Genomic DNA, 59451 nt, shown 5'->3' with positions numbered 1-59451 from the left:
CTATGTTGAAAGGAAAGGCCATGCATATTAAGGATTTTAATGGGTTAGAATGGATGAAAAGAAAAGCATGAATACCCTGTCGCCTTTACTGAGGTTTAGATGCAGTTGTACAACATTTAGAGATTTTGAGCATAAAAACCACCAGAATCATTGAGAATAAACATTAGATAACAAGAAAGAATGGCAATTTCTTATATAATGGCTTTCTCTTTTGTCTTCCTGAATGAGGTTTCTTGTTTGCTGATGAGACCAATGATTTATATACACACTAGATGACTGTTAGGTCGCGCTGTTTTGAAGCCACCGGGCCTCCATCTTGGCACTCCACCACCGGTGTAATTCTTTGGGGGGAAGCTTTAGAAATGTGTTTATTAATGTCTACATTTGTTTTTGCCACGTTTATTCTATTACAGACACCTTAATGCATACTTTTAAAATATACTCAACATAAATATGAATGCAACATGCAACAATTTCCAAGATTCTACTGAGTTACAGTTCATATAAGGAAATCAGACAATTGAAATGAATTCATTAGGCCCTAATCCATGGATTTCACATGACTGGGAATGCAGATATGCATCTGTTGGTCACAGATACCTTTAAAAAAAGTAGGGGCGTGGATCAGAAAACCAGTCAGTATCTGGGGTGACCACCATTTGCCTCATACATCGCGACACAACTCCTTCGCATTGAGTTGATCAGGCTGCTGATTTTATTTGTATTTATTTTATTTCACCTTTATTTAACCAGGTAGGCTAGTTGAGAACAAGTTCTCATTTACAATTGCGACCTGGCCAAAATAAAGCAAAGCAGTTTGACACATACAACAACACAGAGTTACACATGGAGTAAAACAAACATACAGTCAATAATACAGTAGAAAAATAAGTCTATATACAATGTGAGCAAATGAGGTGAGATAAGGGAGGTAAAGGCAAAAAAAAGCCATGGTGGCAAAGTACATACAATATAGCAAGTAAAACACTGGAATGGTAGATTTGTAGTGGAAGAAAGTGCAAAGTAGAAATAGAAATAATAGGGTGCAAAGGAGCAAAATAAATAAATAAATACAGTAGGGGAAGGGGTAGTTGTTTGGGCTAAATTATAGATGGGCTATGTACAGGTGCAGTAATCTGTGAGCTGCTCTGACAGCTGGTGCTTAAAGCTAGTGAGGTAGATAAGTGTTTCCAGTATCAGAGATTTTTGTAGTTCGTTCCAGTCATTGGCAGCAGAGAACTGGAAGGAGAGGCAGCCGAAGGAGGAATTGGCTTTGGGGGTGACCAGTGAGCTACAGGTGGGTGCTGCTATGGTGACCAGCGAGCTGAGATAAGGGGGGACTTTACCTAGCAGGGTTTTGTAGATGACCTGGAGCCAGTGGGTTTAGCGACGAGTATGAAGCGAGGGCCAGTGGAATGTTGTCCCACTCCTCTTCAATAGCTATGCGAAATTACTGCATGTTGGTAGGAACTGGGATGCGTTGTTGTTTACATCAATCCTGAACATCCCAAAAATGCTCAATGGGTGACATGTCTGGTGAGTATGCAGGCCATGGAAGAAACATTTTCAACTTCCAGGAATTGTGTACAGATCATTGTGACATGGGGTTGTGCGTTATCATGCTGAAACATGAGGTGGCAGATGAATGGCACGGCAATGGGCCTCAGGATCTCATCACTGTATCTCTGTTCATTTAAATTAGCATCGATAAAATGCAATTGTGTTCGCTGTCCGAAGCTTATGCCTTCCCATACCATAACCCCACCACCACCATGGGGCACTCTGTTCACAACGTTGACGTCAGAAACCTCTCGCCCACAGGCAGATGAGCTTCCCTGAGATGGTTTATGACAGTTTATGCAGAAATTCTTCAGTTGAGCAAACCCACAGTTTTGTCAGCTGTCAGGGTGGCTGGTCTCGGACGATCCCACAGGTGAAGAAGCCGGATGTGGAGGCCCTGGGCTGGTGTGGTTACACGTCATCTGTGCTACACCTGTCAGGTATATGGATTATCTTGGCAAAGGAGAAATGCTCACTAACAGGGATGTAAGCCAAATTGTGCACAACATTTTAGAGAAATGGAAAATGTCTGGGATCTTTTAATTCAGCTCATGAAACATTGGACCAACACTTTACATGTTGAATTTATATTTTTGTTCAGTATACATCATTGAATGAGACCATGTGAGAATGTTGGATTGGGGTGGATGCTGAGATTGAGCCTTGTGGTGCTTTTAAGACAACTGGGGACTCCAGGTCAAATTATGACCTCAGTGATCTTCAGGTCGGAAAGTAGGAGCTCTAGAAAGACGCCAGAGTTTCCGACTTCCGATTCTGAGTTGGACGATCATTCAAAATTATTTTTCCCATCGAGCTAGTTTTTTTTCAATTTCCCAGTTGTCTTGAACACACTGAAGTTGGAAGTCGGAGAGTTCCCAGTTCCCAGTTTCCAATTGTTTTGAACGCAGCATAAAGGCCAATGGGAAAGTGGGTTCTGATGGACTGAGCTCAGAACTATAACACCAACCACTCGCTAGAATGGTTTACTGTAGATCCTCTCATCAAAAGTTCATTTTTAAATATGTGTGTTGTTTGTCAAGAAGCCTTGTATCAACACTTGTTGGAAAATGTATGAGAAGAACAGTTGCAGAGCTCATATTACCCCAGGCTTACATGCCAATACACTTTTCTGAAAGGGCTGTAGCGCTGCTGACACTTTTAATGAAAAATGAACACTTTTATTTATTTATTTTTACACTTTTTGAAATCGTTTTTTTGCTGTTGCTCTGAAGTTAAATATATTAACTAAACAGCTTCTGTAAAAGCTGAAGCCAATAGTACATTTATATAACATTCACTCTTAGTTGTAAAAGATTTACCAATGATATCATGGCCACCAGCCCTCTTTAAAATGGCAGGACCCATTGCAACCCAGCTCACCTCCCAGTGTCTGCCCATCAGCACTCAGCACTAACACTCAGCACCATGTTAGTGTTCCTCTGTATCGTCTCTCTCCTCAGCCTGACATTGGATGCTGAACAGGACTTTACCATGCCAGACCAGGAGGAAGAGCTATCCCAAAAATCCTGCGACATGGGCTGGTACAGCTTTAGCGGACGCTGCTATAAGTACGTTGCTTCACAATTGGATTGGGCCGACGCTGAATCCTACTGTGTGGCTCAGGGAGGAAACCTGGCCTCAGTGCATAGTGAGAATGAACACAAGTTTATCCAGAAGCTGGTCAAGAGTCAAGACCCTGCAGAGAGGTACACCTGGATCGGGTTGTATGACACTGACAAGGAAGGCAGGTGGATGTGGTCTGATGGGTCGAAGATGGACTTAATAATGAAGACTGTGAAGACAAACTTTGACCAACTCAAGCTGTGGAATGATTACATGGGCTCCATCCCCTGCCTGTCTTGAGAGTTCAATGCGCAAAATAAATATTGGTTTTCAATAATAAAGAAACACCTTTTATTGAAAATATTGTTATTTTATTGTAATTATTTATGAATTGTAAACACAAATAAAAAAAGGTACATTTTCTGAAGAAAATGTGTGTGCTTGCCTCAGTCGTCTTGGTAGTTGAAGTTGTTGTGGTACCCTTAAAGTGGAAATCTGTGGTTGATATGCATTTTTTTAGCTTTTAAAGTAGCCATTTATAGCCATTTATTCTTGAGGAATATAACTTATAAATCCCTCATGGGTTTATTTCAACTAACTGTCTCACCACATCAGAGCCCAAAATATAAACTGGTTCTGCTCCAATGTTTGTAAACAGTGTAATTGTAAACTAAAAATGTATCGCTTCAAAACATGGTTCAGATCATTTTGATCTCACAGGTGGTCAGTCCTTGCTTGAATCTATGAATTTGAGAGTGGTTACATTTCTCCAGCCCTATCTCTCAGCTGTTTACCAAAAAAGTGGCACGGTGGCCTCTTAGTTGTTGTTTGAAATGTAGATTGCCCTGATGAGAAGAGGGTTTTTGAGAGTATTGGCAACAGTCCAAATTCACTCAATCTTGATTTGGTCCTCTTGAGCATGAGTCTATAGTGTCTAACAGTGGCCATTGATTGTTTATTCCCATAAAGATACAGGTGCACCACTTATACACACCTGGTTTGTTTTCAGCCAGGGATTGTTTCAAACAAGTGCTCTCCTTGGTAGCTTGTTGGACGTCTCAAATGTAGGCTGCTTTTTCGTAGCCTATACATTTTCCAAACAATGAGTGACAGGGATCATTTTAGATGCTGACAACTAGGAGATTCTGGGAAGCAGAAAGGCTCAGAGATGATGATGTAATTTGTTGTAGTGCCTCTCTTTCCAGGTAATGAAAAGTACTTCATAATAATTGCCATGAAATCCCTATCGTCTTCAATTAGATGATGCGTTGTTATAAAGAGAACTTCATCCACCTGTTGAGTCATCTACATCTATATGGTAGCAGGTAGCTTTTTGTGATCTTGTTTTTTAAGCATATTTGATTAGGTTATGTTGTGTAGGTTTTATTTGGGATCAAAGAGCGTGCCTAGTGAGATAACTCACTGTCTAGTTTGATTCGATTTGGAAAGGAAGGCAACTTTCTTGCTTCCACTTCCAGTCTACTGGTAGAACTAATCTATTGGAGGTCAAGAGGACCCCTGCTTCAAAATCCACGTGAATGGACTAAATACATGTCAATCTATTCATCCAAATATAATTTAATTGGAATACTGTTTTTTTATATAAGAAACTGATATCTGTCTCCTAATCATTCATACCATGTATATATCTGTACATAAGATGGTCAGATCACAATATTGCTTATAATCTATAAATTCCGGTCGTTACATTTGCCCCTGTGAAATTGTAACAGTAGTTGGGGTCAATACATCTTCTTAAAGGAAAACTCCACCCAAAAACTATCTTTTGGAATTCATTTCATTAGTCCATTGTTGACATAGTCCCACATTTTTTTGCTTGTAAGCAATCATGTTTTCAAGACATGTAACTTTCAAAATACAGAAATCATCCCCGTATGATGCATTTTGCACCATATGATGCAAAATGCATCATACAAGACTAATTTCTGTATTTTGAATAACAGTTTTTGTAAGTAACTGTTTTTGTGACAGTCTTTTACTGTATAATATGATAATTCATGTTCATGAATTATCATATGATAGACAAATGTAATGATTTTGCAAGAAATATTAATATTTCTTTGTACATAACCAATAATTACAGTAACACCCATGTTTGTGCATGGCCATACATAACATCTGAACAGTCTGATGGTGCCCAGGTTATATCTGTTTACAACTTATTTGGCACTCTATAGGACCCCAAGGCTATCTAAACTTAGTATTTGTATAATTCATGTATAATTTATACAATCTTAATAATCACTTGTTTTCATAATTTGGCTACTTAGCTCAGGGTCATTTTAACGTGTTAAATTGCCCCTAACACAGCAACCATGACAAAACTTCATGTGCCTAGCAAGAAACATCAACAGTGACACATCATTCATGTCCATGTTTAGCCAACATATAGTGAAGACAATTATACTAGTTTGAATTATTGGACATTAATGCTCAGGGCAGTATACGAAAAATACAGCCGGTGGAAAAATATTACTTCCACCCCTAAAAAAACTAACATTTTCCCATAAAACGTGCAAATAGTGAGATATTTTGCTGTAACGTTTCAAGCAGGGAGAGAACCTACAGTGGAAAGAAAAAGTATGTGAACCCTTTGGAAATACCTGGATTTCTGCATAAATTCGTCATACAATTTGATCTGATCTTCATCTAGGTCACAACAATAGACAAACACAGTCTGCTTAAACTAATAACACAAAACAATTATAAGTTTTCAATTATAGACTTTATTGAACATACCGTGTAAACATTCACAGTGCAGGGTGGGAAAAGTATGTGAACCCATGGATTTAATAACTAGTTGACCCTCCTTTGGCGGCAATAACCTCAACCAAACATTTTCTGTAGTTGCGGATCAGACCTGTACAACGGTCAGGAGGAATTTTGGACCATTTCAGTTCAGCAATATTCTTGGGATGTCTGGTATGAACTGCTCTCTTGAGGTCATTCCACAGCATCTCAATTGGGTTGAGGTCAAGACTCTGACTGGGCTACTCCAGAAGGCGTATTTTCTTCTGTTGTAGCCATTCTGTTGTTGATTTACTTCTGTTTTGGGTCGTTGTCCTGTTGCATCACCCAACTTCTGTTGAGCTTCAATTGGTGGACAGATAGCCTAACATTCTACTGCAAAATGTCTTGATAAACTTGTAAATTCATTTTTCCGTTGATGATAGCAAGCTGTCCAAGCCCTGATGTAGCAAAGCAGCCCCAAACCATGATGCTCCCTCCACCATACTTTACAGTTGGGATGAGGTTTTGATGTTGGTGTGTTGTGCCTTTTTTTCTCCACACATAGTGTTGTGTGTTCCTTCCAAACAACTCAACTGTAGTTTCATCTGTTCACAGTATATTTTGTCAGTAGCGCTGATCTAGGTGCACTTTTGCAAACTTCAGACGTGCAGCAATGTTTTGTTTCGACAGAAGTGGCTTCTTCTGTTTAGTGTTTTACATATTGTCATCAACAGAGATCTTAGATTGTTCCAGAGATTTCTGTAAGTCTTTAGATGACACTCTAGGATTCTTCTTAACCTCAATGAGCATTCTGCACTGTGCTCTTGCAGTCATCTTTGCAGGACGGCAACTCCTAGGGAGAGTAGCAACAGTGCTGAACTTTCTCTATTTATAGACAATTTGACTTACCATGGACTGATGAACATCAAGGCTTTTAGAGATACTTTTGTGACCCTTTCCAGCTTTATGCAAGTCAACAATTCTTAGGTCTTCTGAGATCTCTTTTGTTCGAGACATGGTTCACATCAGGCAATGCTTCTTGTGAATAGCAAACTCAAATTTTGTGAGTGTTTTTTATAGGGCAAGCCAGCTGTAACCAATGTATCCAATCTCGTCTCATTGATTGGACTCCATGTTAGCTGACTCCTGACTCCAATTAGCTTTCGGAGAAGTCATTAGCCTAGGGATTCACGTACTTTTTCTAACCTACACTGTGAATGTTTAAATGATGTATTCAATATAGACAAGAAAAATACAATAATTTGTGTGTTATTAGTTTAAGCATACTATGTGTGTCTATTGTTGTGACTTAGATGAAGTTTAGATCAAATTTGATTACCAATTTCTGCAGAAATCCAGGTAATTCCAAAGTGTTCACATACCTTTTCTTGCCACTGTATATGTGCGTATTTTTGTATTTATTTTTATTTCACCCTTATTTAACCAGGTAGGCCAGTTGAGAACAAGTTTTCATTTACAACTGCGACCTGGCCAAGATAAAGCAAAGCAGTGCGACAAAAACATAGAGTTACACATGGAATAAACAAACGTACAGTCAATAACACAATAGAAAATCTGTATACAGTGTGTGCAAATGAAGTAAGGATGTAAGGCAATAAATAGGCCATAGTGGCAAAGTAATTACAATTTAGCAATTAACACTGGAGTGATAGATGTGCAGATGAGGATGTGCAAGTATAAATACTGGTGTGCAAAGAGCAGAAAAAAACAAAAAACAAATATGGGGATGAGGTAGATAGTTGGTTGGATGGGCTATTTACAGATGGGCTGTGTAAAGCTGCTGCGATCGGTAAGCTGCTTTGACAGACGATGCTTGAAGTTAGTGAGGGAGATATAAGTCTCCAACTTCAGTGATTTTTGCAATTTGTTCCAGTCATTGGCAGCCAAGGAAAGGCAGCCAAAGGAGATGTTGGCTTTGGGGACGACCAGTGAAAAATATACTGTGTGAGTTTCATCACTCAAGCTTGTTTCTGTTTCGAGAAATTCAAGGTGTTACAATTGCCCCCAGTCTCCCATATATGGTAAGGATTGTAAACAAGACTCATAAAACAGTCCCATTCTTTCTAATTTCCTCTCCCACCTACCCCTTACCCCGGTCTCTCTCTCTCTCTCTCTCTCTCTCTCTCTCTCTCTCTCTCTCTCTCTCTCTCTCATATCTTTCTCCATTGCTCCATCTCTCTGTCAATGCTCATCTGCCTTTCTTCCCACTCTGTCCTCTGTCTCTCATCTCTGTCTCCTTCATCAGAAAGGGCATGGATGAAGTGTGCAGCAGGGTTTTTTGTAGAGCTCAGCCCTGAGCCAGGTGGAACTGCTGGTATAGACCTGAGAGGTGACAATAACACTGTGAACCATGGCGATGGCTTTCACAGATACAGCTGACCTTCAGGCTGTATCTCCTCCACACTGATAACAGCCTATCGCTACTGCACAAACGTTGGGAGTGTTTTCCTCAATGTTTCCAAGGTCTACAAGCCCCATTGTTGTGTTGGAGGTTGGGTGACATTCAGGGTGACATTTTGACAGCGGTAAATTGTGGAGATATTGTCCTGAAAATATCTGTTTGAATCCCAATTGTGGTAGATGCAGATATGTATTGTTTGCTGTTGATTACGCTTTGAAATGCTATCTGTGGCAATTGAATTCTGGGCTGACATCCAGCTCTTGAGTCCGCCGCAGTCCTCTCCATTCACCTAACCTGAACGGAGAATCAATGGACTCTAAGGCAGACAGATGTGTCAGTAACTGTCGTTCACACACTGATGCTTGATGATGGCCTCCACTTTGTCCTCTCTTCACATTATTTGCTCAAGTAGCTGGTGTGTTTACCACACACACACATACACACACACACAAACACACATGGCGACAAGCGAGGCTTGGCAAGGCCTGAAACTGCCTGGACCTTGGCTCAATCTCATCTGGTCATATCAATACAGTTTGTCACTTGCCCCTCAATCTGGATTTCTCTCAGGGGAATCTATATGGCAGGAGTACAGAGGGAGGGAAAGTGTGCACATAACAGATTGGTATTTTGGTCCCTCTTTTGTCTCCTGGCATATAATTGTTTATGCTTTATCTATCAATTTTTCCAACAATAACAGTCATATGCACATATTCTCATGTCTACGCTTCACTTGCTCCAGCCTTTTTGGTTGCAGTTTGTAGAACTGTTCCTGTATCAGTTGGCATGAAGAAATAGCCCATGGGAGACAGCAAGGGCTAAGAAAGAGAAAACCTCCAAATATCTCTCTATCAATATCTTACCCTTTTTGCTTTTGTTTGACTCTCTCGATGCACACACACAGCCCCCCCCCCCCCCCCCCCCCCCCCCCCCCAGTGGTTACTGAGTCCCCATTACTTCCAATCACTTCTTCCAGCAGTTAAGGTGGGACTTGACTAATGGCTAAACCCTCTGTATGGAATCAGGGAGTTCCTTCAGACATTAAGATTCAACAGGAGCCCTTTTGTTAACAACCTCCTCATGGCTCCCTATAGTCTGGCTAACACCTAACTCTTGAAGTCTGGAATGGCTCTTTGATGTTGTCAGCACAATGTGTTGATAATGAAGGGAGTTATGCTTTTACTGGTTGGCTCTCCTCTGTGTCTTTCTCACTCAAACACCCACACACCCACACTCCCACACATAGCCCCCAGCGCCGCCCCGTTCCATTACAATGTCTCCATTTTCAAATCCAAACAACGAGATGTCTCTAAAGAAAAAAAAACATTTGAGAGAACCAATCAAATCCTGCACCCAATTTCTCAGCGAATATTGCATTAACAAACGGCCTCCTTTCCAGACCGGTGTGGTCACAGCTGTAGACGAGGTTACGACAAAACATGGCTGTATCCAAACATCGTTCCAAAGCAGGTGGTTCCACAGGTTTGAGTTGATGGATGCAACACATTGGTGGTGGATGGGGTGAGCTACCTACCCCCATACAATGTAAAGCCATTGGGAGCTTAGTGAAAGGAAAACAACTTAAACCCATTAATTATTATCATAATTATAAATAGAATGCTAAGGACTTGTTTGTTTTGTGTATGTCCACTGTCATTGGGGTAGATATATTTCCTCAGTTAGATAAGATGGAGGGACCCCTGAAGATCACCCTCCCTCCCTCTAACCATCCCTCTTTCCTTTCCTATATCTCCATCCCCCACCCCTTCTTGTCTGAGCAGATTGGTTTCTTCCCTCTCTCTGTCTTCTTTTCTAATCTGGGCGTTTTGTCATAGCTCGTTAGGTGAGATATGGGAAGAATTTAATCTGCTCCTTGTGTTGCCGATAAAGCCGTAAGAGAGATGGAGAGGGAGAGAAGGAGAGAGAGAGAGAGAGAGAGAGAGAGGAGAGAGAGAGAGAGAGAGAGAGAGAGAGAGAGAGAGAGAGAGAGAGAGAGATGGTTGCCGTGACAACCACACATCCTTGACGAATGGCATGGTAGAACTAGGAGAAGTGGAGACAGAGGAGAGGGGAGGAAAGAGAGATAGAGAAAATAAGAAGATAGAGTTTTTAATGAATGTCAGAGAAGGGGTATATTGTGATCCTAAATATGTTTTGGTTGATTTTTGGGATAGAGACTTCAAGACCATCTCTGTCATCTGCCTTTATAGATGTTTATCTAAGTCTCTGACTTTATTACAAGAGTAGCAGTCACCACTGTCTTAAATGTGATGTTTGTGCTATCAACCATACCCATATAGATTAGCTGCCCAAAGGGAAAATGTAGTGAGGAGTGGGTGTTCTCCAAGCAGCCTACAGACCATGTTGTGGTCTCCATTAGTCTTGCTACTCTGTAAGCAATAGAAAGGGCACTGAATACATACTGTTAAATGGGGTGTGTGTGTGTGCGTGTGGATGAGATACAGTATCTGTGTTGCCTACTGCAGAATGCATACAAATCTAGTGCACAGCATCAAGAACAAAGTCTGATTATATTATTATAGAAAGAGATGCCACTGATGGCTCAGTGGGCTGCTAGCAACGCCATGATTGTGGGTTCAAATCCAACACAAATCACATGTGCTGAGTCAATGTGATACCTGTAATTTGTTTTGGATAAAAATGTCTGCCACAATGACCACCAACTCTGGTAGCAGTAGCACTCTATTCCACAGAAAACAAGCGAAAACAAGTCATTGATACACAGACAAGCTAGCTGCTGTCCCCCCTGGAGAGTGAGTTTCTAAACCCAGAGGCACAACATCGCCAGACTTGCAGGAAAGCTTGCGAAACAGATCAAAACAGACCAGACCAAGGTTTGGGGTTTAAAAAGGCAATGAAATAAGTGAAAAAAGTATTCCTTAGTTTTGAATTTTCTCAAAATATAAAGGCACAACCTAGATTCGAGCCAATGTCTTAAGTAGTTGAACATGTCATTACTCCAACCTCATGAAAGCAGCGGCGGTCAGTGCTGGTTCAGATAAGTGAGGACAATTGTTTTTTCATGAGCATGGCCTTATTTCTATTACAGCATATGGGATGACTGTCATACATATTCCATTTACCCAGTTCAATGTAACATTGATAGGTTTAGGCTACTACATGATACTCAAATGTTTCCCTATACCCATCATGAGGTTGCTATAACCTAGCCTATGAATGACAGTTTACAACATAGGTGCACACAAGTTGAGAGACACATTGGAGGTGACACATGGACAGACACATGGACAGTGACACATGGACAGACAGTGACATTCAATACAGTCTTGCACACTTTTGCCTGCATCTAGCTGATATACGGTGTAATCATTATCCCAACAGTTGTAAACAAGAGTTTCTATTGGACAAATTCTGGTATGTTTATCCACGTTTTGTTCCATTTGCTTCCGTTTAAGAATGTATTTTTCAACAGAATCGGCGGAATGAATACACCCCTGATCACGCATGAACACAGTTCACTTTCATAGCAGCCACGTTGTATTCCTTCTCACATCTATGCGCTCTCCTCCTCTCACCTTGTCCCTTCAATCGTGGACTTCAATGCACAACACATCAGCTGTATGCGACCAGGCGAAAAAAAAACGTTTCCAAGCCAAACTGCTACACGCAGCCTACATTGTTGTCACCAAATTAGCTAAAGTAAATTCATAGTCAGCATAGCTATTAGAACTAACGCGTTAGTGAACTCGCTACAATCATGCAGTAACGTTACAATATACAGTCAGTAAGCAGTTACACCGGTGGGCACGGTGGCAATACATTTGTAAAACCAAAAGCTTACCTTCAATTGGAAAAGTTCCAGTGTTGTGTTGGTAAGTCATAGCCAGCTAACTAACATAGCATCCCTCTGTTTGAGCAGGGTGTTTCAGTAGGCTAAACTAGCTAGCTAAGTAAGAGAAACTGAAAGTGAAAAAAACTGACAATCTCTCTCTCTCTATTTCTCGCTTGCTTCTCCTTCATTTTGAAAGATATTAACTCGTTAAACTGTTCAACTACTGTATTTCTCTCTCTTTGAGTCAACTACTCACCACATTTTATGCTTTCAGTGCTAGATTAATTTTCTGATCCTTTGATTGGGTGGGCAACATGACAGTTTATGCTGCAAGAGCTCTGACAGGTTGGAGGATGTCCGCCGGAAGTTGTCATAATTAAGTCTATGGAAGGGGTGAGAACCAAGAGCCTCCTAGGTTTTGTACTGAAGTCAATGTACCCAGAGGAGGACGGAAGCTAGCTGTCCTCCGGCTACACCATGGTGCTACCCTACAGAGTGCTGTTGAGGCTACTGTAGACCTTCTTTGGAAAATAGTGTTTTAATCAATTATTTGGTGACGTGATTACAGTCACAAATGTTTGTTTTATCTAAAAAGTATTGCTTTTTAAGTGTTTTACAATTTCAATTTTTATGAAATTCACTGAGGAGGATGGTCCGCCCCTTCCTCCTCTGGGGAGCCCACTGAGGGAAAGTGACAAACTTTCATTCTTGTTAAAAACTATTTTATGTCGAAGGAGTGCCTTTGATTTGACGGCCTGCACATGCACAGTTCGGCAGGAGACGACAGTTAGACCTGATGACAAGTTTCTACGCATGAGCTTAGCTAGCCAACATCACCATGACATCGCCTACAAGTGTGATCAGGGATTTCTATTGGAGAAGCAGTTTTATCCTATCTTCATACGGTACTGTCTTTTGTGACACGTTGACACGTCTCCTCGGCTGACAGTTTCCAATGAGCCTTAACAGTACAGTCATTTCCTGTGGCAGGGGGCTTTTCAGCTGTTATGGCTCCACAGACATTCTGTATACCATTAGACTCCTCCCTGACCTAGCCAAACTACCCGTATGCCCCCCGCCCCCCCCCCAAAAAAATGGGGGGGCTGCCTCTCAGCCTCCTCTTGCCGTCCCAGCCGTTCCTCGCAGTATCGCCATTCCGCCTTTGCTGCCTCTATCTCCCATTTCGGACGGCGATACTCCCCCGGCCTTGTCCAGGGTCCTGCCCCATCTAAAATCTCCTCCCAGGTCCATCAGTCCACGTACCTCCTCCCACGCTGCTTGGTCTTCTTTTGGTGGGTGGTTCTGTCACAGGCGTCGTAGTGAACAGACCAAGGCGCAGCATGTTGAGTGCTCATCTTTTACTTTAAATGAAAGCACTTCACAAAGAAAAACAAACGACAGCCAAACAGTTCTGTCAGGTAACTAACAAACTAAACAGAAAGCAACCACCCACAAAACCCAAAGGAAAACAGGCTGCCTAAGTATGGCTTCCAATCAGAGACAACAAAAGACACCTGCCTCTGATTGGAAACCATACTCGGCCAAACATGGAAAACGAAATATAGAAATAGAAAACTAGAACAAATTCCCCTATAACCAAAAAAAAAAAAACACACTAAACAACCCCCCTGCCACGCCCTGACCATTCTACTATGGCAAATGACCCTTTTCACTGGTCAGGATGTGACACTACCCTACTTAGCCTACCAAATACCAATAGACTAGGCTACCTATTCTTATTATAAGCCCCGACCATAATATGCCTACTTTTTTAATGTAGTTGTTTTAAGAGAACATTAGACCAAGCAAAATAGACTGTTATTCCTTTCCGTATGCCTGGTATTAGGTTATATGCCCATATTATACAGGCTGTTGTATAAAAGGCTATAATATACAAGCTATATTCAAAGCACACAGCAAATATATATTTCAATCATCCACGTTTTTCCCCGATGGAATAATTTCTCCATATGAAACCTCCTGTTTGCTTGAACTTTGTCTTCGCCCTTGGAGCTGTCCAATACCGTGGTGCTGAAACAGCGTCTACACTCCAGTGATGTGCGCTGCACATTGCCGTCACTACAGCCTCCGTCGGAGTGAGCTCTCCTTTGGGGTGCATGTAACAGATACACTTGATGAAAATTGTCAATCTAAGGTATTGAAATTAAGTCGTGCCATTATTTTACACATATCAAAGACCTATATTGCAATGCTGGCATGATTTGTCACACATAGGCTAATAGTCAATCTCCGTTCAAGTGGTGTGGTCTCTGAAAGCTATAGTGCCTATATTAACCTATTCTTGCTCTTGCATTTCCCTTGCACAGCAAAAACAAAAATCATAGAGATAACGCAACAATAAAATAATCATTCTGTTTGGGCGTGCTTCAAATGATAGCCTACTAGGCTGACATAGACTATGCGTTGGTGAGGCGGGGTTACGAGGGTGGGGGTCTCTTCTATTAAAATAACTATATTGTTGAATGGGGGGAAAGTAGACTATCACGTAGGCTAAACATTAGAGAAGCATGGTGCTACATTTATTTTCCTCTGCATGTTTGCACATGCATTACTATTACAGTAGTTTTCATTGCCACCCCTACTAGCTTGAATGAAAAAATACAGTGATATTTTTAGATATAACTTTCCCCTCCCCTCTGACGCTCCTTCTCTCCGCGTGTCTCTCTCGGGACTCGAACATAGACCCTACCCCGTGGTATGTAGGCTCGTTGACGTCAGAACCGATTCGTAATTTGACGTGTAAATATTCTCGCCCCCTTCCAAGGTTTACTCTACGCTTGCTTTCCTTGATGGTTCAATAAGGTAATAACGCCGTGACAGGTACTCTTTCCCACCCTGCACTTTGAAGGAAAATTACATGCAAGGCGAACCAATTTATTTAATATTACTTGCATTTTTGTTTTTAATTTGTTGTCTTGTATGCCTTCCAAGAGCATCAATCAAATATATATTTAATCTAATCGTATTTTCTCTGAGATGGAAATGAGATCTCGCCCAACAACGGTGATGTGCTGTGCTCTTGCGGTTCTCTGCTCCATCGCTCGTTCCGTGAATGCTTCATTCGGGGACAGACAGTACCTCAACGAATGGGCGGTGGAGATTCCCGGAGGACCGGACGCCGCCAGGTCCATTGCCAAAGAACTGGACTACCGAGTAGTCCGCCAGGTAGGTTAGAGCCACAGCAACGCCCCGGTAATAAGTTCGCTCCTCACAATTGTGGTCTTGGAACCGTGTATCTCTTTACACTATACAATTAATATGCATATTTCTGTGTTCAATTTGGCTCAGTATCTTGTCTTGGTATCAGTATTCCACTTTTTTATTAGTACTATTCATTCGGTTGTATACAGCTGAAAGCTGAGATGGCGGGTGGCATGGCAGCCTTGTTCCTGATGTTGTAGTCTACACAGACAGCATCCTTACTGAACTTATGCTTTAACTGAGATTTAAAAACAGCAACTAATGTGATTGGTGCACTCTGTCAGTCATCTTCATAAGTCTGGTCAGAGTGAGAAGGGAAATTCAATAGTGTCGTGTAACCTATTAAATGTCCATTATTGGCTTTTTAGTTGTTTTACAATCAGTGTATTTGCGTATCACTGTTACTTTATAATAAGTACATGTATATCATCAAACAAGTACAAACAATTAGTCTATCAATGTATTTGGGGCAAAAGATGGGGATCCAATCCATATTTCATGTAATAGACTGTAACAATGACTCATTGTGTGCTGTATACTGATGATAGCCGCCTTCTGTAAATATGTCGATCACCAATGTTGTAATTTACCTTCTACCTTGTCCAAAACAAACATTAGGCCTATACACCCCCAGGTGATCCCTCTCTTGTCTACTCAGAGGAAACTAGCGCTCTGACTACACAGGTCAATGATTAACCTGTGTTTCCATTCAACCAGGGGGTGGGTATGATGCCATGTCAGCTCCATAATAATAATAGGCCTAAACTGTGGCTCAGAGTAACTCGTATCCTAGATTAGTGTTATTTTTATTTTTATTTTAAGCAGTATCTGTGATTGGCTCATTATTTGCACAGTGTCCATGCTATTCTGATAAGCACCTTTAGATTCAGGGGGTTTAGCTGTGTTTCTCTTTCCCAGGAAATTGCTAAACAAGGCCGGCTATAAATATAACTAATAAGGAAACTAGCAGGCCTATTGCTGTTGTGGTGGTATTTGCCTTCCTGTCATTATAATATTATCATTTAATATCAACAGCTACCCATGTTTGAGAATGATTAAAGGCACTGATTCAACAAGCTGTTCAAGACATTTAAAGGGAGATGTCCTTCCGGGTGTAATATGACCCAAGGCACTTGATTAATATATAATTAATAATTATTGCATTAATAATTGCAGGCAGTCCTATGTTACGGGATTGACAGGAAGAGGATAATGGTATTACATCACTGCTATGAAATATTCAATAACATACCACTTTCCTCCTGTCTGCAGATTGGGGCGCTAGAAAACCATTACTTGTTCAAACACCAGACTCATCCTAGCAGGACAAAACGAAGTGCCGATCACATCACCAAACGCCTGTCCGAGGATGATCGGGTAAACAGTCCTGTATCTGTAACATTGTCTATGGCCGTGTCTGAAATGGCACCCTATTTCCTTTATAGTGCACTACTTTTGACCAGGGAAGTACACTAAAGGGAATAGGGTGCCATTTTGGACACACTGTGTGTCTGTGTCTCTTCTGGTAGACTCCTCTCACGGGTAAATGCCTCCAGTTTTCAGAATAAAACACCTGCGTGTGTGAATTAGCTACGTAAGCGAATATACAGCATAAACATAAATATGGCAGAATTCTCATATCTCTCTGTCTCTTTGGGCGTCAAGGTATCATGGGCGGAGCAACAATATGAGAAGCGGCGCAGTAAGCGGGCGTCACTGGGGTCATGCCGGGACTGTCCGGTGGACGAGCTGTTCAATGACCCTATGTGGAACCAGCAATGGTACCTGGTAAGTCCCAAAGATCTACATGTTCCCATATGTTTCCTATAAGTCATACCCAGTGAGTAAAATTACACTTTGAACAGTCTAGGTTATTTGGTTGTCTCTGTGGTTATTTGGTTGTCTGTGTGATTATTTGGTTGTTTGTCTGTCTGTGTAGTTATTTGGTTATTTCTTGTCATGGTGGCCAATAGCCAGGGCCAGAACTGAAACGCTGAATAAACAGCAATCTAAAATATGTTTTCTGACCCGACTATCAGTGATGTCAGTTCAGATCCGGCTGGTGTCTGCTGCTGCCTTCTGTTTGACCTGATTCACAAACACAATCCTAGCCTGGTCCCAGATTTGCTTGTGCTGTCATGCCAATTCCTAATGGTCATAGTCATTGGGTATTGGAAAGACAGCACAAACAGATCTGGGACCAGGCTAACACAATCCCAGAGCCCCTGAGATTTAGCACTGGCAGGGACGGACAGCTTCCTAATGAGTAGAAGCTTTGCCTTCACAAGCCTTTTAGAGAAGTGTATATAGCACCAGTTCATTAGAGGTCTTGCGTTAGACTTAGATGTATTAATGTTGTTGTCTATCACAATTAGGATCTGTCCAAATGAAAGGAAAGCCTACATGTGTGAGGAACAGCATGTGTCTATATTGCCATGCACGTGTGTGAGGATGACACAAATATCTTCAGCGATCACACATGAATATGTATGTGGGAGACTTGAGAAATGTGAAAGAAAGGTTTTAACTCCGCAATAGTCAAATTAATTAGTAATCATCCAAAATCCCAGTAAAAAGACCCATTTGTTTAATTGAACATGCTGGCCTGGCAGGAGATTGTAAGGGAACTCACTCTCTCCAACCATAATCCAGTGGAGCGGAAAAGGCTGTCACACATTAAGACCCAATTTAGTCGTACACAATGGCTATTTCAGCCCACTGAGGCCAAGCCAGTGGAGGATAGTGTCATAGCTATGTATTCCCTACCGGGTACATTACAGACACATCCACTTCATCCTGTGTTTAGGATTAGGCTGAACCAACCTACACTCCATTTTTACTATTTTATTCTATGTCATTACTTTTACAAGTTGTGTTATAATTGCGTGCCAATAGGATTTTGCTAACATTGATACGCTATTATGGCCCCCTTGCAATTATTGTGAGAGTGGAGATAACTTTTGTAATGGTATTTGGTCATTTATTAAATGCAGCGAGTCATTATTTCTAATTTTGTTATCAGCCAGCAGTGCTGGCTAAGTCAACATCTGTTATCTCATAATGATAGGACATGTGTGTGCGCACGTGTGTGTGTGTGCACGTGCGTGTGTGTTTGAGTATGTTTACATGTGTCAGTGTGTGTGTGTTTGAGTATGTTTACGTGCGTGTGTGTGTGTTTGAGTATGTTTACGTACGTCAGTGTGTGTGTGTGCACGTGCGTGTGTGTGTTTGAGTATGTTTACGTGCGTCACTGTGTGTATTTTGTCCGTTCTTTCTATGTTCCCTGAACTTAATGAACTGAGTCACTCACTGTAGGACATAAGAAAATAAACCCTGATGGATCCTTTTTACTCATCTGGGCTGATGACCCTAATTGAATTGGTCATGACGTGCTCGTTTATGTCTGCCAATGAGAGGGCATAGCTGACAAACACCTACACCTGTCCACTCATTTGTGACAGCCCTCTGATTGGTCTAGGCCAGCCCTAGGGACTTTTAGTCAGGGATATCAAATATGAAAGAAAGAAAAATAAAGAAATAAAGAATTAAATAGTAGTAATCCCCAAGGGAAAATATAAATAAGGGTGTGTGTAGGAGGACATAAAACGAAGGATAGAGGAAGAGAGATAAAGCTAATGAGGGATATCAGGAATGACATGGAAGTTGAAGGGAAAAAAGTGATAGTGAAAGGAGAGGGAATAAGGAGTGCGTAGAGAGGCAAAAGGGCAGAGTGAGGAATGAAGAACATGACGTGGACAGAGGGATGGAGGTACTGCTGGATAGAAGATTTGAAGGGGGGTTGGAGTGAGGGGAAGAAGGCAGTGAGGGAGAAAGACAATGGAGAGAGGGAGGGATGGAGAGAAGGATTGGATGGAGAAAGTGATGTTTAGAGAGGGAGATGGGGAGAGATAGAGATTGTAGGAGTGGGTGACTGCCTGATAATGCAATCAAAGGAGTGACTCATAATACATTTAGATTACTCCCTCTGTCAAGGGGTGTGTGTGTGTGTGTGTGTGTGTGTGTGTGTGTGTGTGTGTGTGTGTGTGTGTGTGTGTGTGTGTGTGTGTGTGTGTGTGTGTGTGTGTGTGTGTGTGTGTGTGTGTACAGGTTTCAGTTTGTGCACATACTGTAAGCGTGTGTGGATGCCGATGTGTTTGTTTACTGTAAGTGTCCATTCTAAATGTTTGCTTGTGCGTGCGAGCAGGGCTGTTTGGAGCCCACAGCTTACGTGCCAGTCAATAGATGAGTCATCCAATACGATACCAAGACAAAGGAGCTACAGAAGCTGTCAACAGGACTGCACAGCCTGATTTCTAACAGAATATTTCATAGTCTGATACATTTATACGTTTTGGTCATTTAGTAGGATATCTATAGGGGACACATGTTGTACATTTGATTGTTTTGTCAACCGTCCCTGTTGTAGAAATGAATGGTGTGGTATCTGTGTTGTAAGGATGAATCAGAGGGTTTTGATGATCATTCAAACGGAGTCAGTCTCCAGTCTCCCACTACCACCCCCCATCTCTTCACTTCCTCTAGTAGTCGGAGAAATACAGAGGAGAGAGAGAGGGAGAGCAGTGAGACGGCCCAAAAGAGAAGAGAAATGGGAAAGAAAGAGGGATCAAGAGAGAGAAAAAGAGAAAGAGGGGGTGCAAAATAGATAGCAAGAAGAAGAGAGATAGGAGAAGAGGAGAAATGGGGAAGAAAGACGGAGCAAGCGAGGAAAAAGAGGAGAAAGGAGAAAAAAAGGAGAGCAAGAGAGAGATAGAGAGATCACAGCGATGACTCATTGCACTGGGTGGCGTTCTGAAGTGTCTGTGCATAATGTGGGAGGGAACACAGCAGCTCCAAGACTTTCCTAGTCTTTTTTTAGTCCCTTCTCCTGCTCTGAATCATCCCATCTCTCCTCAGGGAGGACCGCTGCACTCTCACTCCCTACTGATTAGCCAATTAACACTAGTTGGGTACCCCAAACATATACACATGCATTTAAATGAAATACATTAAAGGTATCACTGATTAGACCGAGGCTTGGTAGAGATGATAGAGGCTTGGCCTCGCACAATGACACAATCATGAAGTATTAAATCATGAAGTATTATTACGCCTCGCAAGATTCTCAACCTTAATGTGGTCTTCAGTGATCCACTTAGTTGAGTAATTTTGTTGGATTGAAGTATTAACCTGCATGCTCTCTACGCCAAGGGTTTCCTACTGTAAATGGTCAAGAGAGTGGACTCAGCCAGGACAAAGAAAGTAACAAGCTGATAATGAATTCCTGAAGGTCAACTTTGGACATGACAGCCTCCATTAGCGAAGATGGAGCTAGCAAAGCGAGGTGGCCATCTTCAGTTGACCTTTCTCCATTGTTTTGGATACTGGCCTAAGATACTTGATATTCACAGACGCAATTTAGGTGAAGTACCTCAGTCTTAACCTCTCTGGGCTAGGCGGGACGAATTCCTCCCACCTACGCAACAGCCAGTGTAATCCAGTGGCGCGATTTTCAAATACCTTAGAAATGCTATTACTTCAATTTCTCAAACATATGACTATTTTACAGCATTTTAAAGACAAGACTCTCGTTAATCTAACCACACTGTCCGATTTCAAAAAGGCTTTACAACGAAAGCAAAACATTAGATTATGTCAGCAGAGTACCCAGCCAGAAATAAACAGACACCCATTTTTCAAGCTAGCATATAATGTCACATAAACCCAGAAGACAGCTAAATGCAGCACTAACCTTTGATGATCTTCATCAGATGACACACCTAGGACATTATGTTATACAATACATGCATGTTTTGTTCAATCAAGTTCATATTTATATCAAAAAACAGCTTTTTACATTAGCATGTGACGTTCAGAACTAGCATACCCCCCGCAAACCTCCAGTGAATTTACTAAATTACTCACGATAAACGTTCACAAAAAACATAACAATTATTTTAAGAATTATAGATACAGCACTCCTTTGTGCAATCGAGGTGTCCGATTTTAAAATAGCTTTTCGGTGAAAGCACATTTTGCAATATTCTCAGTAGATAGCCCAGCCATCACGGCTAGCCATTTAGACACCGACCAAGTTTAGCCCTGACCAAACTCCGATTTACTATTACAAAAGTTTGATTACCTTTGTTGTCTTCGTCAGAATGCACTCCCAGGACTGCTACTTCAATAACAAATGTTGGTTTGGTCCAAAATAATCCATCGTTATATCCAAATAGCGGCGTTTTGTTCGTGCGTTCCAAGACACTATCCGAAGTGTAAATAAGGGTCATGAGCATGGCGCAATTTGTGACAAAATATTTCTAAATATTCCATTACCGTACTTCGAAGCATGTCAACCGCTGTTTAAAATCCATTTTATGCAATTTTTCTCGTAAAAAAGCAATAATATTCCGACCGGGAATCTGCGTTTAGGTAAACAGAGGAAAGAAAACAAAGCATTCGGTCGACGCGGGCACGCGCCTGAGTCTCACAGTACTGTAACCAGCCACTACCCAAACGCGCTACTTTTTTTCAGCCAGAGCCTGCAAAGCCACGATTCAGCTTTTTGCCGCCTTCTGAGAGCCCATTGGAGCCGTAGGAAGTGTCACATAACAGCAGAGATCCTTTGTTTTGGATAGAGATAACAAAGAAGGCCAAGAAATGGTCAGACAGGGTACTTCCTGTACAGAATCTTCTCAGGTTTTGACCTGCCATTTGAGTTCTGTTATACTCACAGACACCATTCAAACAGTTTTAGAAACTTTGGAGTGTTTTCTATCCAAAGCCAATAATTATATGCATATTCTAGTTACTGGGCAGGAGTAGTAACCAGATTAAATCGGGTACGTTTTTTATCCAGCTGTGTCAATACTGCCCCCTAGCCCTAACAGGTTAAGGCACCACAGCTGTGCTGTTCTTTTTCCATTGTTTGCGTCGTATGGGAGCTACTTCCTGTATGTAAATCCAGTGCCAATGTCATGAGATCTTGTCTTAAAGGGATACTTCAGGATTTTGTCAAACTACACTCAGAGACATAAAATGGTATCCATGAGTTCATCTGACTCTGGGGAAGTCGATAAAGGGCCTCGTTGCCAAAATCCCGGAGTATGCCTTTATTGCTTTATTGTGCACATGATTTAACTACAAACAACTTAAACTACTCTCTCTCTCCTTCTCCTCTTCCCCCTCTGTGTCGGCCATTCCAGCAAGACACTCGGACGTCGTCCTCCCTGCCCAAGCTGGACCTCCACGTGATTCCTGTGTGGAAGAAAGGGTTCACAGGGAAAGGAGTGGTCATCACCGTGCTGGACGACGGCCTGGAGTGGAACCACACCGACATCTACCCCAACTATGTAAGACCACGTTTCCACGGCAACAGACATCAGTAAGGGAGAGCGTTCCCATGGCAATGTCGGTGACACTTACACAGCCATTCATGAAGCACTAATAAGCAGTAATAAATTGCTATATGATAGGTGGTGATGACGGTTGTATAGTGTGCATTGAGGACAGAGCTGGACATCAATAATAGGAGGAGTTATTGTGGTTCTAGATTATTTTGTAGTTGCTGCGTTGACAGATATAATACTTGGCTAGTATAACTGCAAAGTTGTCTTTAGCATTTATCAAGGTTTTTCCTCAAGTTGGTTAAAGGTTATAGTGAAGAAGTCTTAGCTAGTGACTATTGTGTTTGCACATTTTGAAAAAGCTTCTGTTAAAGTTTCAAATAATCAACATTTAGGCCGCCAAACCCAATTGCAAGTGAGACGATGGCTTTGAACAATATTTTTGGGGGGTGAGGTGTTTTTTAAAAATGAACCAAACCTCATTAGACAGTCATGTTGGCACATTTCTCAAATCTTGAAATGAGAGGAAATCTGTGAATGTTGAGATATCTACGTTTTGCTGGCAAACAGTAGTTTCTCTGTCTGACACCAGGCATTGACAGACTAGCACTGGACAACGGTCTGCTTTCATTTGCATAATTTTCACAGATTAATTCTTGCCTTAATTGACACTAAATTAATTTTCTTGGCTTATTTGTTTTCTTGTACATTAGAGCAGACTGGTTTTAATGATTCTGATTTAAGTAAAAACATTTGAATTATTAGATGCATTGTCCACACGCTCATTTTAACTGCAGATTATATTGTCTTGTTCAGTTACTTCAACCTTTTAGCAATAAACCTTCAAGACAAAGACATATTGACAAATGTTATACATTCCCCTTTCTCAAACCGAATGGCTTTGTTTCAGCCCTAAATAATTTCCTCCATGGTCCTCTTGTCTGGTGTTCAACCATCCATAGACATTATTTACAGTCCCTCTCAGTGACAATAGGTTGGCCCTTGGTCTAGTAACCTGTTAAGTGGGTTGCCAGATTTGGTTCTGAATCCTGTCGTGATTTCCCTGTCTCGTTCTTATCCAGGACGCAGCAGCCAGCTACGATTTCAATGACAACGACCCTGACCCCTTCCCCAGGTACGACTCCACCAATGAGAACAAGTAAGTTGGTTATTTATTTCAGGGACATACCTGCTATCTGTAAGGGCTGTCAAATGGAGTAGACCAAGGCGCAGCGTGTTTAGTGCTCATCTTGAAGTTTAATGAAGAAGTAGAACACTTTACAAAAGAAACAAAATGACAGCCAACAGTTCCGTCAGGATTCCAAACTACTAAACGGAAAACAACCACCCACAAAACCCAAAGGAAAACAGGCTGCCTAAGTATAGCTCCCAATCAGAGACAACGATCTACAGCTGTTCCTGATTGAGAACCATACCCGGCCAAAACAAAGAAGTCACACCCTGGCCTAACCAAAATAGAGAATAAAACCCTCTCTATAGCCAGGGCGTGACAGTACCCCCCCCCCCCCCCCCCCAAAGGTGCTGACTCTGGCCGCAAAACCTAAACCTATAGGGAAGGGTCCGGGTGGGCATCTATCCGCGGTGGCGGCTCAGGGGCGGGACGCAGACCCCGCTCCACCACTGGCTCACCCCACTTAGGTGGCGCCTCTGGAGTGGGGACCCTCGCCGCCGACCCCGGACTGGGGACCCTCGCAGCGGGCCCCGGACAGGCGGGCGACTCTGGCAGCTCCGGACAGGCGGGCGACTCTGGCAGCTCCAGATGCGCCAGGCTGGGGAGACATGCAGGAGGCCTGGCTCTGGGAGACATGCAGGAGGCCTGGCTCTGGGAGCAGGCACAGGACTCACCAGACTAGGGAGACATGCAGGAGGCCTGGCTCTGGGAGCAGGCACAGGATTCACCAGGCTGGAGAGAAATGCAGGAGGCCTGGTTCTGGGAGAACAGGCACAGGATTCACCAGGCTGGGGAGACTTGCAGGAGGCCTGGCTCTGGGCGCAGGCACAGGATAGACCAGCTCCTGGAGATGCACTGGAGGTCTGGAGCGCACGGCCTGCACAACCCGTCCTGGCTGAATTGTCACTGTAGCCCGGCATGGGCGAAGCGCTGGCACAGGGCGAACTGGGCTGTGCTGGAGAGTGAGGGCTGCTGTGCGTAGAACAGGCGCAGGGTAGGCTGGACCTAGGAGACGTACTGGTGGCCAGATGTGCTGCGCCAGCGCACTTCTCCCTGGCTGTGTGCCAACTTTAGCACGGCACTTGCGGGGGGCTGGTATCGACCGCACCGGACTGTGCATGCTGATGGGCGAGACAGTGCGCACTTCCGCATAGCACGGTGCTCTCCACGTCAACCGCTCCCCACGGTAAGCACGGGGAGTTGGCTCAGGTCTATTGCCTGACTCCGCCAATCTCCCCGTGTGCCCCCCCAACATTTTTTGGGGGGGCTGCCTCTCAGGCTTCCTTGCCAGCCGTGTTCCAGCATAACGTTCGCTCCCTTTTCCTGCTGCCTCCGCTCTCCTGGCTGCCTCCACCTGTTCCCATGGGAGGCGATCCCTTCCAGCCAGGATCTCCTCCCATGTGTAGGATCCCTTGCCGTTCAGGATATCCTCCCATGTCCAGGTGTCCTTCTTACCACGCTGCTTGGTCCTTCTTTGGTGGGAGTCGTGACAGTATCATGGCTATTTGTGACATATGGGAGAAGTGTGTAGGACTTTTCGCACACATTCATCTGTTTTCAAACCATCATTTCTATATGCATGATTTACATGCATACTGTATTCCTATATTTATGTAGGCTATCTAGCATAGTATCCAATCAAAATGATCATGACTCCAGTAGTAATAGAGAATGTTATTCATCATGGATCGGGTCCCATGCAGTCTGAAGGCCGCCATAAAACCCATGTAATTCACTTCCTAGTTACAGCATCCTCTCTGTCAATTAAATAACCATATCAGAAGGGGGCAGGCTTACAGTACCACCCTAACACACACAAATCTAACAAGTAATCTAACAATTCCCCAACAACTACCTAATACACACAAATCTAAAGGGGTGAATGAGAATACGTACATATAAATATATGGATGAACGATGGCTGAGCGGCATAGGCAAGGTGCAGTAGATGGTATAAAATACAGTATATACATGTGATATGAGTAATGTAAGATATGTAGACATTATTAAAGTGGCATTATTTAGAGTGGCATGGTTTAAAGTGACTAGTAATCCATTCATTAAAGTGTCCAGTGATCGGGTCTCAATGTGGGCAGTCTGATGGCCTTGAGATAGAAGCTGTTTCTCAATCTCTCGGTCCCAGCTTTGATGCACCTGTACTGACCTCGCCTTCTGGATGATAGCGGTGTGCACAGGCAGTGGCTCGGGTGGTTGTTGTCCTTGATTTTTTTTTGGCCTTCCTGTGACATCGGGGGCTCTAGGTGTCATGGAGGGCAGGTAGTTTGCCCCCGCTGATGCGTTGTGTAGACCACACCACCCTGTGGAGAGCCTTGCGGTTGAGGGCAGTGCAGTTGCCGTACCAGGCTGTGATACAGCCCGACAGGATGCTCTCAATTGTGCATCTGTAAAACTTTGTCAGGGTTTTGGGTGACAAGCCAAATTTATTCAGCCTCCTGAGGTTGAATAGGCGCTGTTGCGCCTTCTTCACCAAACTGTCTGTGTGGGTGGACCATTTCAGTTTGTCTGTGATGTGTACGTCCAGGATGACACGGCTGTTTAAAGGATCGGACCAAGGCGCAGCGTGTTTGTAGTTCCACATATTTATTATTACGTGAAATGTTTGCAATACACCAAAAACTTGAAACAACAAAACAACAAACCGTGACGCAGAGAGAAAACACACTACTCAAAAATGAACAACCGACAAACACAAGTGGAAAAACCCCCTACATAAATATGATCTCCAATTAGAGACAACGAGAACCGGCTGCCTCTAATTGGAGATCATCCCAACAACCCCAACATAGAAATAGAAACCTAGAAAAATCACATAGAAACAGATAACAAGAAACCCACCCAAAAACACCCCCTGTCACGCCCTGACCGACTCTACTATAGAAAATGACATCTTACAAGGGTCAGGACGTGACACAGGAACTTAAAACTTTCCACCTTCTCCACTGCTGACCCTTCGATGTGGATAGGGGGATGCTCCCTCTGCTGTTTCCTGAAGTCCACAATCATCTCCTTTGTGTATCAGACACACACAGATGATCCAACTGGAGCTGTTGATGTAAAATAATGTTATAACAGTCATATTGATATGGTTCCTTGCTGATTTGCTTTATATACACTGCTCAAAAAAATAAAGGGAACACTTAGACAACACAATGTAACTCCAAGTCAATCACACTTCAAACTGTCCACTTAGGAAGCAACACTGATTGACAATACATTTCACATGCTGTTGTGCAAATGGAATAGACAACAGGTGGAAATTATAGGCAATTAGCAAGAGGAGTGGTTCTGCAGGTGGTAACCACAGACCACTTCTCAGTTCCTATGCTTCCTGGCTGATGTTTTGGTCACTTTTGAATGCTGGCGGTGCTTTCACTCTAGTGGTAGCATGAGACGGAGTCTACAACCCACACAAGTGGCTCAGGTAGTGCAGCACATCCAGGATGGCACATCAATGCGACCTGTGGCAAGAAGGTTTGCTGTGTCTGTCAGCGTAGTGTCCAGAGCATGGAGGCGCTACCAGGAGACAGGCCAGTACATCAGGAGACATGGAGGAGGCCGTAGGAGGGCAACAACCCAGCAGCAGGACCGCTACCTCCGCCTTTGTGCAAGGAGGAGCAGGAGGAGCACTGCCAGAGCCCTGCAAAATGACCTCCAGCAGGCCACAAATGTGCATGTGTCTGCTCAAACGGTCAGAAACAGACTCCATGAGGGTGGTATGAGGGCCCGACGTCCACAGGTGCGGGTTGTGCTACAGCCCAACACCGTGCAGGACGTTTGGCATTTGCCAGAGAACACCAAGATTGGCAAATTCGCCACTGGCGCCCTGTGCTCTTCACAGATGAAAGCAGGTTCACACTGAGCACATGTGACAGACGTGACAGAGTCTGGAGATGCCGTGGAGAATGTTCTGCTGCCTGCAACATCCTCCAGCATGACCGGTTTGGCGGTGGGTCAGTCATAGTGTGGAGTGGCATTTCTTTGGGGGGGCCGCACAGCCCTCCATGTGCTCGCCAGAGGTCTGAGATCCTCAGACCCCTTGTGAGACCATATGCTGGTGTGGTTGGCCCTGGGTTCCTCCTAATGCAAGACAATGCTAGACCTCATGTGGCTGGAGTGTGTCAGCAGTTCCTGCAAGAGGAAGGCATTGATGCTATGGACTGGCCCGCCCGTTCCCCAGACCTGAATCCAATTGAGCACATCTGGGACATCATGTCTTGCTCCATCCACCAACGCCACGTTGCACCACAGACTGTCCAGGAGTTGGCGGATGCTTTAGTCCAGGTCTGGGAGGAGATCCCGCAGGAGACCATCTGCCACCTCATCAGGAGCATGCCCAGGCGTTGTAGGGAGGTCATACAGGCACGTGGAGGCCACACACTACTGAGCCTCATTTTGACTTGTTTTAAGGACATTACATCAAAGTTGGATCAGCCTGTAGTGTAGTTTTCCACTTTAATTTTGAGTGTGACTCCAAATCCAGACCTCCATGGGTTGATAAATTGGATTTCCATTGATTATTTTTGTGTGACTTTGTTGTCAGCACATTCAACTATGTAAAGAAAAAAGTATTTAATAAGATTATTTCATTCATTCTGATCTAGGATGTGTTATTTTAGTGTTCCCTTTATTTTTTTGAGCAGTGTATTATGGTAAATGCGATTTTTTTTAAAGCAATACATTTCCCAGGGAATCTATAGACTGACCAATTTTCAACATTTACCGGAAAATGCTGTATATTGAATTATTCTACTACATGTCCATGAGATCTAGCCTGGGAGCCATATACCTCGTAACTGAAATGCATTCCAGGTGACTACCTCATGAAGCTGGTTGAGAGAATGCAAAGAGTGTGCAAACCTGTCATCAAGGCAGTGGGTGGCTACTTTGAAGAATCTCAAATATAAAATATATTTGGATTTGTTTAACACGTTTTTGGTTACTACATGATTCTATATGTGTTATTTCATAGTTTTGATGTCTTCACTATTATTCCACAATGTAGAAAATATTAAAAAAGAAAGAAAAACCCTTGAATGAGTAGGTGTGTCCAAACTTTTGACTGGTACTCTATATGTTGTACTGTAGGTTACAGGTTAGTGTGTGGGTCAGTAAAAGTAGTTCACCAGAATGAAAGTCAGGCTATCGATTAAACCTTTCCACTATCTGCCATTGTACCTGGTAGTGTTTGCTTGGGTGGTAGATCCCATAGACGTAGAATTACAATATTACAGATAGTATAATTATAGTAAATCTATTTATATGGTAGATCCTAACCATAACAACTGAAAAGAGTCCATTTTACCTCTGACAACGCCACATCGTCGGAATTTGGTTTGAAGCCGAGGGAGAGAGAGAAAATGGCTTAATCTGTTGGGAAACATTAAAATCACAGAAAACCACCTACTAAAACCCTCAATGTTTCAATGCTCCTTCCTCTCTCTCTCTCTCTCTCTCTCTCTCCTTTAAATGGGGACTCACTCTATAACAGCTGTGAGTATTACACACAAAAACACACACACTCAACCCACCCCACTACCCACCCACTCTTTTGTTGTCAATCTACTCTGGGAGCTCTCTGTATAATGTAGACTCCAGCAGCAGGCTGTTTATTGTCTCTTTTAAGCATGCCAAATGACATGAAACCAAAGGGCCTTTCATTTTCAATTGACAAGATTTCCCCTCAGTATCAATATTTTCTATGGCAAGCACATAATGAGATGAAGGATCTTAGGTAACCAAAACCGAAGTGAATCGAGTGACGCTGGCACTCTTCCAGAGTTTTTATGGTGGATCGGCAGTTTTGATGAGATTTTAAAGCTTACTGTAAGCAATCCTGAGATTTACCATAAACCAGTTCACAAAGGTTTGGATCAGACTGGTGCATTCTGTATCCACTGCTACATGTATATGAAAATGTAACTTAATTCTGTTAGGGACAGATTGTAAAGAAAAAGTTATGTTTAGTTGTAATTGTGTGTTCTGTTTCTGTATGTACTCAGGCATGGGACCAGGTGTGCCGGTGAGATCGCCATGCAGGCAGACAACAATAAATGTGGAGTCGGGGTGGCGTACAACTCCAAGGTTGGAGGTAATAGATGTAACACAAACACACCTGGTGTGTGTGTGTGTGTGTGTGTGTGTGTGTGTGTGTGTGTGTGTGTGTGTGTGTGTGTGTGTGTGTGTGTGTGTGTGTGTGTGTGTGTGTGTGTGGTCTGGGTGACCCACACAGCAGCTGGAAGGGAAGTTGTCCTGGTGGCAGCCTACTTTTTTGAGTGGATGATTACGAAATACCACTTTACCAAATGACTGAGCAACAATTCGGCACCTGTTCCACAGAGGAGGTAGCTAATAATTAATATTAAAATGAGAAAATCTATCAGATCTTTAAGTAGGCCTACACCAGTTAACCAATTGTGCTATTGTGTGTTTTTTTCCCGCGTTATTTGTAGCTTATTTTGTACATAATGTTTTGTACATAATGTTTCTGCCTCTGTCTCTAATGACCGAAAAGAGCTTCTATCAGGAATCAAGGTAAGACCCAGATGCAAACTGTCGAAGTATGTTTATGTTTATTGTGGCAACAGGGGCAGGCAAAGACAGGTCAGGGGCAGGCAGAGTTCAGTAATCCAGAAGTGGAGCAAAGGTACAGGGCGGCAGGCAGGCTCAGGGTAAGGCAGAAAGGTCAGGCGGGTGGGTACAGGGTCAGGACAGGCAAAGGTCAAAAACCAGGAGGACGAGGAAAGAGAGGCTGGGAAACGATAGGAGCTGACAGGAAAAACGCTGGTTAGCTTGAACGAACAAGGCGAACTGGCCACAAACAGACAGAGAACACAGGTATAAATACACAGGGGATAATAGGGAAGATGGGTAACACCTGGAGGGGGGTGTAGTCAAGCACAAGGACAAGTGAAACAGATCAGGGAGGGACAGCTTCTAGATATCAGGACAGCGATTACTCACTTCGTACTGGAATAAGATTTTTTATTTAACGAGTCGGACACAAAGGATTTACTTCAGACAAGGTGATTCGCATGAGAGAGAGATGGAGATATCGGGGACGTAGGTGGGGTGCCTTGTGAGGATCCGACGGCGAGTGGGTAATCTGCCTCTACCATACGTACAATCATTGGATAACAAAATAGATGAACTACGATCACGCATATCCTACCAACGGGACATTAAAAACTGTAATATCTTATGTTTCACTGAGTCGTGGCTGAACAACGACATGAATAACATATAGCTAGTTATACGCTGCCTCGGCAAGATAGAACAGCCGTCTCCGGTAAGACAAGGGACGGCGGTCTGTGTATATTTGTAAACAACAGCTGGTGCACGAAATCTAATAGTAAGGAAGTTTTGATGTTTTGCTCACCTGAGGTAGAGTATATCATGATAAGCTGTAGACCACACTATTTACCAAGAGAGTTTTCATCTATATTCTTCGTAGCTGTCGTAGCTGGCACAAAGACCACACTCAATGAGCTGTATACAGCCATAAGCCAACAAGCTCCTAGTGGCCAGGGACTTTAATGCAGGGAAACTTAAATCAGTTTTACCTAATTTCTATCAGCATGTTAAATGTGCAACCAGAGGGGAAAAAAACTAGACCACCTTTACTCCACACACAGAGACACGTACAAAGCTCTTCCTCGCCTTCCATTTCGCAAATCTGACCATAATTATATCCTCCTGATTCCTGCTTACAAGCAAAAACTGAAGCAGGAAGTACCAGTAACTTGATCAATAAAGAAGTGGTCAAATGACGCAGATGCTAAGCTACAGGACTGTTTTGCTAGCACAGACTGGAATATGTTCCGGGATTCTTCCGATGGCATTGAGGAGTACACCACATTAATCACTGGCTTCATCAATAAGTGCATTGATGACTTCGTCCCCAGAGTGACTGTAAATACATACCCCAACAAAACGCCATGGATTACAGGCAACATCAGCACTGAGCTAAAGGGTACAGCTACTGCTTTCAATGAGCGGGACTCTAACCTGGAAGCTTATAAGAAATCCCGCTATGCTCTCCGACGAACCATCAAACAGGCAAAGCGTCAATACAGGACTAAGAATGAATCATTCTACACTGGCTCTGACACTCGTCAGATGTGGCAGGGCTTGCAAACTATTATAGACTACAAAGGGAAGCACAGCCGCAAGCTGCACAGTGACAAGAGCCTACAGTGGCTTGCGAAAGTATTCAACCCCCTTGGTATTTTTCCTATTTTGTTGCCTTACAACCTGGAATTAAAATATATTTTTTGGGGGGGGTTTGTATCATTTGATTTACGCAACATGCCTACCACTTTGAAGATGCAACATTTTTTTTTTGTGAAACAAACAAGAAATAAGACAAAAAACTAAACATGAACGTGCATAACTATTCACCCCCCCAAAGTCAATACTTTGTAGAGCCACCTTTCGCAGCAATTACAGCTGCAAGTCTCTTTGGGTATGTCTCTACAAGGTTGGCACATCTAGCCACTGGGATTTTTGCCCGTTCATCAAGGCAAAACTGCTCCAGCTCCTTCAAGTTGGGTGGGTTCCCGCTGATGTACAGCAATTTTAAGTCATACCACAGATTCTCAATTGGATTGAGGTCTGGGCTTTGACTAAGCCATTCCAAGACATTTAAAAGTTTCCCCTTAAAGCACTCAAGTGTTGCTTTAGCAGTATGCTTAGGGCCATTGTCCTGCTGTAAGGTGAACCGCCGTCCCAGTCTCAAATCTCTGGAAGACTGAAACCGGTTTCCCTCAAGAATTTCCCTGCATTTAGCGCCATCCATCATTCCTTAAATTCTGACCAGTTTCCCAGTCTCTGCCGATGAAAAACATCCACACAGCATGATGCTGCCAGCACCATGCTTTGATGGTGTTGTCGGGGTGATGAGAGGTGTTGGGTTTGCGACAGACATAGCGTTTTCCTTGAATGCCAAAAAGCTCAATTTTAGTTTCATCTGACCAGAGTGCCTTCTTCCATATGTTTGGGGAGTCTCCTACATGCCTTTTGGTGAACACCAAACGTGTTTGCTTATTTTTTTCTTTAAGCAATGGCTTTTTTCTGGCCACTCTTCTGTAAAGCCCAGCTCTGTGGAGTGTACGGCTTAAAGTGGTCCTATGGACAGATACTCCAATCTCCGCTGTGGAGCTTTGCAGCTCCTTCAGGGTTATCTTTGGTCTCTTTGTTGCTTCTTAATGCCCTCCTTGCCTGGTCCATGAGTTTTGGTCAACGGCCCTCTCTTCGCAGGTTTGTTGTGGTGCCATATTCTTTCAATTTTTTAATAATTGATTTAATGGTGCTTCGTGGGATGTTCACAGTTTTGGATATTTTTTTTATAACCAAACCCTGATCTGTACTTCTCCACAACTTTGTCCCTGACCTGTTTGGAGAGCTCCTTGGTCTTCATGGTGCTGCTTGCTTGGTGGTTCCCCTGTCTTAGTGGTGTTGCAGACTCTGGGGCCTTTCAGAACAGATGTATATTTACTGAGATCATGTGACAGATCATGTGACACTTAGACTGCACACAGGTGGACTTTATTTAACTAATTATGTGACTTCTGAAGGGGCTTCATAGCAAGGGGCTTCATAGCAAAGGGGGTGAATACATATGCACGCACCACTTTTCAGTTTTACATTTTTTAGAATTTTTTGAAACAAGTTATTTTTTTCATTTCACTTCACCAATTTGGACTATTTTGTGTATGTCCATTACATGAAATCCAAATAAAAATCAACTTAAATTACAGGTTGTAATGCAACAAAATAGGAAACACTCCAAGGGGGATGAATACTTTTGCAAGGCACTGTACCAGATGAGCTAAATTACTTCTATGCTCGCTTTGAGGCAAGCAACACTGAAGCATGCATGAGAGCATCAGCTGTTCTGGACGACTGTGTGATCACGCTCTCCATATCCGACGTGAGTAAGACTTTTAAACAGGTCAATATTCGCAAGGCCGCAGGGCCAGACGTATTACCAGGATGTGTACTCCAACCATTCGCTGAACAACTGGCAAGTATCTTCACTGACATTTTCAACCTGTCCCTGACTGAGTCTGTAATGCCAACATGCTTCAAGCAGACCACCATAGTCCCTGTGCCCAAGAACACTAAGGTAACCTGCCTAAATGACTACCGACCCGTAGCACTCAAGTCTGTAGCCATGAAGTGCTTTGAAAGGCTGGTCATGGTTCACATCAACACCATTATCCCAGAAACCCTAGACCCACTCCAATTTGCATACTGCCCCAACAGATACACAGATGATGCAATATCTATTGCACTCCACACTGCCCTTTCCCACCTGAATAAAAGGAACACCTATGTGAGAACGCTATTCATTGACTACAGCTCAGTATTCAACACCATAGTACCCTCAAAGCTCATCACTAAGCTAAGGACCCTGGGACTAAACACCTCCCTCTGCAACTGGATCCTGGACTTCCTGACGGTCCGCCCCCATGTGGTAAGGGTAGGTAACAACACATCTGCCATGCTGATCCTCAACAAGGGGGCCCCTCAGGGGTGCGTGGTCAGTCCCCTCCTGTACTCCCTGTTCACTCATGACGGCTTAGCTTGGCACGACTCCAACACCATCCTAAAGTTTGCCGATGACACAACAGTGGTAGGCCTGATCACCGACAATGATGACACAGCCTATAGGGAGGAGGTCAGAAACCTGGCTGTGTATTTTGTACTTAACACTTATTTTTCCTAAAACTGCATTGTTGGTTAGGGGCTTGTAAGTAAGCATTTCACTGTAAGGTCTACACCTGATGTATTCAGCGCATGTCTCAAATCAAATCAAAGTTTTATATTTGGGCACAAGACCGCACAACGTGCAATGACTCAAAACACTTAAACTACAGTCAATCAAATATTTCCCTGACGTGTTCCATCATGTTGACTTGCAGGGATTCGCATGTTGGACGGTATCGTGACGGATGCCATCGAGGCCAGTTCTATTGGCTTCAATTCAGACCACGTGGACATCTACAGTGCCAGCTGGGGACCCAACGACGATGGCAAGACGGTAGAGGGCCCCGGTCGCCTTGCGTCAAAAGCCTTTGAGTACGGCATCCAGAAGGTAACACACCAAAGTCCTCTCTTTTTCCCTTTAAAAAAATAGCATTCCATGAATCTACATCATGTTATTCTGTTGTATCACCAAGTTCATATTGATTGTAAAATTGACCGTTCAACAGCACTCCACACTTCATGACTCATTTATAAATAAGGAACTCATATTATTATTCCAACATAATTATTCCACTTTAACCACATAGAAGTCAAAACAAACTAAAATACAAACAAATCATCTAAATAAATTGAAATTTGATTTAAAAAAAGTTAAGCTAGACAAGGAACCTAAGCAAAAGGCTACTAAAACCTAACTCCTCACCCATCTCCTTCCCCTCAGGGCCGGGGAGGGAAGGGCTCTATCTTCGTGTGGGCATCAGGGAATGGGGGCCGCCAGGGGGACAACTGCGACTGCGACGGCTACACAGACAGCATCTACACCATCTCCATCAGCAGTGCCTCCCAGCAGGGCCTGTCCCCCTGGTACGCTGAGAAGTGCTCCTCCACTCTGGCTACCGCCTACAGCAGCGGAGACTACACCGACCAGAGAATAGTGAGTGACCTTTGCCCCCAGGTCCCCCACATCACTGTATAATTGAGATTAGTGTTTGTGTCACATTTTGTTACTTTACGTTATAATAACTATGATAACTTTGTTTACTTCTGTCTTCCTGCAGACCAGTGCTGATTTGCATAATGAATGCACAGAGACACACACAGGAACCTCCGCCTCCGCCCCACTGGCTGCTGGGATATTTGCCCTGGCACTGGAACAGAAGTAAGGCAACAATCATGACTTAAACGATTTCCACCAATGAAATAGGTGTTTAGGGACATGTCGGACTTCTTATTTGTCTATCCCCACTAACCCCTCACCCCAGCCCTGAGCTGACGTGGAGGGATCTGCAGCACTTGGTGGTGTGGACGTCTGAGTTCGACCCGCTGGCCAACAACCCCGGCTGGAAGAGGAACGGGGCAGGCCTGATGGTCAACAGTCGTTTTGGCTTCGGCCTGCTCAATGCCAAGGCCCTGGTGGACCTGGCCGACCCGGCCACCTGGAAACACGTCCCTGAGAAGAAACAGTGCATAATCAGGGATGACTCCTTCCAGCCCAGGTACAAAGACTCTAACATTCTAGTATACCAGAAACATCTAATCCATCTGACATAACATACTTGCATTTTTCATTTACATTTTAGTCATTTAGCAGACACTTTTATCCAGAGCAATTAGGGTTAAGTGCCTTACTCAAGTGCACATTGGCAGATTTTTTAACCTAGACGGCTCAGGGATTCGAACCACTGACCTTTCAGCTACTGACCCAGTGCTGTTAACCTGCCGCCATGTATTGTTCAATTCAGACTATTTCCGGTGGACAAGCAAATTTATAGAGTGCACCGATAATTCCATTAGGGACAGAATCCCGTGTCCTGAGATGTCCTTACATTTTGGCTCTTCTAATGACATCTGTAGTTTGACCTGTTTCTCATATGGAACAATTATAACAACAGTCAAATGAAAGCCAGAGATTTGTGTGTCAGGTCAAGTGTTTTTGTGTGTTTATGTTATGTGTACGTGCATAAGCGCACGTGTGTGTATGTCCACGGTCTGTATTGATAAGAAAGCTAGGATTCTGACTTAGATTTCTGTAATGGAAGGCTCTAACAATCTTTGGAGAAATCTTCTATTTACTAATAACTTTATGTTTTTAGGCTTTAGGAGTTTAAAGCTAGAGCTAAAGCTAGTTGGCAAATGTTGCAAAGCCAACATTTATTTCCAGATTAAACCTCATTTTTTATCTGAGCAGATGTTTTGTTTACCTTCATTTCGGATGAACTGCCTTAGGACGTGTGAGCGCTAGATAGTTTAGCCACCAGCCCTAGGCTACATCCTCCAAATGACCTTCAGTTCAAAGGATAGGTTTGGTATTTTAGAGTTTACAGTTATGGTTCCTTACCCTGACAGTAGTTTGCAGGCTAAAAGAGACTGTACTCCACAGTTCGGATTTCCTTTAACAGCCTTACTTGCCTCTGCTAACCAAACATCAATGGGAGAGATTAGGTCATGAAGACAATATTAGCTATGGATAAAGTTATTTGTGACTACAAACACAAAGGACAAACACAAAACATGTCTCTACAACCCGATTCTTGATCATGTCCCATTGCCAGGCAGCTGGGATTAAGCGACTCATTGGCATGACACCCAGTTTCCTTTTTACCTAGGCCAGGGATCATCATTAAGTCTTTTATGTCCAACAATAAAAAAAATATGTATATTTTTAAAAGCATTGTTTTATTTTGCTCAGAATATTTTGGGGGCCCAATAAAATCCCTTGGGGGGCCACCAGTTAGGTAACTCTGACCTAGGCCATCATGATCACGCCACCTCTGTATAATCTAGAGGATTTAAGCCTCCATGTGTATCATTGCTCCAACCATTCACGTCCTGGGTGAATATACGGATTCACCCTGATTCTGAGCCAACCACTGGCCATCCAAATGTATGTGTTGTCATACCTGGTCAATATAACATGTAATATTCATGTAATATACTCAGACAGACAACTCTCATTAGAAATATGTCAGAATGTTGACATGTATCCACAAGGAATATGTCACTTGTGGATACATACCAATATAACCAATAAATAATGGTTAAATGTTACTATTTTGATTTATAATGAGAACACGTTTTGCCTGACTGTATTCGATGGTACAATATATCAATCATGGCCAGTATACGTTGAACCAATGTTGTTTGGTTTGGTATGTTATGGTAGTAGTACAACCACAGTACTAACTTCCTGTGCTGTGTCTTTTTCCCAGGGCACTTAAAGCAGCAGGAGAGATCACCATTGAGATCCCCACCAAGGCCTGTAATGGCCAGGACAACGCTGTCCTCTCACTGGAGCATGTGCAAGTGGAGGCCAGCATCGAGTACACCAGGAGAGGAGACCTACACATCACACTCACATCCCCATCAGGTTAGACACACACACACACACGTTTATTTTACTATCCTTGTGGGGATCAAACAATTGATTCCAATTCAAAATCCTATTTTCCCTAACCATAACCCTTAACCTAACCTTATCCCCTAACCCTAACTCCTAACCCTAATTCTAACCCAAACCGTAATTGTAACCTTAAAGCATGAAGCACACCGAGAATCTCACTACCAATAGACTGCCGATAGGTCACAGTGGGAGGCCATTACTTCTCTTACTAGAACAAAAGCGGTACCTGCTGCGTGCTGACCCGGTAGTGACAAACCTACCGTTTCTACTTGTAGAATAGTGGCCAACAACTTGACTTGAGCCAATCAGAGAGCACAAACCCTCACTATCACAGTGCCATCCGTTTTGTTACCAAATCACCTTATACCACCCACCACTGCGACCTATATGTTCTAGTCGGCTGGCCCTCGCTACATACTCGTCGCCAGACCCACTGGCTCCAGGTCACCTATAAGTCTATGCTAGGTAAAGCTCCGCCTTATCTCAGTTCACTGGTCACGATAACAACACCCACCCGTAGCACACGTTCCAGCAGGGATATCTCACTGATCATCTCCAAAGCCAACACCGCATTTGGCCGCCTTTCCTTCCAGTTCTCTGCTGTCAGTGACTGGAACGAATTGCAAAAATCACTGAAGTTGGAGACTTTTATTTCCCTCACCAACTTTAAACATCAGCTACCTGAGCTGCTAACCGATCGCTGCAGCTGTACATAGTCCATCTGTAAATTGCCCACCCAATCTACCTACCTCATCCCCATACTGTTTTTATTTTATTTACTTTTCTGCTCTTTTGCACACCAGTATTTCTACTTGCACATCATCATATGCTCATTTATCAATCCAGTGTTAATCTGCTAAATTGTAATTATTCACTCCTATGGCCTATTTATTGCCTACCTCCTCATGCCTTTTGCACACACTGTATATAGACTTTCTTTTTTTCTACTGTGTCATTGACATGTTTATTGTGTTATTGGCTTGTTTATTGTTTACTCCATGTGTAACTCTGTGTTTTTGTCTGTGTCACACTGCTTTGCTTTATCTTGGCCAGGTCGCAGTTGTAAATGAGAACTTGTTCTCAACTAGCCTACCTGGTTAAATAAAGGTGAAATAAAAAAAAATAAAAAAAACATGGGGCAGCCAACATTGGTGACAACAATTTCTTTTTTTTAAGATGGCATTTTCTCTGTACATCCACAGATGAGCCAGTCACACTTCGTATGCAATGTAGGCTATGGGATGGTAGCTAGTTATAGTAAGTACACAGATGCAATACACACAACACTAAAAACATCCTCCAAGCTAGCTAACCACTGTAGCAAGTATTGGCATTACAATTAAATCACAATGGATTAGCTGGTTTACATGAAACAGCTGCCTGTGTTAGCTGCCGAATTAGAGCAGTGTCCTTTAGCAAATATGCTAACGTTAGCTAGCTAGCTCAACAGTTGGCTATGTGCTAGCACTGGCAGTATGGGATTATGGGGAGTGAATGAAATTATTTCTTCGTCATATTGCTAGGTAGTTATCTAGCTGTGGCCATCTGGCTCGTATCAACAAGGGCTTTCTACAAAATAACAACATTAGCGCAGCTAGCTGACACTGGAATCTAGACCATAAGCAACACACACAGACATGCATTGACAAACAACGCTATTGCCACCTTCTGGTTTGGAGTATTTAAACTGAGTAGCTGATGATTTCACAAATGAGATTGGCTGCTGACAATGTTCAGAGGTGCTAAGTACAATCGGCAGGCAAACGTTTGACAATCCTACCGGTGTGTCTTAGCTATAACCCTAAACCTAACCCCTAAGCCTAAAATAGCCTTTTTCCTTGTGGGAACTGACAAAATGTCCCCACTTGTCAGAATTGTCCTGGTTTAACTATCCTTGTGAAGACTTCTGATCCCCAGAATAGTAAAACCCCAAAACACATACATACAATATAAAACTGAAAACTGGAGCCAAACAAGGCTATGTGAACCATTATTATTTTCTGGTATCAGGCACTAGCACGGTCCTGCTGGCAGAGAGAGAGAGGGACATGTCATCTAACGGCTTCAGGAACTGGGACTTCATGTCTGTTCACACCTGGGGAGAAGACCCCACTGGCACCTGGACCCTCAAGATAACTGACACGGTCAGTCAAGGGATAGTTCCAATCCATTACTTTCCAGTAAAGTTTGTTTAGACGATTTCAAACTTTATAGAAAATGGAGCTGGCTATTTACTGTGGTCAAACTGCTCCAAATGCCACATAGCATAGGCATTGTGTTGTATCAACATATTGTCTAAACAGGATGTTTTTTACACTCTTTTTCTATTTCCCTTTGTCAGTCCGGGCGGGTGGAGAATGAAGGTCAGATCCTGACCTGGAAGTTGATTCTCCACGGCACGTCAGAGAAACCCGAGCAGATGAAGAAACCCAGAGTGTACATCCCTTACAACGCTGTCCAGAATGACCGTAGAGGAGTGGAGCACATGGACGACATGATGGGGGTGAGCACGATAATTAAAGGGACTTTTCACCTCTTTTTAACTTCATATTTATTATCTCCCGAACCATACTAGTATCTACATATGAGATAGTTAAATATACATGTGTATATATGGTCTGTCGACTTTCGTCAGGCCTCAAATGCAATTCTGTGTAACTTACTTACCTCATCCACTAAACCATTTCTGTCTGTATGTTTGTTTGTCTTTCTCTCTATCCAATCCTATAGGAACTGTCCACCCAGGCTGAGGCCCACTCACCGCAGAAGACTCAACCCCCTCCTTCCGCCACCCCCAAGATGAAGCCGGTGAGGCCCTCCTCCCCACCCCTGTCCCCCTCCCTGGCCCTCCTGCGTCTCCTCCAGTCGACCTTCAACCGGCAGACCCCCGCCGTCCTGCCCCAGTCCCCAGAAAAGGCCTCCTCTAGCAGGGGAGAGCAGCACCAGGGCTGGCCCCATTACATTCCAGGGGGAGAAGGCCCTCACATCGCTCCACAGAAGTTGTACCAGGCCCTGGACAGGATCAACCAGTACCAGCGAGCCGGGCAGGATGACAGCCTTTACAGCGACTACAGTGATGGCTTCTACAGCTCCAAGCCCTACAGGCACAGAGATGACCGGCTGCTGCAGGCACTCTTCAACATGCTCTCTGACGACAGGCAGTGAGGGAGGGGGGGCATGGGGTGGAGCTCAGTGTGTGCAGGCTTTTGTTCCAGACCCAACATATCCAGCCCTATAGGATTCAGGGCCGATTGAACTATTCATGGTCTACATTGAAGATTGTGCTTAGTTAACTACCGGTAGTTGGATCAGGTGTGTTAGTGCTGGGCTCAAGCCTACACAGCCCTGCGGTTCTCCTTGGTCAAGATTTGCCACCCGGGGTAAGGTGTGAGAGAGATAGGGTGAGGAGGCGGTGGCTGGGCATGGAAGGAGCATGCGAGAGAGGGGGAGTGTGAAAGCCAGAGAGAAACTCTTCCAGCCAATTGTGTTGTTGTTTTTCCAAAACTCTGCTTTTCTTACTTTGCAGCATTCTAGCCTGTCTCTCTGTCTATCTGTCTTTCATTCTGCACAGTTGTAGGTCGGTTGCATCTCAATTCCCGCAAGTGGCTTCCCTTCCTCCTCCTCCCCCTCCTCCTAATGTAGTGAAACCTAGCTAGCCCATAGACTTCCGCCATATTGTTTCAGTCTTCTAAGATCAGTATGCATGAAAGAAAAGAGGCAAGGAAAGGGGGCCCATATAGAATACTTAGATTCAACTAGGATTCCATTCTACCCGCCTCCTCCAGCCATTTATCCACCTCTATCCCCCATCATTCCACCCCCCCTCCTCCAGCCATCTATCCACCTCTATCAACCACCTCCTCCAGCCACCTATCCACCATCATTCCACCCCCCTCCAGCCATCTATCCATCTCTATCCACCATCATTCCACCCCTCCTCCAGCCATCTATCCACCTCTATCCACCATCATTCCACCCCCTCCTCCAGACATCTTTCCACTTCAGGATGGGTCCCAATAGTCTTAAAGGGACACTTCACTTCAAAACAAAAGTTAGTAAGATGTTTTCAGCCCTCAAAAGTGGTCTGGTGTCGAGATGAGTCCACGTACCAGGACATGTGTTTTTTTAGATCCAACTGTATGCCTCAACCCCAAATTAATGAAAAAATATAGGCACTGAATAAAATGAGGAAATGTATTTCCATTCATTCCAGATTAAGGAAATGCATTTCCATTCATTCCAGATTAAGGAAAGGTATTTCCATTCATTCCAGATTTGGTATATACAGTGGGGAGAACAAGTATTTGATACACTGCCGATTTTGCAGGTTTTCCTACTTACAAAGCATGTAGAGGTCTGTCATTTTTATAATAGGTACACTTCAACTGTGAGAGACGGAATCTAAAACAAAAATCCAGAAAATCACATTGTAGGATTTTTAAGTAATAATTTGCATTTTATTGCATGACATAAGTATTTGATACATCAGAAAAGCAGAACTTAATATTTGGTACAGAAACCTTTGTTTGCAATTACAGAGATCATACGATTCCTGTAGTTCTTGACCAGGTTTGCACACACTGCAGCAGGGATTTTGGCCCCCTCCTCCATACAGACCTTCTCCAGATCCTTCAGGTTTCGGGGCTGTCGCTGGGCAATACGGACTTTCAGCTCCCTCCAAAGATTTTCTATTGGGTTCAGGTCTGGAGACTGGCTAGGCCACTCCAGGACCTTGAGATGCTTCTTACGGAGCCACTCCTTAGTTGCCCTGGCTGTGTGTTTCGGGTCGTTGTCATGCTGGAAGACCCAGCCACGACCCATCTTCAATGCTCTTACTGAGGGAAGGAGGTTGTTGGCCAAGATCTCACGATACATGGCCCCATCCATCCTCCCCTCAATACGGTGCAGTCGTCCTGTCCCCTTTGCAGAAAAGCATCCCCAAAGAATGATGTTTCCACCTCCATGCTTCACGGTTGGGATGGTGTTCTTGGGGTTGTACTCATCCTTCTTCTTCCTCCAAACACGGCGAGTGGAGTTTAGACCAAAAAGCTCTATTTTTGTCTCATCAGATCACATGACCTTTTCCCATTCCTCCTCTGGATCATCCAGATGGTCATTGGCAAACTTCAGACGGGCCTGGACATGCGCTGGCTTGAGCAGGGGGACCTTGCGTGCGCTGCAGGATTTTAATCCATGACAGCGTAGTGTGTTACTAATGGTTTTCTTTGAGACTGTGGTCCCAGCTCTCTTCAGGTCATTGACCAGGTCCTGCCGTGTAGTTCTGGGCTGATCCCTCACCTTCCTCATGATCATTGATGCCCCACGAGGTGAAATCTTGCATGGAGCCCCAGACCGAGGGTGATTGACCGTCATCTTGAACTTCTTCCATTTTCTAATAATTGCGCCAACAGTTGTTGCCTTCTCACCAAGCTGCTTGCCTATTGTCCTGTAGCCCATCCCAGCCTTGTGCAGGTCTACAATTTTATCCCTGATGTCCTTACACAGCTCTCTGGTCTTGGCCATTGTGGAGAGGTTGGCGTCTGTTTGATTGAGTGTTTGGACAGGTGTCTTTTATACAGGTAACGAGTTCAAACAGGTGCAGTTAATATAGGTAATGAGTGGAGAACAGGAGGGCTTCTTAAAGAAAAACGAACAGGTCTGTGAGAGCCGTAATTCTTACTGTTTGGTAGGTGATCAAATACTTATGTCATGCAATAAAATGCAAGTTAATTACTTAAAAATCATACAATGTGATTTTCTGGATTTTTGATTTTAGATTCCGTCTCTCACAGTTGAAGTGTACCTATGATAAAAATTACAGACCTCTACATGCTTTGTAAGTAGGAAAACCTGCAAAATCGGCAGTGAATCAAATACTTGTTCTCCCCACTGTATATGTAGCTGGATCGACACAAGATTTGACACGGGACCTAGGCTCATCTGTTCATAACTTTTTGGGTATGAAAACGTCAGACAAAACAAACTTGATTTTGGTCACAAGAGACAGCAAGAAAAACATTTATATTAATAATTGTATATATTTAGTATATACAATTATATTTTGAGGCTCAATTTATCACCTTTACCTATCAGTGGTATTGAAAAAAAGGAGACAACAGAAGGAGACAAGAGAAGGAGATGAGGAAATAACATTAAGACTTTTGGGACACAGCCCTATTCTCCCTTCACTCTACCACCTGCTTGAGCATGCTACCTTCAGAATATAAATTTCATAATTGTAATATGACTGACATGATCAATATATTATACAAAGACAATGATTGTAATGTTGTTTTTAAATATACTTGGCCTCTAAAATATCCACCTCTCTAAACTCCAACTCTGAAATATCTATTTAATATTTATACTTTGACATATTTATTTTGTCATATATTTGTTTTCTGTAAGAGTAGAAGTACTCACTGTGCTACTGTATCTTAAGCCCAAATCCTAATTTGAGGAATGTGATTTTAAGATATATGCACAATTTCAAGTTAGGTTTACGACTATACTTTAATATGCATAAAAAAATGCAGTCCCCCTATTGATTGTTTTTCAAACTGAAAGCTCAAAGATGTTGATATGTAGCATATTTTTCACAAGGTGTCAACAAAGCATTGGAGAGTTTGAGAACGGCAGTCTTTTACCCGGTTCTCTTGAGAAAAAAAAAAGTTCAGTCCTTGGGGAAATTCTTTAAATATTTTATTTTTTAAACAACAACATACAGTCTAAATCAAAAGAAATTGGGAAGATAGCTGACCAAGAATCAATTGGTTGTGTCATTTTTATGGATGTTATTCGACCTTATAATAGATATTATGAATATGATTGAAGCTTTTGCAAATTGGCAATGTTGAAACCATCTGAATAGTTCTGTATTTTAACTGAATTTTTTTTTTAAGTATCATACAAATGTTGTGCAATTTGATTAATTTTATATTCAAAAGTCCAATGCTGCATTAAATTAAATATTTTTCTAATATATATCCCTTAAAGTCATTTTATTTTAGATTTAGTCAAATTCTAGGTTTATATTAATACAAACTAAATGGAATTATTAATATAAATGAACACTGCCAAACTGTTGTGCTGACAAATTTTGTAAAAGTTTTCCTGTGTTTGGGTGACTGTAAAACAGGCTTCGATGTTGTTGCTTCATTTACAAACTCATATTGACACAACTACACGGTTATATGCAACTTATTGGATATGTTCATTTATACAATATTTTTGGTATTAGTGGACTTTCATGATTCAATCCAGTTATACTTTAGTGTAGGCGGGGTTTCACACAAAAAAACAATTAACACATTTATAGTATAATGCCTTCATATGCCCTACATAAACATTCACGTTTATGCTCAACTGCAGGTCGGTAGATGTCACTGCATTATCTTATGTCAACTTGCGGTTGATAATCTTAGCTGACATTTGCATGTATAAATGCTTATGTAGTGATTATGACAGTGTTAGGAACTGCTATGAATGTGCTACGTAGCCCTATGTATGTAAAGCCCCATACACTACAGTGTTAAGTATCCCCTGTTTTCTGTGGTATTGGCTCTAGCCCTACTCTCTGCCAAACAAGGTGGAAGATTGAGATGACAGATGAAGAATGGTTTACATGCATCCTGTAATTTATACATCTTTCAATGTAGCCAGTGTTGTTGATCTGTTTGTTTATATTTTGGATTTGATTGATGCTTCTGTCCAATGTTGTTCACAAGAGCTGAAATATGTCGCTATTTATGTATGGATGTACAAAATCAGATTTATCGTAATAAACTGCAAAGTGACCTGGTGAGTGTGTCTGAGTTATTGGGATTGCAACTGTGATCTGCCATTTCAGTTCATATAGACATTTCAGTTCATAGGGACACTTCAGTTCATATAAACATTTCAGTTAATATGGGCATGTCAGTTCATATGGACATTTCAGGTCATATAGCCATTTTAGTTCATACTACATGGACATTTCAGTTCATATAGACATTTCAGTTCATAGGGACACTTCAGTTCATATTGTCATTTCAGTTCATATGGACATTTCAGGTCATATAGCCATTTTAGTTCATACTACATGGACATTTCAGTTCATTTAAAATTTCAGTTCATAGGGACACTTCAGTTCATATAGTCATTTCAGTTCATTTAAACATTTCAGATCATGTAGAGACTTTAAATCATATAGACATTTCAGTTCATATAGACAACATTCTGAGTTCTATCACTGTAGTTCTATATTCCAGTTACAACACAACTGGACAGGTGAAACCAGACACAGGTTGGCGTTTATTGGCATGAATCTTGTCCTGGAGGCCGAGCTGAACGGTTTCCACTAGATGGGTCAGAGGCAAAGTCAAAATTGGCTCTATTGTAAAAATGTGCTTTTTGGACTTAATTTAAGTTTAGGATTAGGCATAAGGTTAGCAGTGTGGTTAAGGTAAGGGTTAAGGTTAGAATCAAATGGTATTACTTAATGTAACAACAGCTTAGGTAGTGAGGACCCTGCAGAGCTGCCTCCAGTACATGAGTCATCCAAATAAATGCCAACCTGCAAAGAAGACTCCCAGCACCTCATCGCTTTCACCTATCCTGTATTTTCAGTATTGTACAGATGAAGGCACCTTCGTTCCTCTTCTCTAATTTCCTCTCCTCCATTCCTTATCATCTCCGTCCCTCTCCATATCTTGTCTCTCTAAACTCATCCCATCAGCCGAGATTCCTAACACATTTGGTTGCTTTGGCCCGAGAAGAGAAGAGTCCAGAAGCCTGATGGGGTAAGAGTGAAAGGAGAGGGGGGAGAAAAGAAAGAGAGGAGGGAAGCCAAGGGAGTGGGATATGAGAGAAAAACACAACTCGCAAATACAGATGATGGAGAACAAGAATTGCTAGCTTTACAAAGAGTGCTAGACGTAGAGAAAGAGAAAGAATAGTTTCCTGGCAGACATCCAGGCCTTAGCCCAAAGCCAGGTCATGCTGCAGCATCTTGTCTGTCCAGAGCATGGTGCTGTTCCCACTCTGCAAACTGCTCTCAGGTCAGTCCAACTTTGCCACCAACACGCTTTCACTTCACCATTTACTCTGTCTCTCACTGTCGCTCTCCTCCCCCTCTCTCCTTTCGATTTCACTCTCCTTCTTTCACTCTTTATTTCTTTCTCTCTATAATCAAATAAAATCTAATTTATTGATATAGCCCTTCTTACATCAGCTGATATCTCAAAGTGCTGTACAGAAACCCAGCCTAAAACCCCAAACAGCAAGCAATGCAGGTGTAGAAGCATGGTGGCTAGGAAGAACTCCCTAGAAAGGCCAAAACCTAGGAAGAAACCTAGAGAGGAACCAGGCTATGAGGGGTGGCCAGTCCTCTTCTGGCTGTGCCGGGTGGAGATTATAACAGAACATGGCCAAGATGTTAAAATGTTCATAAATGACCAGCATGGTCAAATAATAATAATCACAGTAGTTGTCGAGGGTGCAACAGGTCAGCAGCTCAGGAGTAAATGTCAGTTGGCTTTTCACAGCCAATCATTGAGAGTATTTCTACCGCTCCTTCTGTCTCTAGAGAGTTGGAAACAGCAGGTCTGGGACAGGTAGCACGTCTGGTGAACAGGTCAGGGTTCCATAGCCGCAGGCAGAACAGTTGAAACTGGAGTAGCAGCACGGCCAGGTGGACTGGGGACAGCAAGGAGTCATCATGCCAGGTAGTCCTGAGGCATGGTCCTAGGGCTCAGGTCCCCCGAGAGAGAGAAAGAAAGAGAGAAAGAATTAGAGAGAGCATACTTAACTTCACACAGGACACTGGAGAAATACTCCAGATATAACAGACTGACCCTAGCCCCCCGACACATAAACTACTGCAGCATAAATACTGGAGGCTGAGACAGGAGGGGTCAGGAGACACTGTGGCCCCATCCGATGATACCCCCGGACAGGGCCAAACAGGCAGGATATAACCCCACCCACTTTGCCAAAGCACAGAACCCCACACCACTATTGAGGGACCTCCCTCTATACCTCCCTTTCCTCTTTCTGTGAATACTCACATCTCAGGTAATTGTAAAATGGGTCATGGCTGTCGTTGATTTCATGGTCTTTATAAAACTTGACACAGCCTACAAGTTCTGTAATGATATTGAGAGAGAATTTCACTACTTAAAGAATTCCAACTTGTCACGCTTGGAAAGTGTGAGTGCATTCTTCTCATTCCCAACGTGGACTTACATTTCTTCCCAAATCAATGCTTCATTTTCTGAGCCAGCTATTTTCAGGTCTCTGTTCAATCATGTTCAACTCCGGGCTCTGGCTGGGCAACTCAGAGACTTGTCCTGAAGCAACTCCTGCGTTGTCATGGCTGTGTGCTTAGGGTCATTGTCCTGTTGTAAGGTGAACCTTCACCCCAGTCTGAGATCCTGAGCATTCTGGAGCACGTTTTCATCAATGACCTCTCTGTACTTTGCTCTATTCATCTTTCCTCGATCCTGACTAATCTCCCAGTCCCTGCCGCTAAAAAACATCCCCACAGCATGATGCTGCCACCACCATGCTTCACCGTAGGGATGGTATTGCCAGGTGATGAGCGGTGTCTGGTTTCCATCAGACGTTACGCTTGGCATTCAGGTCAAAGAGTTCCATCTTGGTTTCATCAGACCAGAGAATCTGCAAATAACACATACAGTAAAACTCTCTCTCTCGCCACGTGTAGTCATTCTTTAATCTTTACTGTCTCACAGTCCCAGTAAACTCTTAAGTCTTGGTCACACTTTCAATAAGTATTCAATCCATTTGTTATGGCAAGCCTAAATACGTTCAGGAGTAAAATGTATTAACTCAGATAAGTTGCTTGGACTCACTGTGTGTAAAAGTAGTGTTTAACATGATTTTTGAATGACTACCTCATCTCTGTATCCCACACATACAGAATTGTAAGGTCCCTCAATCGAGCAGTGAATTTCAAACACAGATTCAACCACAAAGACCAGGGAGGTTTTCCAATGCCTCACAAAAAGGGCACATATTGGCAGATGGGTACAGCTGTAATCGCTGCCCAAGGTGATTCTAACATGTATTGATAGCGGGTTGAATACTTATATAATCAAGATACAGTGCCCTCCGTAATTATTGGGACATGTTATGCGGAGTGGAACAGGGGAACCCAAGAGCAGACTCAGACGAGGAGACTGGGATGAAGTAACCAAGGTATTTATTGAAACACAGGGGGAAGATGGAGTGCAGGTCAGGGGAAGCTCAGGCGGGTTGCTGGAAACCAGGTGCGGAGGCTGAGGCTGGAGCGAGAGGGGATAAGACAGGGTAAGCAGGTCCAGAGGTGAATCCAAGGGAGCAGTAGAGTGGGGAATCTAGGACAGAGTAGCAGGATGACAAGACGTGGGACTGGAGACAGGGACCAGAGTCAGAGGGGGCAGAACTGTAGCGGAGAGGAAAACAGCGTCAGGCAAGGAAAACAGGCACAACAGGATCTGAATAGTAACAAATGGCTAGAAAAGTAGACTGACTGAGCAGAGATTACGATCTGGCAGCGTGGAAGTGGCAGGACTGAGTATATATAGAGGTCTTGATTATGGAACAGGTTAGCTGGTGGGGATCTGCATTGACTCCAGCACACCTGTCTCCGCCCACACACACACAAACACACACAGACACACACAGAGAGAGAGAGAGAGAGAGAGAGAGAGAGAGAGAGAGAGAGAGAGAGAGAGAGAGAGAGAGAGTACTGGGGGAGTGGCAGGTCAAGGAGACACAGGATGAGCAGTAGAGGGCATTGCAGGAGCAGATGTGACAGGACAGTGAAGCATTTTTTGTTCTTTTGGCTGTAAACTTATGGGACCAAATACTTAATTTTTTACTACTTTAATACACATAAGTGAATTTGTCCCAATACTTTTGCTCCTCTAAAATGGGGGACCATGAACAAAAAGTGCTGTAATTTCTAAACGATATGGATGAAAATACCATCAAATTAAAGCTGACTGTTCTGAGTGTTATTTTTCATATTTTTTTTACAAATGTTCAAATTTTTCTTCCACTTTCACAAGAATAACATTTTAATCCCACTTTGTAACACAGCAAAATGTAGAAAGAAATCAAGGGGTGTGAATACTTTCGGAAGGCACTGTATGCTATCTGCCTATCTGTTGGTTTAATCTTCAAACAAACAGCTACGGTTCCTTTTTATACACTGATGAACATTAAACACTGATGAAAGGGATAAGTGATTTAGACATGCTACTTGAAGAATGCTGACAGGGGTCCTATACCACTAGTTTTTAACTCAATAATGCTAAGCTGTTGCTTAGTAAACAAACCCAGATGTAGGATCACAGACTCTCTAGGTCCTTAGCCTACTTTCTATGTGTATCAATAAGATGAGTTCAAACTAATCCTTGAACTATCTCTTTAAGAACATTGAATTCAGACCATATCATGAGGATGGTGAAAGTGTACACAAGTGAAACACACAGGAACTCATTACATGATATGACTAGGTTAGACCAGTTGTACCTCACCTTGCAGCCTCTAGCATGATGGCTAGCAGCACACGGTGACTGATTGATGTAAATAATTTCACGTTTCTTTAAGTGGTTCTGTCAAAGTGCCGTTTTATTCTGACAGAAAACTTATTTTGAGAACGATACATCTCAATAAACATGACCACAAGAAAATTCATCTTTGAGCACACCCCCCAATAATTCTGTAAAATCTATTATTGGGCCAACTGAGAACCAATTGTCATTGCATTTATGACCTGGACAAGAGTCTGAAACTCTTGAGGGTCTCAATTTCAGAATAAGTACAAAGGCGGCCTATAAACCCATATGAAAACATACTACAGTTTGCTATAGAATTCTGTAGTAAACTGTAGTATACTGCAGAATACTATACTGCAAATTGTAGTATCCCTTGATCATGTGTAGTACTTACTATATAATGTTGTAGTATACTGTAGAATACTATAGTAAATACTACAGTATTATTGACAAAAAAACACTGTAGTAAATACTATAGTAATGTTCGCAAGAACACTACAGTCCACAAAAACACTACACTTTTTTATCTATAGTAAATACTAAATTATTTTATTTGCATATATTCACTACAGGTTATGCGTTCAGACCCCAGTCCTACCTACCTACAGGTTATGGTAAATTATTTCTCTAGTAGGTTTAAGAAGAAAGCCTCAACTTCTATGTCAAAGATAATAAAACAAAAACACTATAGTAAATACAACAGTGATGTCCGCAAAAATACAACAGTAAATACTACAGTATACTACAATCTACAAAAACTTTCATTACTATGGTATACAGTGCCTTCGGAAAATATTCAGACCCCTTGACTTTTTCCACATTTTGTTACGTTACAGCCTTATTCTAAAATTGATCAATTCGTTTTTTCCCCCTCATCAATCTACACCCAATACCCCATAATGATAAAACAAAAACAGGTTTAGAATGTTTTGCTAATTTATATATATTGTTTATATGACTTTTACATAAGTATTCAGACACTTTACTCATTACTTTGTTGAATCACCTTTGGCAACGATTACAGCATCGGGTCTTTTTGGGTATGACGCTACAAGCTTGGCACACCTGTATTTGGGGAGTTCTTCCCATTCTTCTCTGCAGATCCTCTCAAGCTCTGTCAGGTTGGATGGGGAGCGTTGCTGCACCAGCTATATTCAAGTCTCTCCAGAGATGTTAGATCGGGTTCAAGTCTGGGCTCTGGCTGGGCCAATCAGACATTCAGAGACTTGTCCCGAAGCCACTCCTGCGTTGTCTTGGCTGTGTGCTTAGGGTCATTGTCCTGTTGACAGTCTGAGGTCCTGAGCGCTCTGGAGCAGGTTTTCATCAAGGATCTTTGTACTTTACTCCGTTCATCTTTGCCTCTACCCTGACTAGTCTCCCAGTCCCTGCCGCTGAAAAACATCCCCACAGTATGATGCTGCCACCACCATGCTTCACCGTAGGGATGGTGCCAGGTTTCCTCCAGACGTGACACTTGGCATTCAGTCCAAAGAGTTCAATCTTGATTCATCAGACCAGTGAATCTTGTTTCTCATGGTCTGAGAGTCTTTAGGTGCCTTTTGGCAAACTCCAAGCGGGCTGTAATATGCCTTTAACTGAAGAGTGGCTTCTGTCTGGCCATTCATAAAGGCCTGATTGGTGGAGTGCTGCAGAGACGTTTGTCCTTCTGGAAGTTTCTCCCATCTCCACAGAGGAACTCTAGAGCTCTGTCAGAGTGACCAACAGGTTCTTGGTCACCTCCCTGACCAAGGCCCTTCTCCCCCAATTGCTCAGTTTGGCTAGGCAGCCAGCTCTAGTAAGTCTTAGTGGTTCCAAACTTCTTCCATTTTAGGAATGATGGAGGCCACTGTGTTCTTGGGGACCTTCAATGCTGCAGAAATGTTTTGGTACCCTTCCCCAGATCTCTGCCTCGACACAATCCTGTCTCAGAGCTCAATTCCTTCGACCTCGTGGCTTGGTTTTTGCTCCGACAACTGTGGGACCTTATACAGACAGGTGTGTGCCTTTACAAATCATGTCCAATCAATTGAATTTACCACAGGTGGACTTCAATCAAGTTGTAGAAACATCTCAAGGATGATCAATAGAAACAGGATGCATCTGAGCTCAATTTCGAGTCTCATAGCAAAGGGTCTGAATATAATTTTTTTTTTAATGTAAACCTGTTTTTGCTTTGTCATAGCTAGCTAACCCTACCAGCTAGCTGTATATTTTTTAGTCAATACGATTTTTGCAACGTAAGCTTAACTTTCTGAACATTCGAGATGTGTAGTCCACTTGTGTAGCTAGCAGGACTGACTTTGTGTTAGCTAGCCAACGTTTAATTACTTCTGCGTTATGAACTAGACACGGACACGAATTATCCATTGGTAGCTTGTTGTTACCAAGTATTGGTGCTAACCGTGTGTTATAGGATGCTAGCATGCTAGTTAGCTACGGCGTCATAGGACACGGTGCACTAGGTGGGTTTTCACGGAAGAATACTGTACCAAGTTATCTAGCGGAATTAACTAAGTTTGAGCCTATTCCTGGAAACATTGAACCAATGTAGTTTACATCAATTTTAATTTCTAGTGGTAGCTAGAAAAGTTATATTTTAGCGTTTTAGTGTTTCAGTGAATTGTTAGTGAGGGAGGCCCTGCTCTCTCGCTTCCCCAGCTGTTTAGTTAATTTTTCATGCCAATCTACTTTGCATTAGCGTAGCCTCTCCTGTAGCCTATCAACTATGTGTCGGTCTATCCCTGTTCTCACGTCACCCCGCTCCTCCGCTCTCTCCACTGGCTTCCAGTCGAAGCTCGCATCCGCTACAAGACCATGGTGCTTGCCTACGGAGCTGTGAGGGGAACGGCACCTCCGTACCTTCAGGCTCTGATCAGGCCCTACACCCAAACAAGGGCACTGCGTTCATCCACCTCTGGCCTGCTCGCCTCCCTACCTCTGAGGAAGCACAGTTCCCGCTCAGCCCAGTCAAAACTGTTCGCTGCTCTGGCACCCCAATGGTGGAACAAGCTCCCTCACGACGCCAGGACAGCGGAGTCAATCACCACCTTCCGGAGACACCTGAAACCCCACCTCTTTAAGGAATATCTGGGATAGGATAAAGTAATCCTTCTAACCCCCCCCCCCCTTAAAAGATTTAGATGCACTATTGTAAAGTGGTTGTTCCACTGGATATTATAAGGTGAATGCACCAATTTGTAAGTCGCTCTGGATAAGAGCGTCTGCTAAATGACTTAAATGTAAATGTAAATGTTCTCTCCTCTCTGCACAGCCATACAAACGCTTCACATCGCGTGGCCACTGCCAGTCTAACCTGGTGGTCCCAGCGCGCACGACCCACGTGGAGTTCCAGGTCTCTGGCAGCCTCTGGAACTGCCGGTCTGCAGCCAACAAGGCAGAGTTCATCTCAGCCTATGCTACCCTCCAGTCCCTCGACTTCTTGGCGCTGACGGAAACATGGATTACCACTGAAAACACTGCTACTCCTACTGCTCTCTCCTCGTCTGACCACGTGTTCTCGCACACCCCGAGAGCATCTGGTCAGCGGGGTGGTGGCACTGGAATCCTCATCTCTCCCAAGTGGACATTCTCTCTTTCTCCCCTGACCCATGTGTCTATCTCCTCCTTTGAATTCCATGCTGTCACAATCACTAGCCCATTCAAGCTTAACATCCTTACCATTTATCGCCCTCCAGGTTCCCTTGGAGAGTTCATCAATGAGCTTGACGCCTTCATATGTTCCTTTCCTGAGGATGGCTCACCCCTCACAGTTCTGGGTGACTTTAACCTCCCTACGTCTACCTTTGACTCATTTCTCTCTGCCTCCTTCTTTCCACTCCTCTCCTCTTTTGACCTCACCCTCTCACCGTCCCCTCTACTCACAAGACAGGCAATACGCTTGACCTCATCTTCACTAGATGCTGTTCTTCTACTAATCTCACTGCAACTCCCCTCCAAGTCTCCGATCACTACCTTGTATCCTTTTCCCTCTCACTCTCCTCCAACACTACTCACTCTGCCCCTACTCAGATGGTATTGCGCCGTCGCAACCTTCGCTCTCTCTCTCCTGCTACTCTCTCCTCTTCCATCCTATCATCTCTTCCCTCTGCTCAATCCTTCTCCAACCAATCTCCTGATTCTGCCTCCTCAACCCTCCTCTCCTCCCTTTCTGCATCCTTTGACTCTCTATGTCCCCTATCCTTCCGACCGGCTCGGTCCTCCCCTCCTGCTCCGTGGCTTGACGACTCATTGCGAGCTCACAGAACAGGGCTCCGGGCAGCCGAGCGGAAATGGAGGAAAACTAGCCTCCCTGCGGGACCTGGCAGCTTTTCACTCCCTCCTCTCTACATTTTCCTCCTCTGTTTCTGCTGCTATAGCCACTTTCTACCACTCTAACTTCCAAGCATCTGCCTCTAACCCTAGGAAGCTCTTTGCCACCTTCTCCTCCCTCCTGAATCCTCCTCCCCCTCTGCCCCTCTCTGCGGATGACTTCGTCAACCATTTTGAAAAGAAGGTCGACGACATCCGTTCCTCATTTGTTAAGTCAAACGACACCGCTGGTCCTGCTCACATTGTCCTACCCTATGCTTTGACCTCTTTCTCCCCTCTCTCTCCAGATGAAATCTTGCGTCTTGTGACAGCCGGCTGCCCAATAACCTGCCCGCTTGACCCTATCCCCTCCTCTCTTCTCCAGATCATTTCCGGAGACCTTCTCCCTTACCTCACCTCGCTCATCAATTCATCCTTGACCGCTGGCTACGTCCCTTCCGTCTTCAAGAGAGCGAGAGTTGTACCCCTTCTCAAAAAACCTACACTCGATCCCTCAAATGTCAACAACTACAGACCAGTATCCCTTCTTTCTTGCCTCTCCAAAACTCTTGAACGTGCCGTCCTTGGCCAGCTCTCCTGCTATCTCTCTCAGAATGACCTTCTCGATCCAAATCAGTCAGGTTTCAAGGCTGGTCATTCAACTGAGACGGCTCTTCTCTGTGTCACGGAGGCTCTCCGCACTGCTAAAGCTAACTCTCTCTCCTCTGCTCTCATCCTTCTAGACCTATCTGCTGCCTTTGATACTGTGAACCATCAGATCCTCCTCTCCACCCTCTCCGAGTTGGGTATCTCTGGCGCCGGCTCACTCTTGGATTGCGTCCTACCTGACAGGTCGCTCCTACCAGGTGGCGTGGCGAGAATCCGTCTCCGCACCACGTGCTCTCACCACTGGTGTCCCCCAGGGCTCAGTTCTAGGCCCTCTCCTATTCTCGCTATACACCAAGTCACTTGGCTCTGTCATATCCTCACATGGTATCTCCTATCATTGCTATGCAGACGACACACAATTAATCTTCTCCTTTCCCCCTTCTGATAACCAGGTGGCGAATAGCATCTCTGCATGTCTGGCAGACATATCAGTGTGGATGACGGATCACCACCTCAAGCTGAACCTCGGCAAGACGGAGCTGCTCTTCCCCCCGGGGAAGGACTGCCCTTTCCATGATCTCGCCATCACGGTGGACAACTCCATTGTGTCCTCCTCCCAGAGTGCTAAGAGCCTCGGCGTGACCCTGGACAACACCCTGTCGTTCTCCGCTAACATCAAGGCGGTGACCCGATCCTGTAGGTTCATGCTATACAACATTCGCAGAGTACGACCCTGCCTCACACAGGAAGCGGCGCAGGTCCTAATCCAGGCACTTGTCATCTCCCGTCTGGATTACTGCAACTCCCTGTTGGCGGGGCTCCCTGCCTGTGCCATTAAACCCCTACAACTCATCCAGAACGCCGCAGCCCGTCTGGTGTTCAACCTTCCCAAGTTCTCTCACGTCACCCCGCTCCTCCGCACACTCCACTGACTTCCAGTTGAAGCTCGCATCTGCTACAAGACCATGGTGCTTGCCTACGGAGCTGTGAGGGGAACGGCACCTCCATACCTTCAGGCTCTGATCAGGCCTGACACCCAAACAAGGGCACTGCGTTCATCCACCTCTGGCCTGCTGGCCCCCCTACCTCTGCGGAAGCACAGTTCCTGCTCAGCCCAATCAAAACTGTTCGCTGCTCTGGCACCCCAATGGTGGAACAAGCTCCCTCACGACGCCACGACAGCGGAGTCAATCACCACCTTCCGTAGACACCTGAAACCCCACCTCTTTAAGGAATACCTGGGATAGGATATAGTAATCCTTCTAATCCCCCCCCCCCCCCCAAAAAAGATAGATGTACTATTGTAAAGTGGTTGTTCCACTGGATATCAGAAGGTGAATGCACCAATTTGTAAGTCGCTCTGGATAAGAGCGTCTGCTAAATGACGTAAATGTAAAAAATTTAAATTATGACATATTGTGTGTAGATTGCTGAGGATTTCTTTTATTTAATACATGTTAGAATAAAGCTGTAACGTAACAAAATATGGAAAAAGTGAAGGGGTCAAAATGATATAAACAGGATAGCAACAAAAAGCAAGCTGTCGATGAAAACAAAAAGTCCACTCACCATTATGATTATCATTTAAAAAACAAAGTCCATTCTCCTGTCCTTCTTTATGAAATGGGCAATGGCAGGTTCATATAGATTGTCTTTTGATTTTAAATCCGAAATAAGTTATTTTCGATTGCGATCAAAGTCAGGGCTGACAGTTGGGCCTGTCAAGTGGCGTTCCTGGAATATGTCTTGATCCATTTTAGTGCAGAAAATGTTCTTTCTACTGATGCAGTGGACACTGGAATGGTCACAACTAGACAGGTAAGCAGATACAATTGGTGCATACTATCAATTAGTCTCTTCTGCTGGAGAAAGTGGAGCAGATCAGCCGGGCTCTTGTGTCCTGCGCCCCTTTGGATCTCCGGTCTCACTCACAGTGTCCTCATAGATGGAATCGAATTTTCCTTTTTCTCTCTCTGTGGTGTTGCAGAAGTCGTCCACCCTGGACAAGCAGAACTGCATGTCAAACTCCCTGTTCTGCAATATTCCAAACAGCATGTCGGAGTATGCAAATATGGAGTAGAACGCGGATAGCAGGAAGCAGAACTCTAAGCTTGTCAGGTGCATCATGTATCCATCTGCGCTGTGATTGGTGTCTTCATCAGAGTCATTGTGATGGTCCACTATGTATTGAAAGAGTTCAATGGGTTCCACCTTTATTTCATACACAGTGCAAACTAACGGTGAGGAGAAATTCCATAGTGTTGGCGCCACTCTGGGTAGTCGTCGCTGGCATATTTCATCCAGTAGTTTTGTTTGTTTGACAGATCTTGAGAAAAAAGCTGCTAGGCCACCAAGATGAGAGAAAAAAAATATTGCATTATTTTAGTTTACCAGCACCTTGTGACATCACCAGATTAAGAGTGTGGGTATAGCAATGAATGAACAGAGCTTGCGGGATAGTTTCTTTCACCTTGGCTTGTACTCCGTTTATACCAGAGGCCATGACTGTGGCCCCATCATAACACTGTGCCACAACTTTGGCTGTGCATTCACACTCCTCTAAAAAGCTGATCATTCGGGCAGCAACCGCTTCTGCCTGTTTATCCTCAGTTACATCCTCAAATTTGAAAACCTTTCCTTCACACCACCATCGGTAGTGTAACGCAACACATAAGACATTTGGGCTACATTGCTGATGTCTGTCGTCTCGTCAACCATGATGGTTAGATATGAAGGAAGAATTGAAGAAAACCCCCTGACATCTGTCATTACATTCTTGACGGCGTGTATTCGGTCATTTTGGATTTTACTGGAAGTGCCTGTGAACACGATAGTCGTAGCCAAATGGCAGTTTAACGTGCTGTCATACTCAGCCAAGAAATCCAGTATTTCCATGTAGTTTCCTTTATTAGCTGATTCTTTACCCTCATCATGTATGTCACGGCTGTCTGAAGAATGGGACCAAGGCGCAGCATGTGTATCGTTCCACATTTTATTATAACTGTGAAACTATGCAAGACATACAAATAAACTACTAAACAAAACAACAAACCGTGACGAAGAGGTGCAACATACACTAACTCAAAATAATCTCCCACCAAACCTAGTGGGAAAAACAACAACTTAAATATGAGCCCCAATTAGAGACAACGATGACCAGCTGCCTCTAATTGGAGATCATCCCCAAAAACAACAACATAGAAATACAGAAACTAGAACCCCACATAGAAATACATAAACTAGACAAAACCCCCAACATAGAAAAAAGACACTAGAACCAACATAGACATAAATAAACTAGACAAAACCCCGTCACACCCTGACCTACTCTACCATAGAAAATAAAAGCTTTCTATGGTCAGGACGTGACAATGTAATGATCTTCCAATTGAATTTCTTCAGTTTGTGTTGGAAAAAGAAGGGTTAATATCCAAGAGAAAAAAATATCCAATCAGAATGTTTCTTTGGTAGTCTCTTGGTAGATATAATCTAGCTGGGCTCAACGCTCATTGACTAGGCCCTCAGACTTTGAATAGAAGGCACCAGGCAACGTCATTGACATTGACTTAAATTAGAGCAGCATTTTGGAATGACAGTAGAATCAACCAATCACAAATTGTGAAAATAAATATTTGTGTCATTCTCAAAACTTTTGGCCACGACTGTACTATAGTATTTTTTCATGTGGGAACTGGTTTTAGTAAAACCCTGTGAAGGTGGGGGGAAACACAAATTAATATATCCACATTCTGGATGTCTTACAAATGCTATTTCCAACCCAAATTCAGGCTTGTGATGAAACATCAATATCCTAGAATTGACCTCAGTTCTGGGGCATAACACATTCATTAACAGCACCTCTGGGTATTGGCAATGGAGAAAGAACATCTTTATCTCTTTGTGTACTGATTAGAGGCTTCAGCGGCAGTCCAGTGAGCATGTGCTGTTGTTGATTATCACCAATGAGGGAACCTGTCCAAATAGCAAAGTGATT

The 59451-nt window shown here is 43.4% G+C and overlaps 1 protein-coding gene across 1 annotated transcript; it reads left to right on the top strand.

The window, feature by feature from the left end:
* The first annotated feature begins 14855 nt into the window (after window positions 1-14855).
* LOC106583415 (neuroendocrine convertase 1) lies at window positions 14856-45792 on the top strand. Its single transcript, XM_082967639.1, has 14 exons — window positions 14856-15296; window positions 16605-16709; window positions 16998-17120; window positions 22535-22681; window positions 23758-23834; window positions 29888-29976; window positions 34811-34983; window positions 35317-35529; window positions 35654-35754; window positions 35858-36091; window positions 37805-37962; window positions 40006-40139; window positions 40337-40498; window positions 40726-45792. Exons 1-14 carry the CDS (start codon window positions 15108-15110, stop codon window positions 41158-41160), a joined length of 2340 nt encoding a protein of 779 aa, XP_082823765.1. The 5' UTR covers window positions 14856-15107; the 3' UTR covers window positions 41161-45792.
* Window positions 45793-59451: the final 13659 nt, after the last annotated feature.

Source organism: Salmo salar, chromosome 22 (assembly GCF_965601325.2).
Source record: "Salmo salar chromosome 22, fSalSal1, whole genome shotgun sequence".
NCBI lineage: Eukaryota > Metazoa > Chordata > Actinopteri > Salmoniformes > Salmonidae > Salmo > Salmo salar.
Note: the sequence above shows the minus strand (reverse complement) of the source record. Positions and strands in the feature narration are given on the sequence as shown.

Bases quoted from the DNA above. Each gene is read 5' to 3' on its own strand.
- LOC106583415 (XM_082967639.1), top strand. From the start codon at position 15,108: ATGGAAATGAGATCTCGCCCAACAACGGTGATGTGCTGTGCTCTTGCG. The intron at 29,977-34,810 runs GTAATAGATGTA...GTTGACTTGCAG, and splicing joins GTACAACTCCAAGGTTGGAG to GGATTCGCATGTTGGACGGT. The intron at 34,984-35,316 runs GTAACACACCAA...CCTTCCCCTCAG, and splicing joins TTGAGTACGGCATCCAGAAG to GGCCGGGGAGGGAAGGGCTC.